Source organism: Rhodnius prolixus, unplaced genomic scaffold, assembly GCF_049639745.1.
Source record: "Rhodnius prolixus isolate KJV_2025 unplaced genomic scaffold, Rpr scaffold_6, whole genome shotgun sequence".
NCBI classification, from domain to species: Eukaryota; Metazoa; Arthropoda; class Insecta; order Hemiptera; family Reduviidae; genus Rhodnius; species Rhodnius prolixus.
Window position 1 is genome coordinate 43,193,577 of NW_027411634.1, and position 51,912 is coordinate 43,245,488.

Sequence of the window (51,912 nt, forward strand, 5' to 3'; positions counted from 1 at the left end):
TTATCAAATGCTTTTATGGTCAGCTAAGTGACTATATAAGGCTCAATTATATCTCTGTAGCAACGCAAAGAGGTAATAGTTTGAAGGAAGATCTGGCTGTCTGCAGCCCTGGTAGACTGCTCGCCTACAGGGTACAACTCTAGAGCCGGCAGTAAGTGAGGTTTACAGAAAATTGAGTTTGCGCCTCCCAGGGTGCCCGGACCGTCCCTACAGGCTCGGTAATTGGCATTTTACACCGGAGCCGTGCAGAAGAGGCGGGCCAGCTTAGGCGACTCTCTACCCCCATCCTCTCCATCTCCCTTTTTTTCCTTATTACCTCCATATCCCTCATTATTACTCTTGGAATTTTTATGTTCACATTAAGTTTCATTTTAATATTCTGACTAACCTAATTCACACTGCATTCTTCCCACTCAATTGATGGCCGCCACAAAAATCCGGATATTCCTCTTTCTCCGACCACCGTCACATTCTCTCCCTTTTGTTACTTCCTCTGACAGGAGTAATGAGAAATATTGCGATCGCGCCAAGTTTTCTAAATTGAGTATTTCTGACTCAAGATAAAAAAAAAGGCTAAAAATGGACTGTACGAAAAATGTTAGAAAAAGGAGAAATTGCAGAATATAAAAACCTGTACAACAACGCAACATACTTTGTTATAAATTCACAAAATAAACAATTGGTCCGGGAATCGAACCTATTACCACAACACATCCCCGATTTGATTCCACCTTGGGTTCAATCCGTAACTTAACTTTAGTTAGAATCCATTGTTTTCTTTAATTTATGATACGATTTTCTTTAAACATGTCCTTCCGTTGCACGCATTTAGATCTTTAACTTTTCTTCGTAAATTTTCCAAGAAGAATATAAATTAGGAATAGTGGGTGTCGGCTTGCTTTTAAAAAATCATTTAAGAGTAATGTACGACCCTATCATTCGATGTTATACATGCTTAATTCCAAATTGGAAAGAAATGAATTTTGTGTTGTGGTAGAACTGGCGAGGTGTGAATGGAGGCGCAATTATCTCTAATTATTAGAGGGACACTAATTGGTGAGGGGGAGACAGGCATTGAAATCTCGTACTGGCCGCTTTACTGCTCAAACTCATAGTCATGGAGCTGGTTGCTGACTCTGCTGACCCTGCTGACCAGAGGCTGCATCATTCTTGCGCCAGGTCCATCTTTCTTCATTTCTCAACATTTCCACTAACTGTGTTACTTCTTTATAACAGTGCGTAAAGCAAAGCTTTTTCAAATTTCAGTTCTGACCTAATCAAGTGCGCGGCGAAGATCTTAGAGTGTCGGTCAATATATCGAAAAGTAGGGTAGGATATCATTCAATAAAAATTGCATGACCAATCAGAGAGATGGATCCAGTACGTTCGTTTAGGGAACCGTTCACGGTGAATGTAATTGCAAATAACCTGCGATATTGGCAGTATGAAGCGAGAAATATTGATGATTCGCCGGCGGAATCGTAAAGAATAAAATTTAGAATCAAGTTCGGATTAAAACATCCACTTAATGGTACCGCTGACGGCAAATAGTCTTACGATTGTGTGAACCATCATTTCCTGGCAATACTCCCTTTCAAGTTGAGAGGAACAATATGTGCCAGCATACTGTTTTTCTTAGGCTCCCCTTTAGGAAAGTATTTTGGTACAACGTGCGACCGCATTAACTGCCCGCAATAACGGAGTTTTGTTATAGGTTTTAAGTTTTACTGCCGACATGGCCTTAGGATTTCGCAAACGTAATTCATAAGTTATTTGGCTTTAAAATTAAGTGTACGGGGAAATAATACCATTTATGGCTAAATTATTGAGGTTTATTGCCCCAGGGATCTCCTAATCTTCTGGTAGTACACGGAGCGGTCTTTCCTCCAAGTGTTTGCAATGGTGCCTTGCGATAAGCTAAAAGGGCACTTCTAATATTTCAAAAACTTTGCTGTAAAAATATCATTACTGCTGATCTCGGTACTTTAGGCATCAGCCAAGAGATATTTTACCAAATCCTAAAATATTACATAACAGGTTATTATAGATTTGCTAACTTGATAAGCGGTGTGTTACAGTGTGAACGTTGCTGACTCAGCCAGCCGAAGGGAATCAAAAGCAGGAACAGCTCTTAGACGAGCATCCGCCGTTCTTGGTAAGTTACTGACCACGCCACGCAGTGCAGAAGATAGTGACTATCTGGGACAGGACAGAGAGACTCAGCAGACAAGGTACGCACTGTAAGATCGTGGCCAGTTTCAAACATGACTTTCTTCTTATAAAATGTTCTAGTTGCAGCAGTTGTTTTATTTTCCTCCTTTTCTCAACAGGATTTAGCAATGTTAGTTTTGGATTTACCAATCCTGATCTTTATTTTTTAGCATAAAAACATCTTGGTCAGCTCTCTCTGGAAATTAGGTTCCTCTAAATAAGAGAATAACATTTTAGAGCTTCCTTTCAGTTGTGGCTTCAGTGGCTCCTCTGATTTAACAGCGATTCCCTCCACAAAGCTCAAAGAAAACTCAGAGAATATTCTAGTAACAGCACCATTCCGGTGGCTTTCATAACTATCCCTGAAGTAGACCGACTAAACCTTTCCCTAACTCCCTCCCTAGGCAAACTTATCCCTAAATGTCAAGTTACACTGAAAATTAAATTTCAAGCTCCGCCAGTTAGGCATTAAATTTACTTTCTATTTTGGAACAGCAGATATGACGGAGGATTGAGTACCATCCTGTCTGGTCTGTACTGTAAGACTCTAGTGCTCCTGGGTCTTGTGCTGCCGATAACAGAAGTTCTCACCGAGGTCATCAGCCCTAGTTACTATCAGGTAAACTAAACTGCAGCTTCTTTCTTAACTCAATGCAGCAAGAATCAGTGTTTAGCCTTTCCTTAAATTAACTCTGAAAATTGCAATGCGACTAAGTTAATATCGAAAGAATGAATATCATTCTTACGACATTCCCTTAACCCTTCGACTTCCAATACTACCTTCTTTCACTACTAAGGGAGGGTATCTTCGATTTCGCTGGATATTGTGCCAATTTATGCATTATATTTTAATTCACCTCTTACTGCCTTGTGAACGGATAAATATTATTCTTAGAAATATCTCGACATGTGCTATTCGAAACAAAACTTGTTAAATATAGTTTACGAACGAATATTGACTTAGAAATAATATTTTAGAGACGCTAATAACCATAGATGTCGATGCGCTGGAAAAAAACACATGTTAGTTAAGTGGAATTCACACGTAATCTAGAAAGAAAAAGTTTCCATCATTTTGCACATCATTGCACCACTCGGCTGAGATTAGCTTCGAACACATTTTAGTTATATCTGAAGGGCTACACTGCTTTTTGTTACCTTCTGCTCTTGTCTATAACTTTTTATGCTTTCCTTCCTAAACACGTGTCTAACACTTTTCTTATGTTTAAATATAGTTTTACGTTAATTGTCAATTGCTCATTATGAGAAACCCAAGCCCAAGCTCTGCCCACAACAATACCGCTCAAATTTTGCACGTAATAACTGCTAATTGCGTTTGAAAATATTCCCAAAAACAAACTTTGTAGTTAATTAGAGAGAGCACAATGGGTCTTTGTGCAGGTGTTCTACATATACCTTTGCAGCGCTGGTCTGCTCTTCATGGTCTGGGTTTACTTCAGCGTGGTACGCTACAGAACAGTGCTCAGGATCCTCAGCTCATACAGTAAGTAATAGCTTAAGCAGATGCAGCCTGCGTGAGTTCGCCTGACAACCAAGCTACTAGCCAGATACTATCACCATAACACCATAGCTAATCGTCAACTAAAAATTACTTTTTTTAAAGAGGGTACTTTCTGTACCAGAGCTCTGTACTGAAGATCAGCCGAGATTTTTCATCTACATATCTCTTTGCCAACTTTGTTTTGAATACGTATATGCCAAAAATAGTTGTTTTACGGTCGGTTAAAATTTTAAATTTGCCTTATTTCGATGATATATTAGTATTAATTTTTGATTCAAGTACTGAAAATTAATGTATATTTATTTGAGAAATTATTTGTTATCAGGAACTTTGGATTTTATTAATAAGGTCATACCTGCGCTGCTCCACCTTTTCTTCGTGTACATAGGGTACCCAGCCTTGTACTGTTTCGTCTTTGAGATGATTGTTGCTGTTGTGGGCGCGTGTACCGATTCATAAAACTATCGCCTGCTTCCAATTAGTGGTCAGGTTGAAGATATGATTGATGATCTCTGTTCCTTGGGCCGCTGAAGTTCTGGATTCTTACAGCTGTAAAAGCTTTCTCAACGCAATGAGAATAACTTCACATTACATCACATTACTATCACTTCTGTTCTCTAAAATGACTAGTATTCTTTTAAAATAGTTTTACAGTCGTTTCTCGTATTTTTGTTCTGTTTGAATCACTTAAATTAGCACCAGATCTTCGAATAAACTGCAAATTATTAACAATAATAGGAGTTTTCCTTAAAAGTAAGTGATATTAATATCTGTAAATGAGTTTGAGAGGTTGTTTCTAGGAAGAGAGATGCAGTTGCGTCATGCGACTTCCAACCATCGCTATGGCAGTTTTTATCTTCGGCTGGGCGCTATAGGTAAGTACTAATCACTCATTATTCTCTCAGTCACTTTTTAAAACTCTGCCTCTAATGACAAAGAAATTATATTTAGGGCGTCTTTGTTGTTTAAACATATGCTGTGAGACCACAAAACTCTTTTGCATTTACTGAAATGAGGCAAATTTTATTTATTCTTTAAACTTTTGATGAAATTATTTTGAAAAGTTATTTTCGAAAAATTTACTTGTGCTTATAGTTTGACTAGCAGTATCTGAGTCTTTCATATCCTTTTTTATTTTCTCTTACTAGGCCAACTAGTAGAATAAGTCTATTTCTGGTGTTTGCTGGCTAAGCTATACTCCAAAGTTATACTAGTTGGTGATCTTATCTCCGAGAATGCACATGCTCTCTTCAGTTTACTCTTTTGACTTTATTATATGGATCTATTTGCTTTAGGATTCGGAGTGGGCTCAATGGTGTACTGCGGATTAGAGTTCGGAGAGCTGCTAGAAGCACGGGAGAAGGCTGAATGCCGCCAGTGGAATGCCCTAATTGTCCCGCTCTCTAGGATGACACTTACCATCGCCCAGATTCAGTTCATCTTCCTCAACAGTCAGGTAGCAATGACCCTCTTCTTTTGATTCTAATTCTAAACTTAAATCTCTGTAAGCACTTTCACTATGCCAAATAATTTGTACATACGTACATATTGCCTCTTTCATCCTGTCCAGTTCTTCCTTGGCCCATATTGGTTTTCCTACTTTAGTTAGTATCCTTTTAGCATATTAACTTCCTTTGTAACCTACCCTCTGAGCATATCAACTGAGTCTTTGACTTCTACTTTTACTTTATCTTAGTTGGTAAAAGAGGAAGTACTGAGATCATGAGATGAAATTGATTAAGTGAGGGGGAAAACCCAACTGAAACCGGATAAATTTTAGAATATAATTGATTAATGGAGTTGTAACAGCAGTTGTTGATTGTAGAATATAGACATGTGCAGACAGAGAGTCGTATGCAAGTTCGGTCTGATGCACTTGGTCGCAACCAACATCTGCGAATGGCTGAGCATTATCGCACAGGAGACCAAACATGAAATTACACATTTCCGCAATTCGCACAATTACACTGATTTTGGTTAGTTTCATAAATGTTCTAATTTATTCTGTCTCTCCTTAATTTTTTAAAAATGATCAGCCTTTTCTATTTTCGACATTTTATCAGAGACTAAGGGGAACAATTCTGGCCGCCGGGAAGACTGCGGAGGCGGCAGCGTGATGGGCAGTCTGGTGGAGGATGCAGCGCCCGTCTTGTACCCCTGCACCATCGAGTACAGTCTAATCTGCGCCGTCATCATGTACCAGATGTGGCGGGATATGGGCGCGCGGCAACACCCAGCCTTCTTAGTCCGTCAGTCGCACGTTGAAACTTGTTCATCTAGTAAGTGTCACTGCTTGAAAATATTCCTCATTATATTGTCGTGAATTGGTTACTAACCCCTGTTGTCAACCCTAAGCAAGATCACTTTGGAGCCCCAACCATTAAACTTTGTAACGGAGGTAAAACCCATCTAAGCCTATCACTTTCATTTGAAAGATTTTGAATGTTTCATTTTAAAGAACTTCTTGAATTTATGATTTTATTTTACTTTCAAAAATAGTTCATCCAAGGCAGAATAATTAAGCTCATAATGGCGTAATAGTAATTTCAATTATCATTTCAAATTTGTTTAATCGATTGTTAATTGTTTGATATAATTATTTTACTTTATTAGATTTAAATTTTCATCATTAATGCAATATTTTTTTTTAACTAAATCGATCCATAAGCAAATACATTTGTACATAAATAAATTGCTACATCGGCGCCAATTTTATAAATGAAATATTTCGTGAGTAGCGTATTGGAGGTATTGTATATCCCGTCGACCGACTAAAGAATAAATTTTGAAACAAAATTATTCTTTAACTCCAAAACTTACAATTCTGATAAAAATTAGACAAAAGAAACCTACAAAATTTTGCAGTAGATCTAAAAATCGATATTTGTTTAGGGCAATGGGAATAAAATAAAGCTTCCGAAATTCACAAGATTAATGAGTATCGATGTTGCGGCACCTAAAAGTTTAGGTTACATTAAATGAGAACTATCAAGTGAAATTCACAATGAGGTGAGAGAACATCCTCTTCTCCTAATGACTGGCTCCAACAAACCAGCAACCAAACTGGCATTGAGCAATAAGAAACAATCAATAATCTAATTCTGTTAGTGAAATAGTTTTATTATGTAAACTAGAAAGGCGCCAAATTATAATGATGACAATCTGATCCAAAGGCTTAGGTTTGTTGCCTGCGCGCGTCTTCGCTGTCCGCTGACAGATCGTCCGTTCTATTGAGCTGCTCAGACATCGTGCCCGCACTGAGCACATTGTAGTCAGAAACTGACTCCTGCCGTCCCAGCAACTGTGGCATGTTGCTGGTTGAAGCGTCAGCAGCTTCCAACAGCGGTATTCTCTTGATCTCGTTGGCCAGTTCTTCCATCTGCAATCACAGTTTCAGTTTTTATCAGTTATTTGTAAAATTACCCTCATTAGCGATATAATCTAGCAATGAAAAACTATTAAGAACGCATTTGAACTTTATAGTTGCTTAAGAGAGCATACTGGTGCAGCAAGCCCAGTTGCAGGACTAAGATACTCGAAGTGATCCGCGCAGTAAGCAATATAAGTTACAGCTAAGTTCGTTGAATGAATATTATTTTTTTTTTTATTTTTTAATGGTTTAAGGCGCGTCTACATCTAAGGTTATTGGCGCCCGGATAGCTAATCCCTTCCCTTCGTTGAAATTAAGAAATAATTATATCGATAACGATCTTAAGAAATAATTTATATCACAAGAGAATACATCAGCTGTTTCTGCATTTAAACTTCCCGGAAGCGGCCACCAAATGCAAACCTTTTGTACCAATTTCTGGCCCGACGTTACGCATGATTCCAGCGCTTCATTTTAATTAATTTTTGTGTTCAAATAAATTTTGAATGCTAGATGTTATATAATGTAATTTAAATAGCGCCAACTGGAGAGCGGCAACACCGAGCAGGACTGACTGACAGAAACTGGTTAAGGAGGCCGAGACTCAGCAATGAGTTGTAGCGCCGTTGGATGATGATGATAATGATGTAATTAAGAAACTTTGCAGTAGCAAGTAAGGAAGCTCCCTATTCGCTGAAGGACATTGAGAGTGAAGGACTTACTTGTTTCTTGATTTCATTCATTTTGGATCTTAACTCTTCTTTTTCATCAATGGTAGCCTTCAGCTTCACTTGGATCGCCCTCAAATCACTCTCCTTGTCGACTACAAGTTGCTGCAGTTCGGAAATGGTCAATAATTGTTTACTTCGCTCCTCACTTGGCAACGCACACATCTTCAACTCTTCGTCCTCTGACCACTCTCTAATAGCTGCTTCTTACCTACATAACAGTTCAAACAGTGTGTTATATTATATATAAGTAGCACATTTTCAATGGCAAGAGTAGAATTTTTATCTGAGAATGCGAGATGAGATCAGTATTTCCGAGAACCGTTGGGTGCAGACTCCTTCTAAACGGATTGTGATCTAAATGTCGGAGGTTTGAAGAAAGTTTGTAAGTTAGAGCTTTAAGAATCTGGAGAGAGAAGTCACGAGAGGGGGCTGCCGAAAGCTTTCCTACTGCTAATAGTTTTAGAAAGTCAGACTGCTGTGAATAATCCACAAGAGTGTTACTCACATTAAAAGCACATTAGTTTGTACAGAAATTCTTGTAATAGCTACAATTCTGAAGAACATGACTATTCTGGCTATTAACATTTTCTTATTTAAATCATTCAATATTATTTCCTAATATGAATACGTATTTTTGTAACAAAACAAAACTTTTTCATCCTTATCAAGATTAGAAAAGAAATGATCACTTTGACCGGATATTAAAGCTACCTTCTCACTAGATCTGATTGATAGAAGTTAGACCTAGTTTACCCTCTAGCAGATTTACTCTTCTTCAGAAGATGAGGAAGAAGAGGCGGAACTCTCGGCGCTCTCTGACTGCTCTTCTTCTGACTCTTCCGACGAAGACTGTGACTTCTTCTTTCTTTTGGGTGCCTTTTTGCTCACTGTCTTCTCCTTTCCGACTTCCTTCTTCTTCTTTGCCACAATCCGGGCTTTCCTCTTAGTTTTCAAAGCCGCAGGCTTGTTTCGAGAAATGGACCGAGAGCGTACTCCAGAACGAATCTTGTTTGTGGTCGAACCTAAAACAAACCCAACTGCTATTTTAACATTTTTCCCTCAGAATTAACTTACCTCTTCACCAGCAAAAAATTCATCTTAATGAGAGTGGATGCTGTGGGAATAGAAAGTAAGATATGGATGATGCTTCCCTTAGCTGCCTTCGTTTTGCTACTGAGAGGGATCTGGCCGACTTTAATACCATATCTTGGGTTTAGTAAATTGTACGAAATGGACCGAGCAATCAGGATTCTCAGTGATTACATTTTTAGCAAACGCCAAATCTACAACTAGAGCATTGCAGTTACATCAACTCGACTGAGTTCACACCAGATGCTAAGAATTCCCGAACAGGCGCTTAGATTAGATTAAACTTTGTGTCACACACACTCGAGTTGATGTAAATAATTAATAATTTTCCTCAATAAATTTTATTTCCATCGTTTTTCCAGGAAGTTTCTTTTAGCAATGTTTGAAGAGAATTATTAAATTATATTTATAACTTTATTTAATTTATGATTTTTAAGTATTAGTAAAGCGTAAATAAATTTTGGGACTTAGGGCCCTGAGAAATGCAGTTACGTTCAAGTGGCTTCAAGTGGAAGCGATTGTTATTATTGAAACTGATAGCCGACAAGTTAATTTAATCTTTTAGTAGCCGATGTCTATAATATTTCTCAAGTTATTGATCTTGATCTTGGCCTAAAAAATCAATTTTGCTAAAAAAAAAAGGGCTAGAGTTTGGAGAGGTAGATCCGAAAGATGGAAAAAAAGATAGGAGTAAATCTAAAAAACTGAAAAGAGCACCAAGTTTTCTGCACCTTTTTGTTTTCCTGGTCTTTAACTCACAATAGGCCAGGCGCTAAAACTGATTCAAAAATCTCTTAACGTTGTATTACCGGTGATAACTCAAAAGTTTGTCGAATCGATATAGCAACAGAAAGTAAAAACGGAGATGATCTATTTTATCCAAGTTCTAAAAGAACGTCAGAATTTTCTAATACGTGCAGTTCTCATTAGAAACACTTACAAGGCATTATTAATAAATGTCTACTCTTTATTAATTAAGTTCAGACATTGAGAAAACTTGACTACTTGACTATTTGCCACCTCTTTAAACTATCACAATTTAAGAAATTCCAATCTTTCTGAATCCTTATTGATTAATTTTGAAACGTGCCAAGTATCAATACGTTACAAAGCAGCGCAGTATCGCAAATTAAATCAAGATTAATCGCGACAACTTTAAGGGGTCAACTAATTTTTGTAAATGTGAAAACTAGAAAAAAAAACTAAAAGTTTTGAATTGATTTATCTATATAATAATAATGTGAGAAGCCAATTTATTATGAATATGTTAGTAACTTACAGATTTCCAGGGTAACCAGGAAAGGAACAAATTTAGCTTTAATGCAGTTTTTTAAAGGAATTAATTCTTACAGCAACATATGGCACTTAAAACCGCTGTTTAATTCGCTTAAACAAAATACAACTATATTTGTAAACTTAAAAAAAATTGCCATCACTTGGCAGCTATATTTTTGTAATTCAACTAGTCCTGAAGTCCTCTGAATTCGTAAAAGGAAGTTAATGAACAAGGGTGTTCGAAATAGAGGAATGATTTTCCTACAAAAAGGGGACCACAGTCTTCTTTAAGCTTCTAATTTCCTCCACGCACATTTAATGAGGGCCTCGACCAACATTTATTTTTGGAAATATTTGAGCAGGAAAATGTATTCTAGGGGGTGCTAATAATAGTGGCAATGCCTGCCCTTGTTATTCACCAGTTCTTTGTGCAAGCTCACCACTTTCTTGACCAACCCTTAAGCCCTACCGGACGGATTAAGTTACTCGAGTATCAAAAAAAGGAATCTTGGGCTTTTCTATCAACTTAGAATACAAATAGTATGCATAGTCAAGTATAATTTTATTTCTACTTTTACATTTCTCAGACCCCGAATATCACAGACATAATTTATGTGACGGTTTGTAAACCTGTTCATTACTCTTGAGTGAAATTTTAAAGGTACAATATGTAACTTAAATTAATTAAATGTTTTTCAATCTATTTATATGTACGAGTATAGATACGCTAAATTGAACTACAGGGCAGCAACAAGAGATTTACATGAATTCAATATCAATACAAGTTTTAATGGAGAAATCTTTTCGAGTCTCCTTTGAGAAAATAAGAACAAAGTACCAATTGTTCCGTAAAACAACATTTTCCGGTCAAATGACTTTTAATCTCAGTCTTACACTTGGGTCCCTTCAAAAATCCGTACCATTTTTTATGTTTGGGTGTTCATATATCCACAAATTAGGGTTACTAATATTAATAATGGGGATTGGTCTTCTTATGCCCTTCCCCATTCACCTCCTCATATTCCTTACTCTTCCGGGTGTCAGTGCCATCACTGGACTTTCATCCCAACGAACATAACCAAACCCCTCTTTCTATCGAACCCGTAAATGTTCGGATCACTATTTCTGTATTATTTCGTCTTTTTCAATTTTCATTTTCATATCACAATGCTAGAAAAGAATAGCCCTCTTATACCTATTGCACTTCGAGAGAACTCTAAACTCTCCTCACAGCTTCTAGAAATTTATTGAAATCGTAAGAGGAGAGACTGCTCTGCCACAAATATTCTGAATCTAAATGACTGACGCTAAAAAAGATTAAGGGAATACCAACCTTCCACCTTGGCAGCGGTGGTCCTGGGTACGCTCAGTTTCCTAGCCTTGAGCGTGGTGCTCTTCTTCTTGTTCTCTTCCATCCTGAGTCTGGCTGCTTTGTTCAAAGAGAACTGGAAATGTTCATCGGACGACATAAGTGATGCTGCACACAGCTAAACTCTCCGTGTTAAGTCTGTTGGTTAGTCTGTAGACTGTTATATGTATTTCTTTGAGAAATACATTTTGTTATTTCAATGAATTTTGTTGGGTGTGTAAATTTAATATTGTTTTATTTAATGAAACGAACTAATAATTTCGAAAGTTACATGTTTCCGCGATACACACATGTTAAATGTTTCTGTTTTGTTTTATTATTTAGTAAATAACATGTTCATGGCCAACTGAATCTTACTTCGCTTTTGCATTTCTATAACTGCTAAACAAAGTCTAAAGTACTTAGTCAGGACGCTTCCAGCGATCATGGGACCCCTCAATAAATTATGTCAAATTTTTATCTTTTTAGTTCATAGACAGATAAAGTTAAAACAAAAGTTTAAAGAATTGGCTAAACGTTTTTTTCTAATAAAAAATAAATAACGGTCCAAGTACTAAGGTTATTAAAGTTGGTAGTTAGGCGTTAAGCCTATCTAAAAAAATAAGCTATTATTTTACGAAGGCTATTTCTTTAGATAGTGAATTAAGATTTGCAATAATTTACTTTACTAAGATTCTCGGGATTCTAACTTGTACTCCGAGTTGGTATTCAGCACTCAGCATTTAATTATTACTAACATTGTTCAGGGTGCGTCCCACCGAAGTGACCCTAGAGAAAGCCTTCGCCATCCTTTCTTTTAATGTCTTAATACAAATTTCCCACAAAAATTTAATAATATTTGAATAGATAAAGCTGTTTGGACTGTACTATATGTATTGTACATATTTGTCAAGTTTGAAAAAATTAAATCCAAGGAAGCAAATATCTCAGAAAGTTGAAGAATCCATTTAGTATTTGGTGGTACTTTTGGTAGCCTTTCCAATTTCCTTCAAGCTAGGCATTTCAGCGAGATGAGGAGTGTCCTTTATAATATACTGAGCGTAGAACATCCATTTTACTGAAATATTTAGTTAAGATTGGAAGCCCACTCATCCTTCCTGTAAAGTTTCAGCTTCCTGTAATAATTCGTTTTGAAAGGTTCGCGCACATATCTACTGAGAGGGAGGGGTTTAGTTATGTGGTTAGCGTATTGGATTTCCACGCGGAGATCCCGGGTTTGAATCCAGCTGCTGGCTCTTAGATTTTCTCTTCCTAGGAGCTTCTCTTCCTTAGAAACTTCTTACAGCTCAGTCCGGTGATGGAAATTATTGTCTGTAACGAGAGCACACTGTCCGGAGTCATATAAACAAATTGTCATCTCTGGAAAATCTTCTCAGCCTGAAAAAAAATCACCAAATTATTTATTGGCTGAATCTCCAAGAAATAAAATTAATTAAATCAACATTGTGTGAATTACAGGAAGTGGACAGAATGTCCCATCCGATGTGCTGATATTAGACTGTGCCAACGCTAACAAGGGTCTTCTGGCCGGAACTGGTGTCATAATTCTGACATCAGCGTCGTTAATCTTGTATCTCTTATCTAGTGGAAGGCAGTACTTGCACGCTCTGGAAGCCGTGGATACTTGGGAACTGATGCTGCATATACTCTCGTTGGTCACTGTAATTCTCGCATCACTCAAACTTAAGGGAGCCACATACCACGACCGAAAAGGTCAATTGCCATGTACCAATATGATGCGTTCTCGTGTGTGTGGTAAACAGTATGTTATTAAATAAGGATGTGAACATTTTTGCAGGAGTTATGTGCTTAGACACGTGGTTACTGATGATTGGTGAATGCGGGGTGACTCTGCACTGCCTTTTCAAGATGACGGCCGTCTGGGTGGCGGGAGAGGGCACCTTAGGGGGCCAACTGGCGGCGCTCGCTCAGGCACTCGTCCAAACCGTCTTCATCGCCCATTTCTGCGGTCGCCGAGCTCGCGGAAGTGCTAAGCCGGCCAGGCAACTGGCAAGTAACACTGGGGTGTCACGATACTCTTTGCCTCTTTTGCATTCTTGCTGAAATAAATATTTAAAAATAACATATGCCAGTTTATTTTCAAAGTATAATAGTAGTTATAGTCATTGATCACTTCAGCCTATCTTTGTGTCACTATTTCAATTCATCTTCGGTAATATGAAATTTATTTGCAGATAAACAATTTAGAATAAATCGGCTTTCACCTCAGATTCCGTAGTAATGAATAAATAAATGAATCATGGGTTACAACTTATTAAATGTTAAGTGCGAAGAAACTAAGCCTGGGCTCCAAGCAGAAAGAGGAAGAAGTACTTCAAACTTCAGCTTATTAATTTTGGAGGCATTCCGTCGTATTTCCACTTTTCTCTAGAAATAACTGTAAGTGAAAATTATGGGATAAATATTTCAAAGAAAAGTTCTGATGCAAAAATGAGGTGAAGGCGCTTTATGAACTAAAAACCGAAACAAATACCGGCCAAGAACTTGTCTTTTCGAGTGTTTACGAGATTTGAAAAATTTTGGGCATATCTCTTTTGATACGAAAATGATACCTGCAATTTCGAACATTTGACACCGAAAGTAAGGTTTCTCTTATTGCAGATCACATTTCTGTTGTTGTGTAACGCCGGACTCTGGAGCATCAATACTCTGGTGCGCAACAAGATCGCCTCGGACGAAGGGTCACTCCGTTTCTACGGTCCGTGGGGCTGGATTGCTATGTCTAGGATAGCCATGCCGCTGAGTATATTCTACAGGTAATGTATACCAGTGGAAAGAAAGTCATATCAGAAATAAAATAAAGTTGGGTAAAGTTGAGGAGTTGAGTATGGATTAGTTAGTGATTGATTGTGCTCGCTGATCAAGTAGCGAATCAACCCAATATCTAGAGCAGTGTAAGCATTAGTCTTATTTCTAGGTTCCACTCCAGCATCTGTATGTTCGAGATCTGGAAGAACATGTACAAACCTGGCCGCAGTGGAAGACTGCAGACTGCACAACCACAACTGGAGGCCGCCATATAGTTCAGCAGTCGTGTGTGTACAATACGTCGTAATTACCACTTTTTACAAATATGTATAGAAGTGAACCTACCTGCTGTAGTAAAATTAAGCGGCGTCATGCAAATATCCACGTGCTATTTAATGTTATACCTTAGGTTTTGTTTTGCTTGTCATTGTTGTTAGTAGCGCCATCTTGGCTTTAACACCTCTAGGATGAGGATTCAGGTCGTTTCTAAAGAGGATCTTCCCTAATGTAATAAAGTAATGCGGTAGCTTGATCCGAGATAAAATTATGTTTCCTAAACTGTATCTGGTGTGTAATGGAAAACTACCATTTGGTAATTATTTAAAGTGGTCTGGGATGTAAAAAATAATACGTTATTTAGACTTAATCCTTGTCCAGTTTCTTGTTAGCTATCCCTTTTTAATTTATGCTTTATCGCCTCAATTTAAAGAACTGTTTAGTAATTTTTTTTTTAATTTTTGAAGTAGACTGTGTTTTTTCTAAACGGTTCAAAAAAATTTGGAGAGGTAATTCAAACCTGGATCTACCCAGTGTTAATCAAAATTTATTTCATCTTAAAATCCAATCCTCCTAAAAATAGTGCGCATATGGTATATATTGTATTAAGTGTAAAATATTATTGTCATTAGAATGGAATATTACACAACTTTGACACCTTTGTGTTAATTGTAAAAAACGATCTATGTATATTAGAATGACAAGAAACTGTTAAGGTTATTACTTTATTCTCCTTGTCATATTTCTTTCAGTTTTTCCTTGTCCTGGCAGCTATGTGGAAACATGACGAGGTGTTACCATCTTCAAAGAGGTAAGAATTTACAGTATTTTGATCATTTATTCTAGATTCCAGATATTTAAGTAGAATTCACGATACATTGTGAGACTTATAATACAGACCATTTATTTCAAGTGAGATTGCTTCATTGTGAATCGCCAGCAGCATACAGATCAGCTGTAACAAAATCTTTGTACTAACCGCCCTCCAATTGTTTTTTCTTAAAATGAAGAGGGTATTCTTTGTAATGTTCCTCTTCCAAGTTTTAAGCATTTTCGTGGCCACCTCCCCTAGATTGAAGCAAACGGAGCAATTGCCCTGGGATCAAGAGACTAAAGAAATTATTTTTCAGTATTAAGTCTTTTTGCTTCCTAATGTGTTAAGTTAAACTAAAATGGAAACTTAAAAAACTAAAGCAGTAAACGTAAATCACAGACTTAGATCTAGCATTGAAATCAAGCGAAAAACGAAATTAAATAGAATTTACTTTTGTGAGAGGGAGACAATTTGAGCTATAAACGTTGCTAAGCATAAATGATTTATTAATATTCTAGTAGCCATGGTATGGGTATCCATGAAAAACTCTCTGTGCTACGAATTGATTTCTTAGACATGATAATCCTAAAACTTGTTTGTGTTTAAACTGAACTTTTGAACTTCAAGAGGCGTTTGCCAAATGTACGCATACACCCACAAGGGCATTCAACAAGGAAAACCTTAGGGAAGGAATTATCTCAGGTGCTAGCGTACTGGATCCCTAAGCGTAGAACTCGGGATCGAATACATCTGCTGGCCCCTAGATTTTCTCTTTCTAGAAGTTTCTCGTTGTCAGGAGGCAGGCAGAGCACTGAAAAAAGCTTGAGCAACAATGACACCAGATGTTCACGTGATTTAAAATAAAGAAAGATGCCTTCAAAAGAGTTCTAACGGGACACGAAAAATGTTCTCTCGCTATAGAAAATACTTAAAATATCGATGGTATGTATTGAGCTGTAAGAAGATATTAGAAAAAAAAAAGTACCGAAGGATGGGCTGGACTCGAACCCGGAATCTTCGCTTACAAGTTCAGTGCACTGCTCAGTTAATTATTCTTTAATTAATGGTGACTTACTTTTGTGGTTCTTTGCTTTTCTTGGTATTTACAACAACGTCTTCGACATCTGGCATTTTACGAACCGGAACATATTAATCCTTCAATGAGTTTATTCATTTTTAATTCTTTTACCATTTTATGAAATGTCAGATGGGTACCTCAGTAGTGAAACTTGTTACAGAGGATCTGTTTCATCATTTGCAAATAATATCGAACTGGCAACAATCAAGGAAAAAGAGAGAGAAAACCAAGAACTGCAACCAAATTTGGAACCCAACATCAAAGAAATCCCTCTTTTGGGCAAAGTAAAAAAAACTAAGATAGGGTTAGTTTCCATAATACATTATTACTTTACTGTATTGCTAAAATTAATTTGTTTATTCATTATCAAAAAGCATAATTTTCTTAAAAATGAATTGGGTTTGCAGAGATTTGGAATTTTTAGAACTTCCATACACTCGACAAACCCAAATTTTATAATAATAATAATTATTATTATTATATCTGTGAGTCTTCCGTCCAACTGGTGGTACTCCCCAATAGGTGTCGTGACGTAGGCCAAAATAGATCTTGGCTTTGCGATCCGCGCCCCTTACTACTCGGCTAACGTGGCATCATAAGAACTTTTTATCTCAAGTAACCAAAATAATTAACCTTTATTTCTCACAATTAGTTTATTTGATAATTTGTGTACATGAAATAATGTCTAAAATTTGTTTCCGATATTTTATAAAATAATAAGAAATAATCTCCTTAACAAAAACTTACAGTTTAAAAAGTTAAGTATAGGGGTTGATTAAACGCCAAAAGGTAAACAAATCAGCAAGCACCCTTTATTAATATTCCTCCCCCATTTGAGATACAGCATCGAGACCCTTACATAAAAGTTATACAGGCACATCTACAGAAAAGTTCGAATCGAAAGACATCTCATTCATGAAAATAGGTTCGCGGGATTAGGCGCTACGTTGTTTACAAAAAGGTAACAAGAAGAAGAAGACCGATTTTTGAAAATGCCTTTTTTGCTTATTTTCAGCAACTTTTTTCTCGTAATCTGTTAAATCTGGGTTTTTACAAAAAAAAATACAGTTATAATGGAGGACTTGCCCTATATTTTAAAGGAAATTTGGGAATTTTATCTTTTATAGATAGTTGGGTGTTTTTCAACGTTACACTATTTTCGTGCAGTTTTTGACGATCAACCCATATACAACTGCCCTACCGGACAGTTTTAATAAAAAGTCTTAATAAGCAATTTTTAATAAAATTACTAAAGTGTTCCACTAAATTCATGCGACAGATGTATTCACACGCTGAAGAGTCATCGAAAGAATATATCATTTTACATAATGATTTCCTTTTAATTTGAAGCATTTCATAGCGTTAATGTTTTGCTTTACTTCTATACAAACTCCTACAACTTCACTAACTACAAAAGTAGTAATAACAATTTTATTGATCATTTTATTTTTTATTTATTTATTTTTGTTACATATTGGTTTATTCGTCGGTATACTCGATTGCTATGGAAGAAGACACTTCCTCCGCACTAGTTAAACGGTTATGTACAGCTATTATTTATAACAGATGCGTGATGTAGCCAAATTTCCATACGTCGGGTTTAAAGGAATGCGTTGCTAATTGACAACGCACAAACAAGATGTAAATCAAAAAACAAAAAAATTCAAATGTGAAGTAGAATGTTTTAAGGCCTGTTTTCTGCACGAGGCGGCTAAAGGCTGCTCAATACATTGATTGAAGATTTCTTTTTAAAAGATGTTTCTTTGTCTTGATTAGATTGGGCTCAAACACCTCTCTGGCATTGACGTACAAGAATATTAGAAAAGGAAGGTCTTACTCTCTGCCGTTCATCCAGAGAAATGCACCCTTTCGACGTAGTGAATCCACCGTGATCCAAATGTTAGTATCCTCCAGAATTGTTATTTGATAGTTAAAGTTAAAAATTTAGAATTGAGAAAATATTTTCGCTCAAGTCACTTTCTTCTTCTACAATTTTCTATTGAAAAAATTGCTTTTGAATGTTTTTATATTTGCCAAACATTACCCACAGAGTTCTTGAAATTCCTTTCGATAACCTTGTCGCTTATCTCGCTAATTCCATAAATTCCTGCAACCTGTAATCCTTCGGTCGGCTACCTTTAATCCGGTACCATCCCAGACAACCCTCCCAGGCGATTAAAATGCTCAAAGCTTCGCGATTTCCATTTTTCAGGCGAAGAGTACAATTAGCTTAGCAGGAAGGAAGTATTACTAGTCGGAGAGTATATGTGCGCGAATGTACTGTTCAGTTACTGTAAAATAAAAATAAAAAACGCTTTAAAACTAAGGAAAATATTTGCAGTCATTCATAGGAGCCATTGTTATCTAAACAACTGCCGTCCGCTCACTTCTGTACAGTTTCTTCCTAGAAACAGGAAATTTTAGAAGGGAACCAATAAATCCGAACCACCTTTTGTAACTGCACTGAAAATTAGAATCAGTTTATAATTTTCTTTTGATTTGAATTTGGGATACTGTTGCGCAGGGATACGATGACCACAGTTCTATCGGCCATGTACTGCAATATACTTGCCATCCTTGGCGTGGTATTCCCTATTGTGGAGTTCTTCTCTTCTGCACCGTCTTCGCCTTATTATCAAGTCAGATTATTTCTCACATAGATATGGAGTTTAAATTAATGAAAATTACTTATATTTTATTTATTATTCAGATATACCATTTGTACTTATATACGGTCAGTCTGCTGTATCTGGGTATAGTGTATTCACGACTGCTGAAACAAAGAACTGTGGACACGGTGATTAAAAAAGAAGTAGGTGAAAGTTGTGAAGCACAAACGCTGTCTGTCGATAAACCAACCAACCGACTTCACTTACGCTACGGCAGCTTCTACCTTAGGATGGGCGCCATAGGTAAGAACTGTTTCCAAAACTTATTCTTAAATTTAAAAAAATGCTAGCCTGATGAATTGTTTCTTTAGCCTTCCTTAACGTAAGGCATTTTGCAACGTAAATAAACATGGGTTAGGCGTGTCTTCACCTCTTCCTGGTGACCATCGGCGCACAACACGGTGGCGCCCAGATAGCTGAAGGAGCCAACCATTTAGGAATCTTATGAGTAGTAGTTGCGTTCAATTACGAAATGAATGCAACCCTTCATGTTTATATTAGCCTTACCATAAAACTAGGGGCGAGAAAGAGAAAAAAGAAGAAATCTAGACGAACTGGAAGGCTATTTGATGTTTTCGCTTTTTTTCATCTTTATTTTCTATTTAAAGGTTACCCATTATGTTTATCTTCGCCCTGGCCATAAAAGTAGAAGATAGAGAAGAGAAAAGTAGAAATCTAAAAGAAATGGAAGCCAAATTGGTTTTTCCCCTGTAATTTACCTTTCATTTACCATTCAAAGGCAACCCTCTGTTTTCTCTGTCATCTACTTATATGGCCAGGGCCAAAACCAAATGGCCAGTGTTTTAAATTATTTTTACCCTTGGGTTAGAGGGCTAGAATTCTTCATATTTTTAGGATGATTTAAATTTGCCATGTAGTTTAATTTCCGAGATTTTAGCTTCTCTCCTTAGAAAAACTTTTCCCACCTCAAGATAAACATAAGAATTTTACTTTGTAGGTTTTGGAATTGCAAGTATAGTATATACAGGACTGGAGTTGGGTCAGTATTTTGAATTGACTGGGGCCTTAAATTGTAGTCATTTATTGATAGCGGTCACTCCGGCAACTCGAATGGCCTTCATTGTCATCCAGCTGCAGTTCATATTTGTCAGCAACAAGGTTTGTTTAATCGCTTTTAGAAAACTAGTAGATTGCCTATAAAGATGTTACTGTGTTTAATACATTGTTTCATTGGGTAGCAGAAAATTTTGACCAATTTTAGACTGATCTCTAAATTTGGCTTGATGCACATGATCGGTGCGAACGTGTGTGTTTGGATGTCTGCACTGGTGCAAGAGACCAGACTTGAGATACTGGGCTACTCTAACTTATCCATCGTGACAGGTACTGTACAATCCTTAATCCAAAAAGGCAAAATAATCTTTGACACATGCTTCTTTTAAATTGAATTAGTTATTTTCAGTTCGGACACCAATATATTCTCGAGCTTTAGCTGAACTGGATTTAGTCTCTAAACTAGCCAATCACTCAGCCATGAACAGGTCTGCCGCTTCAATTGGACGGTCAGCTTGTTGATTTGAAAATGCTTAATTCTTTGTCGCCTTAAAAATCATAGTTTTCTTTTTATTTGTGTGCAGAGCTCTACTGCTCAGGCCCCAAGAACTGCTTGAATGTCGCAAAGCAAATATTATGAGTCGATTAAGCAATACTGCTGCTCCATTCCTTTATCCGTGCATCGTAGAATACACTCTCATTTGTACAGTAATTCTTTATGCTTTATGGAACAACATCTGCGGCAAAAATCAATTGCTAAGGCATAACAGTGCTTATGGCAATAAGGTAATTGATGAATTCAATTATTTGAATGTATTTCTTATTTGCAGTTTTAGAAAAAAAAAAAATCTGTTATTGCTCACGTGTTATATCAAATTGGCCTTACCTTATAAGCGCTCTTAACAGAAAATAGAGAATAAATAATAAAGTAGAGAATAAATCTGGTTATGTTAATGAACATACAGTAAACCCGGAAATATCGCGATCATGTAGTTTTTTTAAGTATTTACACCGGAAATCTTTTCCTTGACAATTTCCATTCAGGATTCTTTTAGGAGGAGGGTTGTGGCAGGTTTCCCTCTAAAGAGTCATTTCATCGGAATACATATGTTAACAATGTCTCTTATCAAATTAAGAACTAAAGAAATTATATATTTTTAAATATCAAATTTCAAGAAATTCGTTTGATGAAGATACGGTAAACCCGGATATCTCGTTAAAGATATGTTGCGGTTGACCGATTTACTTTCACTTAATCAAGTATAACTTTACTAATTTTCATTTTTGTTAATAGTCTTAATGATTTTTTTTTACACCTGCTACAAACTTGTGGATCAATAGGCATAGCTATTTAATGAGAGTTCTTCAGCGTGGAGGGTTGAAGTTCTAATCTCCTCTGAAGGCCAATTCCAAGCCATGTCTTTATGAATGTATAAGATACCAAGTTGGAGAAAATCTACCCATCGAAAGGACATTTTTTAACTTTCTAGTTTGTGGTTTTCTTTGAACTGAAACATAACTATTTTGGTTTGAACACTTTTGCTCAGGCAATATTGATTTTAGTGGTTTTATTAGGAAGCTGTGAGAACATGCTCCCTTAAATAGAATCATGTTAAAATAGTAATGAGTGCTTAATGTTTCTTGTCGACCATCTTTTTACAAAAAAAATATGCATATCAAGAAAATTTGTTGTGAATTATTATAAAAGAAAGTAGAGTGTGTTTACACTGATATGTTTTTGCCTAACCTAATTCCTTTAATTAATGTTATACATATTGCAGAGTCCTAAACCAATAAATGGTTACACTTCGCAACATTTCACTGTGGACTGTGCCAACTCTCACAAGGGACTATTCGCTAGTATTCTGGTACTGGTGGTCACCATCATCAGTTTAATTATGTTCTTGGTGCTGATCAAAGAGAAAGAGTATCGGCGGGCAGCCGAGTTTCAGGTAAACCTCTGGGAACTAATGCTCTACACATTGTGCACCCTCAGCACCGTGTTGGCCATGTTCAACATCAGAAAGCTGAAGTAAGCATCCATTGCCCTAACTACGCTTTTGGGAACATAACCCATTTTCTAGCCTGTTGATGAACCATGTTCAAAAACTGGCTGGCATTAAAAGAGTTTAATGTGGGCCGCAGATACGAACCAAACCGACACCTAGAGCTTGACACAGTGCTGTTGATGTTGGCGCAGACAGGACTCTACATATACTTTGCTTTCTCCCTGCTGGCCGGCTACCTCACCCAGCAGATCTTCAAACAGCCTGTAGTGTTCCTCACATCACTAGTTGGTCTAATACAATCCTCCCTGCAAACTCTCTTCATTGTGGATGCATGGTGGAGAAAGTGTTCGACTCCACAGGTACACATATAAGTAAACTAATCTTGGAAGGAAACAAATTTAAGACAATTGTTGAGAAGAGTTCAGAGCCAGCAGCTGTTATTATTGCGTGAGCCAGCATATGCAGTAAGATGAATGAAATCTGAAAACTTCGCTATTTGTAGAGGAAGTATTGAATTATAAAATTCTTCCAATTAAGAGACATGGAGAAAACTAAATAAACTGTTAAACATTCCTACAACAATTCAGATGAATCCTTGATTCTTCTTAATGACATTTACATTTTTTTAAATTTCAAGTTAATGATTTTTACAGCTAAGTAATGATATCTTAGACTTGACATAAGTTCTATAAAATTCAATCATCTTACCTCTTACAATTAGCATCACTGACAAACAGCCTTTGATACACCTCGATCTATAAGAAACATTTTTCCATTAGAAATAAGCTATTCCTGAATAGATGCGTGACTTAAATTCAATTAGTTTAAATATCTTGGAACTCTAGTAAGAGTAAAACTCCCAATCCTGACTTTTCAGTAGTCTGAGAAGTCTGGCATAAAGCGCCTGGCTAAGTATGAAGTCATGATTTTCTTTTTTAGGCAAGCTATTTCACACCTGATCTCTAAAGATCTTTCTTGCTACAACAGAGGAATTAAAATACTGGCACAAAAATGAACTGAAGTGATTAATAACAATGGTTAATATTTTGAATAATGAAGTAGCTTTTTACTCATTAAATCCTAATTGAAGTAAAACATTCTAAAAGCAAGCACTGGTTACTCCTTAGCAATAACATTTCTGTACCGTTAATTCTAGTACCTATCACTATGTAAAATTCCTCAATCAGAGATAGTATTTGTGAAGAAACGCTGTGAGTGGAGATCAAAACTTACTGAAACTGTCTTGATGGAAAGCGGTCAGAATTTTCAGAACATGAAACTTGTTAGCATTCTTAATTTGACTTCCACTAAATGCAGCAATTGAAGGTGTGTTCTGCAGCTTTTAAACCATTCCCTTGTAGAATTGGACAATGTTTAGGGAGCCGTCGAGCACCTCAATAATGAGAGAATTCCTGTGCCAATAACAGATAGCCATTGCTAAGCCGGGCAGACAGCTCATCACTTTCTTGTTGCTCTCCAACATAGCCATGTGGGCGATCAACCATCTTGAGAACGCACGACCCGATCTACACCCCATGGAACTAGAGTAAATTTAGCTTTAAAGTATTCATTTATATTTATATTTAGATTCTTAGTAACACATAATAATGGTTATTAAATACTTTGTTTTTCTTGTTACTAGTTTCTATGGAGTTTGGACTTGGACAATTATCACTCACATTTCCATGCCTTTGGCAGTGTTCTACCGATTCCATTCCAGCGTCTGTTTCTGTGAGATATGGAAGAGTGCGTACAAGAGTGTCACACGTGACAACTGTGACCAAACTAACCATTAGTTTCTTTACCGATTTTCAGTGTTCTTTCAACATTTAAACTTATTCTTACAATAAATTCTAACATCATCCTATTCTTGACGTTTATTTCGTTTGTTTTTATTAAACATTAATATTAAAAACAAAAAATATAAAGATAGTTATTTATTACAAACATGTTTGAATTATGAAAAGCATTGTAATAAAAAGAATCTTGAACAATATATAGTAGTACATAAATTTTTAAATGTTATTGAATTTATTTATTAAAAAAAAAGAGAAAAACAAATCCAAAATGTTCAAGGAATATAAAGGCTAGGAGATGAAGTGCTGAAGCAGAAAGTGTAGCCTGCAGCTTTGTTGTTCCGAGGACGTCTTCATTTCAATGGCCATACCTGAGGTCAAAACTTGAGGTTAGCAACATTTACATTGGACAATCGGTACAGAGAACAGGAGATGATATAGAAATTAGTCATATATTATTGGAACTGGAAAACCGGCGCGTGATCATCGTTACTCACTAGATTTCGTCCATCTTTAGCATCTTGTTTAAGATTTAGCTCTCTTAATAGTAAGAGGAAGCTTACCCACTGACAGAAATTGCCATTAATCGATTTTTCTTGAAAAAGTTTCCTAATCAATGTTACAACATTCCTTGATTTACAAATCTTGCTAAGTGCTATGCAACGAAGAGTTTACAATTCCTAGTTTGTGGAATATTTCAAGTTTGAAAACAATTACAGGTACATAAATAATAAATCCAAAGTAAGGATTAATATGAAACTTACTTTTGGAATTCCCACTCTCTGTTGTCCAAGGGGCACACTTGGCGAGTCTTCAGCCATCGAGATATACAATGGAAATGGAAAGCGTGCTGGAAAATGTGGATTTGTAATTTAGTTTACTATGATACATAAAAAAATTGACATGCTAAATATTCAAACATAAACAAAGCTTACATTACAAACGCCCCAGGCTACTGTACATTCTTCACTCGTAGCGGAGGCTTGATTCGCTTGACATTCAATGCACAAATCCATTATATGATTTCGACAAATTGCACAGTTATCTACTACAATGTCCCATGCCCACAGGGCTACTGCATTCCACTGAAATGCAAATGATTTTGTTCTTAACTCATTTTCTTTTATTGACAACACAACACTATTTTTAAAGTTTTTTATCTAATTAGAATCTAGTTAATGCGTTGTAGTTTTAAAACTACAGTAATGGTGTATGATTTAAACATGACTTTAAGATATACATATCTGCAAATTTAAATTTCTGTAAAAAAAGAGGTGTTCAAAAGATTAAATGTGCAAAACTGATACTGCTTTTACCAAAACGTTGGAACATTCAAAAAGTAATTATGCAGAGAGGATGCGTCTTACAAATGCGTCATTTTTTTCACTAAAAGAATTAATTAGTTGGAACTCTTCAGAAATTTTCTTTCGAATCAGCGTCATATTCTGATTTCCCTAAAGATTTATAGAAACATTTAATGTATTTAGCTTAAATTGTCTTTAGCCAGTCCTTAAGAATATTAAATAAGACAACTATTTTAAATAATATGATTTTAAATCGCAAAAACTGGCAATGACTATCACATTAATGACTTAGCTAAAATGTGACTTCACCCCCAGCTATGATAACGTACATTTTTCCTAGGTAGAAAGAAATTAAAACTTGGCCAGCGTTAGCATTAACTTATTATGCCTTGAGTATGAATAAATTAATTTAAGAGTAGATAAAGTAATTCATATTTATCCATTGGAGGTTATAACTTGCTAGGTTATATCTATTGCTAAAAACAACTTAGTTTTTACCTTCTTAACTTCAAATCTTTTCTTTTCACCTTTCCCACTACAAGTAGGAACTTCAGCCTCTTCGTCATCTACATCCATCGCAGATGCCATTTTCGGACCTTTAACAAATCACGAAATAACATACACTAGGTGCCCGAAGTACCTCGCTTCAATAGCACCACTACACTAACTGCTAAACAGCTCAACACTGAAGTACTAAACTTATCCTTAAAAATATTAACAATAAAAAATAAATTGAACAAAATTAATTATATTAATTAATTTGTGATAATGATTATAAAAGCTATTCTGTAAAATAAAATAAATGTAATTTACATATATATACCTCTAACTTTCCATAAATAATTTTGCATTGGAATTTTATAAGTTCCCATGATTAAATTTTATAATTTTATTAGTTTTCCTTATTAATTTGATTGGATTATTTTTGTAAAAGATTTTATAAATATTATTGATACATCATGATCTTAAAAATGTAACATTAGGTTAGAAGATTCAAATGTAGTAACTGATTACACACGTTTGTTGGTTAAATTATACCCTGTCTTATACCAAGTTTAAATCAACATTAAATTTCTAATTTAGATCTGTAATCATGTTTTTAACGAACGTGCTACTGAAAAAGAAGGCAAAAAGCAAGTAAGACTTTAGTTTTTTCTTATATTTGTTTTCCTTATCTTGTTTACTTTACAAAGCACTGCCTCTCTTTAATCGAAATGATTATTTACTATTTAAGATGAAATTGTTTTGAGAATTTTTATTTCATTTCCAAACTTTAACAAAATCTGTTTTCGATATTTTACAATGTAATCGTTATAAACTTAAACAGTTTAAAAACCTGTAGGCAAGATTTAGTGGCTTAATTAGCACATCAGAAACAGCAACTAATTGTGCCAGTTAAACCATTGAACCAGTGGATGGACGCTAATTTGAATTGAGAGAGTTAATTATTTTAGTGAAGGTCTGTCTAGTTACTTTGAATCAGTGGTTCCCATCGTTTTAAAAACTCCAGCTGGGTGCGTTTGTAAATCTTGCTTATGAAACATAAGGTTTCGCCGGTGCGAAATTTGTAGTTTGAAGAAATTTTAACATTTTACTTAGAAAAGGTATGAATGTCCAAACCTGATGCTCCGATACATATTTATTTAGTGCGCTAACCACTGAATAAATTTTAATTCTCTATTCTTTCTTGTTTTATCTTTACATTTATTAACTGCTACATCTGCAAAACATTTGCGGATTCACAAGACTACTTTGCTCCTCTAAAATGTACAGCACTGCTCCAGTACAAGAAATAAAATGTAACGAAAACGGGTCGTTAGAGAGACATTCCTAACCACACGGAAATTTCTAGTCTTCTCAATCAATTAAACTTAACTACAGTCACTGCATCAAAATTGAGGTGTTTTAATCTAGTTTAATACTCTCTAATGTTCAAACAATCTCATATAAATTATAAAATCTTTCTTGCTGCAGGTTTATTATGGTGTTAATGGAAAGCCTGGTGAGTGGACACCAGTTCAATTGGATTCGAGAGCGGCTTGCAGACAAAGCGGAAATGGTGCGGTTCGATCCCTATAGTGAGCATTTTCATTATTTTGAGCAATGATTTAGTAAAGTGGGTACTATTAAGTCTAATGGCTTTTATTGAAAGTTCTAGCTAAGTATTTATCAACCAATCAGCCAATGTCTAGTAAATTGTATTATTAATATTTTTATTTAAGAGCCTAAGAATCTAAGGTGACTGTTGCCAGAACCTTTTTTTCGGTGCATTGTCGACCCCCGTACAGTGTTACCTTCGCGTTGGATCCAGTACACTTACCAATATATAATTTTTTTTTTTTTAAGAGGGAAAATAAACATAATTTGAAAAAATAAAGACATAAATTTATAAAAAAGAAAATGAAGATATTATCTTAAGGTTGACTAATGGTTTTTCATTTCTAATGTAGAAGGTATTTTACTTTTTTCTTTGTATTTTGCAGTACAACAAGAATCAGTATATAAAGAGAAGAAGAAAATCAGGAGTATGAAAGTTTAAATTTAGATGGCAGCAGATTGGCAGGAGCAATTTGTGACGTTATTATAGGGACTATTAACTTAAATTCTTTTGTAGGAGATGATTTCCTTTGGCATTTGTGGCCAAACATTTTTCTGTCCTCTCTCAGTATATTACTATCACCTACCAAGGCAAAGTAATAGACATGTATGAAATGTTTCAAGTCATTGATTGACGCATTCAAATATTATATTTTATAAGAAACTTTCTAACCAGCACAATAATACTGTACATATTTGTTAGTTCAATAATTTTGTAAATAAATTTTTGTCTTAATTAAAGCTTACTTAACTCATTTCATTGTATGGGAACATTTAAAATGAAAATAATAGGGATTATTTTTACATTATTGTAGATTTTGTAGACAGGGCAAGCTTGTTTTTTTAAAAAATATTTTTTACTGCTCTCGGATTTTGATGCGTAATTAGAGATTGTTTCGTCAGATCAAAGTAAAAGCTTTGACTTTTATAACAAAGCTTCCGTCAGACACATTAGTTGACATGATAGTCAGCAAGTGTTGTGACAATAGTTTTATTTAGTTTATTTATTTGCCTCTGCTCCTATATTAAATTAAACAGTGTATAAGACTGCTCAATACTAAATAGAATTAACTGCAATAAAATTAGTACGTGAAGTTTTTAACTAAGCGCAATAAGTCTACTAAAACCTTTTCTTATTTGAAATCACCAGTCCTCTTGGAGCGTGCGTCTAATGGAATGCAAGAGGAAAGGCGAACTGGCCGTGTGATCCTCATGGGTTTTTATAAGTCTAGTCCAATTCTCATTGACACAGTCCGCAGAAAGAGCTCTTTTGTGCGCGTATTTAGGTTTGGCAACGCAAAGGCCTACTCAACTACATGTCTTTACACCTTTCTGAAGGTCATGTTTTGACAGGGAACTACCAGAGACACTTTAGTTTGCCAGGATTTCGCTTAAAACTCTCCTACATTATAAAATATAAAATTACTTTCTTCTTATAGATATATTCAAAAAAATGACAATTGAAATCCATGAAACCTTCGTATTAGGCAGTATCTACTTCATAATAACAGTATAAGAAGTTCATTACAGTTTAATACAGAAACCTGAATAACTGTTTACTTATATACTTTCCATTTTTTTGAACACTGTTATATAACATATGTTGCTTCCCCTCTAAAACTTGTCTGTTCAGTGGGAACTTTTTATCCAACTATTTATATTATACACTTAACGGCTCAACGGTCCAATACTGAACCTAAGCCTCCAATAAGTCTGCACCCATCCTCACGATCCCGGGCCTTGAGGCGCCATCTTCTGATACCTAATTCTCGGACATCGTTCAGCCATCTCCGCCGTAGACGTCCTCTCCTCCTTGCGCCTCCTGGGCTACCATATAACTTATTCTTTGACAGCCTTTTCACTGGGTATTCGTGCCACATGCCCTAGCCATCTCATTCTTCCTTTCTTTACATGACCCTAGGTACTTAAAGCTGGCACAAACTGGGAAATTATGATGCCTAATTGGTGTCTGGGCATTACTTTCTCTCTGGTTTCTCGAAGTTTTTCCTCGTTGATTTCCAGTCCACTTTTCGTACTTGCCCACACCAGCTCCTGTAAGGCTCCTCCTGTGGCCGCTTTGGATCTTGCTATGGTCGTCCGCATTTATATTATACAAATAAATTCAAAAAAGACATTAATTTTCATTCTCCATAAAAGTACCCACACCTGGAAGTTTAAAATTAAGGCGAAATTCCTTATTTAGATATTCCTATTTCGTATTCCAGCAACTTTAAAGAAGAAAATAACATAATTCAGAAAAAAAAAAAAAAAAAATACTGAAAGCAATGCAACTTCTAAAAGTGCAATCTCATGCTCGGATTATAAAACTCATTATCTAATATGATTTCATGAAGTATTTTGTTGTATATTAAATAAATAATACTGAAGACTAAAATAACTTATAATTGGTATATAATAAATAATTGGTATTATATGTTCAACTAGGAACCTTTATTTTTTCTTTTATTTATTGGGTCTGAAAGATAATTCTATCTACAATTAAATATTTATATATTTTTCCATTACAAATCTTTTAACATTTAACGAACTCTTGCTAAAAACTAAGTTTTTTAAACAATAAATATACAAACATACATACATATATTATTATTTACAAAATTCTAAGTCACCCAACATCCCTACACAAGTAAATATTGTGATTAAATCTAAAACTAAAGTTGGAATTGAAGTAAACACAATTAAACAGTTTTAATTGTAGGCCGGCGAGGTTCAACTTGGATTTGGAAACCATCGGTTCTCTTCAAAATGATGTCAGCCTGTAATACCCAGTCTTTCTGCGGTTTTCCAGGCAATACTCTGTAGTTCCTCAAGAAAGTGGCCAACAGTACTTTCAATTTCAGCATTGCATATTTGCGACCTATAATAAAAAAAAAATTATTTACTATCCATTAAGAGTTCATGCTTTTCTGTAATCTTGGAAATGTGTGTAAGTTTTCAATGCAGGTCTTTTGTTTTCTAAACATTTTCATATCAAAGTTTTTAAGAAAAAGTGCAAGTTTTCCATCAGGTTCTATGAAGTTAATTCTAGGCTAGTTAATACTAGAAGGACTGTGCAGTCATCCTTAGTGTTAAATAATCGGGTTCCATGGTAAGAACCGAAGCCGTTCAAAAGCTGGAGATATATAGACATTCGCGGCAAACTTCAAGTGGGTGTAAACTTCAGGATAAAGGCAGGAGAAAAATTTCTATCTAACCCATACTAAATTTGGGCTCCAAATAGCTATGGGCTGAATCCACCCGCTTGTCTTCCCAAGTATTTACTTCATATCATCATTAATTGAGTCTACTCAATAGCGTACTCACCAACACAACTCCTGGGCCCTGCGCTGAATGGAATAAATGAATAATAATGCCTATTTGCTGATCTCTCCGGTAGGAAGTTGTCCGGGTCGAAATGTTCCGCATTCGGATATATGTCTTCTCTTCGGTGCAGCTTGTAGGTAGCAATGATTACAGTGCACTTTGCGGGAATGATTACATCACAAGAAGCTGTCAAATTTATTTTAAAAAAGTTAATAATTCAATATTAAAATGAGTATAGTTAATAAAAATTGTGTTGAGCTTCTGGATTAAGAGCGAGTAAAAATAGTCCAAGAAAAAATAGAGTTTCCGTGAGAGATAGTTCATTTATTTTATCCATCATAGCCTTCCAATATTTGCTAATAACAGCATGTTCCATTTCGCCTCTTTCACAGCATACAGTGCACAATCTGTTCCATTTTGAGGAGGAATTGTTTGCAAACAAAATGATTTGCCCACAAGCTGTTCATAATTACGATAATTTTTTTTTCTGCATTGTCTAGATACCTGTTCCAAGGATTGATACTGGTTAAAAATTGATCCTAATCAGAAATTTCAGGCTGACTGTCTGCAATTTACTAGTTATTTTCGTTCGGATGTGGTTTTTCAAATCTAAATTCGGCAGTTTTATTAAGTGACACTTGTATAGTAGTAATGTACCTAGTTTGAGTTCCTTCTGCAGCTCCCTGGCTATGATGGGCACAGGTGGGTATAGCCTCAATGTTTCCATGATACACCTCTCTAGGTACTTCATCTCCAGGGTGTCTTGGAATGTAACCGGACGGTCTGAGTCTCCAAATATGCTGTCAATTTCCTGCATACATTTCTCCTGTAACCGCAATACTAGCCTCTTAAATCATCCCATCAAATTTAACATCTGCGAAATTCTGATATGAATTACTAACATGAAATTCTTTTGTTTCAATTACTCAAATTATCATTTCAGAATTCATACTTTACATCACAGATTTAGCTTAAAAGCAAAAAAAGGAAGTTCTTCTGGCGGTCGAGACTTTAAACTTGTGGTAGTAACAATTTCAAGCGCTCTACGCGCTTAGCATTCCTCGTTTATTGTTAGTAAAATGTTTCTAAAAATGTGATAAATTTTTCTAATGAAAAGGTAAACAAAATTGATCATAAAATCGAACTTCCGGTTTATGAGATTTGATCAAAACCTCAGAATCAGATGCTATGGTGGTAGTACCCAGACGGAATGTCAGACAAGCGATTTTTTTAAATTTTGGCTTTTGGTTTATTTTTTATTTATTTATTTTAATTTTTTGTTTTATGATTTAAGGCGCGTCAACATCTGAGGTTATTGGCGCCCGGAGCTTTTTTCAGTGCACTGCCGGCCTCCGGACAGTGTTCTTTCGTAACAGACAACACTGTCCATTACCAGACAGTGAGCTGTAAGAAGCTACTGGGAAGAGAAAATCTAAGGGTCAGCAGCTGGATTTCTTTTTAAAATTATATGGAGAGATATCAAAACATGATTTCCCTTGCGACGTGAAGGACAAGAAGATTAAAGTGGTTGGATTACTTACTTGAATGTCCGGCCTTGCCGCCATCATGCACAAAAAGAAACTGCTCCCGGCAGCCGTCGTATCGTGACCCTGAAATCGAACAACACTTTTAGAAGTAGCACTTATAATTTGAACATAATGTATATTTAAAACTTGGCAAGGTATATCAGGCCTCTCTGATTGGGTATTTAGTTACCAAAACCTATCGGGCACAAAAACGAATATATTTAAACATTTAAAATACAATTCTTCACCATTTCATCCACCTAAAGCGTTTCTATTCAAGCAATCGCAAGAATTTAAAAAGGTAAGTGACTTTAAAAAACAACTTATTGGAAATCTCATAATGCACAGTTACCTCGAACATGATTGTGTCTACTTGGTTCTGTATTTCCTCATCAGTAAGTACGACTCCATTTTGAGCGCTGTCAATCATCAAGTCCAAGAAAGCTAAACGTTTCTTTTCACCTATGGAAACAACAATCGCTTCTTAAATAATCAATAATTTAAATAAACGCAAATAATAGTCAGTACCATGAACGAATTTTGAGTGTTCACAAACCGCATTAGCAACATACCGACATCGTTGTCATCCACGTCCAGATCATCCTTAAGTCCTTTAGAATGCCCAAATGAAAAGTTCTGATCGCTGGCCAGTTTTTCATTTTCATTGGAATCTACTTTGATATTATCTGGTTCTTGGGTTACTCTCAGAGAATTACCATTCTTGACATACTCCTCTTTTCGTATCTTTAACACCTAACAAAGAAAATTAAATCGACATGAAAACCTAAACAACTTTCCAATACTGCATGTCTATTAGACAAGTTCTTTCAAATTTGGAATGTGCAATACATTTATTAATTTCAGTCAAGTATACACTTTTTAGTGAGAAAATGAACATTAATCTTAACATTCAAAATAATAATAAAATAAAAAAAGAAAGAAATTGAAGAGACAGTGTAATTTATTTACTAAGGACGGTTAATCGATAAGGAGGATAGACCTAAAAGGAGAAATTACAAGAATGAGACTCTGCTGGGGGATTTATTGCAAGAACAGAACACTGTTAACAATTGACCTAAATAAAGAAATTAAAAAGAATGTATAGAAGAGAATGACGAGGCCTTTTTGTATATGTTAGAGAGAACTGGAACCTGACCAGAAAAGATATGAACAAATAAGGGGGTTGGCTGCCCAAAATAGGGAAAACTGGCGGAAGCATTAGACGGAGGCCAAAGTTCGCAAGACGGACTGTCGCGCCAAAAAAGAAGAAGAAGAAGTGTGAATTGTCAGGAGCATGGAGACAAGCTACTATCAAATAAGTTTAAAGCAACAACAGATGGTTTTGAAGGCAGGTCAGTATGGTTGACATTTTCAGGTTGGTAAGAGGGAGCAAGTAACAATAAGCTAATATTATACGATCAGTGGGACTAAGAAAAGGTTGAAATTGATAAAAAACGGAAACGAGGAAAACCGAAGATCAATTAGACCAGGAAATTATGAAATTCTGAGATGGAGTTTAGAATCGCCTTGGAGAATCTGAGAGGAAAAGAATGAATCACTTTTACGCAGACGCAAGTTTACCATAGGAATAGCATATTGGCTATTACAATTACTAACATATTGGTGAACACTGTTCAGCTGAGTTAAAATAATCAATATGAATATGAAGCGTTCGCATTTATCTTTTCTTTTCTTTTGTGTTGTTTCATTTCTTACCTTCTTGGTTAGTCCGTGAATAGTATCAAGTAATTTCTTCTGCAACTTGCCATACTTGGTAAAATGGAATACTACATCAGATCTCAGCCAAAGTTTCGTCTGTCTAAGATGTAATATGTCGCACATTCTACAACAATATCAAAGTATATTGGAATTATAGATACTAAGAGAAATAAAAGAACATCACTTTATTAAGCGCGGCTACTTACTTCATGACGGCCATGGCGTATTCAAAACCGCTCTCTTGTGTTTTCTTATTAACGCCCATTGCAGTTTCTGTAAATTATAATCTTATGTTAAACCATCACTTTATTTCGCCTTTTTTACTTTTATTTGTTATTTTTTAGTAAATTTATATTTAAGGCTGGCCGATTGGTAAGCTCAATTGGAGAACCAACTGGGCCAAATCACACATTCTCGGCGAAGTTTCGATAATCGGGATCACGTTTCTTTCTTAGCTATTCTCAGGCTTTACAGATTGGCGTACATTCCTCTGTTGATACATGGAAATGATGTTCAACATTCCAAGTACACACCAATAATAATTTCAGAATCTTTTGAAAATCGAAAATATATTTGAAATCAAAGGAGGATTTCTCAACCGTCAATGAGAGCCAAAGAATACAAAAGTAAGGGTAAAAGTCATTTCATCATAGCTTTATTAATAGTGAATAGAGCAAGTTAAGGAGATTCATCCAGCTGTGAATGGACCCAGCAGGAACTTCAGGTTCAGCTTCAAAACTCAAGTGGAGGAAAGAAGAGGCAAGAGTAGACGCTGACTGAAATGGGGTGGAAGAAGTAAGGGATACCTTTCGAAACAAGCTAGTTCGGCCATAGTCAGCTGTGGGTGGGTCGAGTTATACCGACGGAAACTCTGCTTAGGCGCAAGAGAGGCAACGATAAGGAAGATGATAAAGAATTTCTAGTTTATAACCACACAAGCACCGTCATGTTTATAATATTATCAATATTTGTCAAAGTTAAATTGTTACTTGAAATGTTGGCCAATTTCAAGCATCGCATCATCAATGTAATTAATTCGTCTGTTAAAAGTACCACAGTTGTTCCACAGTTCAAGTATCATCGTTGATTTTCTTATCCAGCTGCTTTCCACTTTCAAAGCAACTATCGTACGCTTTAACCTAATTTTATTGGCAGCTTCAAACAGAGAATTTTCAAGAAAGTTTTTTCTGTTTAGTTTTATTTGAACACTAAAGTATGGTGTCATGAGAATTGTAATTATGGCTAAATAAAATGTTCTACCAAGAAAGAGCGTCGCCCATGTTAATAATAAAGTGAAAGGTACTAATTATTAAGATTGAACTTCCCTCAACACTAGTGCCAGAACAGGCGATGAATTAAAACAAAAAGGGGGAAAAAATGTTTTGCTTAAGATTATGCAGCAGTACATCCAGAAATTGGGATGGGACTATGAAAAACTTGAAAAAATTCAATAACCTGCTGGGATTCATTTAATTTAGTTTTCAATTTTACGTCATTGGCACCCGGAACCTTTTTCAGTTTACTGATGGTGTTCTCTCGATGCAGTCACAACTCTCTCCGAGAGCCGAAAGAAGTTCCTATGAAGAGAAAATCCAAGGTCTGGCAGCTGTTTACGAACTCAGGATTTCCACATGGATTTCTAAGCTAATCCCTTTCCTAATATGTTATGGTTGTTTTTCCAATATTTTACTTAATTTTATATACGTTAGTTAATATTCTACCAAGTTTACAGTTAATGGAATAGGTATTCAAAGCGATGACAATCACTCACCTAACAGGATCTCTACAGTCGTCTCGCTCATATAATCGTGACAATCGAATTGCTTGCCCACTTCATTCTTCAACTTCTGCACAACCGCTTGGCTGTTTCTGTTGAACAGCCCAATAAATGACTTCAACACGTTCAGATGAAAGGTAGGTGCGATCAATTTTCTATGAGCTCGCCAATGGGCACCTGTCAACGTTACAACATAGTTATGTAGTTCAACATAGTGGACGTTTTCAAACTCCGCATACATTTTTCAGTGTCCTCCTATTGTGATTTTCAAGAAAATATAAGGAAACTGAAAAATCCATTCGTCAAAGTGGTAATTCCGTTTAGGCACTTGAACAGATAATCTACTGGAAATCGGTTAATCGTGGACCCAAAATTGGTTTTCAAGATAACAATAATGTCGGAAGTCCCTACGTTTTTCGTTTGGAGACCAAGAACGCACTCGACCATTTTTTAGTGAAAACTCCTCTTTGATTTCTAATTGTGCCATTCTGCATCACAACCGGTATAAGTTAAACTGGGTAAACAGCTTGGGTAGAACGCTACAGACCGCCACAACTAGAAAGTAACCACTCAGGAAGTAGTCGCGCGGATGAAATCGAATACTTTCACCGCGAGATGTAAACAAACAGTTCTTGTAACTTAATTGCAGCAATTTATAGTAAAAGAAATTCTAAGAACTTTGCTCTCACCATATTTGGAGAGCGGTAACATTAGCAGAAGTTCTAATCTTAAATTACGTAACACTATAAACTTACTTGTTCAGTTGAAATAGTAAACAGTCGGAGAGAGGGGTGTGTAGACTTCCTTTGAAGTGCCATTTTATCACAAATTATATTTTTCTATTTTAATATTCAGGAGGATTAAATTAGTTGCCGGAATTATTACTATTATCAGGGACGTAAAGCACAAGGAATCTGAGCCTCCATCCCCGGAAACAATTAAGTCGCGACAAGGTTCCCTCAACAGTCAAATTCCTGTTTGAAGAAAAAGTATTACTAGACGCGCAAATTTCCTGATTTCTTATTCCTTTCAATTTTACACAAAAATGAGAATTGATTGGAGTAAACTCTTGAAATTAAGAAATTTAAATACTCAAGGGCATCTTTTACTAGAAACGTATTTCATGGAAATTGATTTCAGAACGATTTTTCCCTCCAAAGTGCACTTTCTGGTTTTCTGCCTTCATCTTCACCTCCTATCTTCATATTAAAACCGCAAATAAAATAGCTAATACAAAATCTGAGTTTACTGAAAATCAGCAGCAGAAGGTCACGTAAGCAATTACGAGCGTGAGGAGGGTGATGCAAGCGTTTAATGGCAGGTGCTGGTTTTATGAAGTCGCTTTTCTATTTGAACTGTTTTTTTTTGTTTTTTTTTTACTTCAGCGACGAAACAACGTTTTTTCTTCACAAGATTTTGTCTGGCTATTTCTCTCTTTACCTAACTGTATTCGCTATTTTTACAGCTAGCGAAATATGGCATTTGCGCAGATCATAATTTCAATTCTATCGACGAAATATAAATTTTGTAAGCACGGTAAAGTATCGCAAATTAACATTTAGTAAATTCCTAAGTCTGTAAAATTGCCAATTGAAGCTGCAATGTGAAGTAATTATGTTGGTTAAGAGATAAAAACTGGAAGTTTTAGAAAATAACAAAAAAAAATAAATCTAAAATTTTGAATCAACAATTATTAAAAAATTATACCAATTTTTTATATCAAAATTTATCTAGAACCTTTCTGTCACGCGCTTTCCTATAATAATTTGCATAATAAGTGCTGTGCACGCTGAACTAGCAGTATTTCTGCTTGTTTTATTTAATTGCAATGTCAGACTAATGAACTCGTAAATTTTTATTTGTAATTAGCGAATAAAATGCTAGTGACAAATGGTTATGTACTTTAAGATTTATTTAATATGTGGGACTTGAATAATTTCCAGCGATAACAAATTAGAGTACGCGGGTCATCAGATTGACATGGGAAAATAAGTTTGGATTAAACTTGAAAGAGGAATGCGTTAAAACTTACCAGTGCTGATGAGTAGACCGTTGCCAAGCCACGGTTCGAAGTACCTGTACTCGGGTGCCTTGTCGATATGCACATTACTGCCTAGTATCAACTGCAACCCAAATGCATAAATACATTCATTTCCAAATCCTTAATTTATAACGGCTTACGGGTAGTAGGCACGATTTTTGAAACATCAAATTTTCCTCTGACCCAATTTAATTTATAAACGATCACATTCTTACTGTTTTCCATTTTAAATAAAAGGAACACTTTCTTATAAAAAAAAAATATTTATATCTTTGAAACTATTTACTTCTAAAATAAAAAAAACCATTATTCTGAAAGTTTTGAATATTGAATTTTTATTTAATTCAAAATTTCAAAAAATATTTTTACGCACATTAGTAAATAGCTTTTGGGGGAAGGTTACACTAAATGTAAAAGTTTAGTGAGGCCTGAAGTTCTCTTCCAACAACTCCTACTAGAAAAACGTTTCCTATCGAAGCTGATTAAACTGAAAGTAACAGATTTACTTGTAACATATGTGACCCTAATTTGGTAGTTGGACGTAAAGCCCGGTTGAAAAAATAGGCATTACTATTTTACTTGTAATGATGTATGTAAATACGATCCAAGTTATTTACGAGAAAATTAAAAAAAAAGAAAAGTTAGAAATTTATTATTAAGAGGGTGGTGATTCCGGTAGAGTATCACATATCGCCTATTGTTTTAGTGATAGGAGCAAATATAATACTTGATAAGCAGTTTATATGGAAGCGCACACCCCCCTCTCCAAGAAGAAAAATGTTTGTTTCATGAGAGTGTAGATCGCGATGGGTGGGACGCCCAGCGTTTTTATGAGAATCGTTAGAGCTTTTTTTTGTATTTTTAAATCTCTCTGAAAATTATACAAGATCTACACTGTAAAGGGAAATTACATGTAGTATGATATTGACCGCTAAGTTACGGTCGCTTCCAATTACGGTTACCAAATGAACTAAAAAACGTTTCAGCATCCGGTATTTTAATAGTTTTTGAGCTGGACGTTCACATTCACGTGGAACATTTTCAAACAATCACTTTTTACCCGGAGAGAGAAGTTGTTTTATGTAGATAAGCAGACATAACTAAGAGTTTAGTTCAAGCTATAATAACAGTTTCTCGATTAAATGACATGCTAAGTAGCGACTTGGTAGCATACCTCAATGTCGAGTGGGTTGGTGAGGAAGATGAGCAGTCTGGGCCCGACCCACACCTTGATCACGTTCTCGTACACATAACTGTGGCTCATAACGTTGTTGAACACTTCTGTAACACATATTGCAGATTAGTCAAGTAATATGGAGCAGCAGAACATTATTGGCTGATCATGGTCGGAAGGAACTGCTGCCCTCAGCTCCCTTCTTTTCCTGACTTTGTTAGTTCCTCCGAAGAGGTAGCAGAAAGTAGTGTTTAAAATGAGGTTTCTAGTTGGGATTGCTTGCAATCAAAATATGTTGTGATGCCGGGGAACTTTCGGGTAGTGTTGGGGCATCCTGCATTTGGTGAGTAAATGCGCTAGGATTCAGCAGCGAAGACCTGAAGACTGTTCGAAAAGCCTGATGCGTACTTATAGGATACAATAAGCTAAGAAAAAATCTTTTTAGCGCAATCCACTGTGGTGAGAGTAGCCCAGTATCTTGGATTTTGGTACAGGAAGAAAAGTGAACGTGAATTGGATCGAATAAGGTTTGAAGGCGTATTTGGTTTAAAGGATTGAAATGTAGGGACACCAAGCTTATGAAGTCGAGTGCTAACTAACTCTAAGAAAGCAAACCTAAAGATAAGGTTTGGACAAAGAAATGGAGTTATGCATTTTCAATAACGCTTCGATCATTTTTTAACTGTGTAATTTTATTAGATCATTAACAAAGACGAAGATACTTATGATTTCAGAAAAAGGCTAACTTTCTAGTCTTCGTTAAAACTAAACTATTTAGAAAACCAATACCTATGAAAACTCCAGATCCTGCTTAAACATAAGTCATTTTTGACCTATTCTGTACAACATACTGCTAAAAAAAAACATTACTAGTAATCTGGACAAATTTGTACAGCACAGAACAAAATTAAGTTGTCGGAGCAGGTATTTTGTGTTCTAAACCAGAAAGGCGTATTTAAAAGGGGATAGTTTTTCAAATTTGAGTAATCTTTTCAAAGTATACTTCCAAATTGTAAATTTTATTTTAAATGAGACACAGTTTGAGAATAATCGGCATATTCGTAACATATATATAATATATATTTTATATATATATAAAACGGCAAAGATTAGGCAAAATGAGGGATGATTGGTAAACCTTCAGGACATTGGAAAATGCATTCTTACTATCAGCTCCGCCAATAAATTCCAGAGCATTGCCAATAAATGGATACCCAGGAGGTCCTTGTATTCTGTCTGCCAGTTCGTAAAGACGGCTCCTCTGTTTCCTGTAGTAGAGGTAGTAGAGCAGCATGACTGGCACAAGCAGCGTCATCAACATGCCAGTAGCACTGAAAGCACTCTGTATAGACTCTTGCTCCATCATCCTGGCACAGACAAACAGCACCTCTATTAACTTCAACATAAAACAAATAGGGGGAAGTACTGTTGCAATAATAAGTACAGCCTGTAAAGTAGAACACATCCATTGCTGCCCATGGTGGACATGTTGATATGAGCTAACATAAACCACTAAGAGATGTGCTCTAAATCAAGATGTGCACTGACTGGCAATAATTAGGACACTGGTCGATGTACTCGGCTCTCTAAAACAAAATTAACTTGCTGTTGTATTTAATAAGGAGAAAATTCGCTTACCAATGTAACAAATGTGAACGGGTTTGCGCAATCATTGTGAATAAGTGTTCATGAAATTAACTTTTTGTCCCTCTAATTTTATTTTTTATTGTTCACTTCAGCTATATTATCGTGTTTATTGTCATAACAATTGGGCAAATAGTCTTAAGTTGAAGAATTAATTGCAAGTGATTTAGAATTAAGATACAGCCTGGACTGGCAGAGTGGCCGAACTGGATTCTGGGGATAACTTTACAGCTGGGAAGTTCTCCAGTTCCTGTAACGACCCCACTCTCCATTCAGGACATCAACCCTTCTCGATCCTCTCTCCTGACGATCCCTCTCACCGCTCTTCCAATCACACACGTGAATGCGAAAATTTTCAAATATTGAGTAGCATTCATCACTGAACGCCCAAAAATAATCTTGATTGATTATTTTCAAATGCATTATTTTCATTTTCCAATTTATTCGCATGGATTTTTCTAAAATTCATTAAATTGTTGACCTGCAAGCTCGAGCACCCAGACAAATACTCTGGACATTACCACGCATTCTCACGCAACCTTGGATTACTTCATAGCCAGAAGAGCCGCCTGGATGTCTGACCGAGATTTCATGCCCCGCAATAACGCCGTATACTCAGGCTCCCACCCCTAGTTCTGCCTCGCAGAAACTTAAATTTAAAGTAATGATTGATTCGTTCGTTTACTCTACGAACTGAATTGGACTTGAAAACACATCTCTTTCTGCGTTTGTCTTGGACGGAAGTGGAGCTAGCTCAATCGTACTGATGCTTCTTTGCACACGAATCATTTGTTTTTATGTGTAACCTTCAATTGTGATTTCAAATGCGCCAGCTGATTTTTTTCACTATCACCCATTGTTTTTGCACAACATCATTTTTAGTTATTCATTTTATAACTTCAGCGTCTGTTTTACTTTATAAATTAATGGGATCATCACTTACATTATTTAGTACATAAACATATTCTCTGAAGAACCCTTTTAAAACTGTTGTATTGGATCTTAAATATTAAAATGCTTAAATGGAAAAATAAAGCATCTACTTCTCAAACCAAACACCTTAGCCATCTGTGACTGCGCCAAAACTGTCCAAAACCCTTTTGGAGTTACTATGGGGTATGGCAATGTACGTTTTTGAACATGAAAGACACTGTAAGTCATGTAAGAAAAACGAATATTCTGGAATATCTGTTCTTTGCCTATTTTGAGTGAGGCTAGTGGATTTGTATGAAATCCTTCACTTCCATGGTTGGTATTGATTTTTTTTCACACGCGAAATTCTTACCTATCTCTTGAATTAATTTTAAGCCATTTTGTTTCTTGTGGTGATTTGAAGATGGTTCAAAAACCTCTAAGCGCTGTCCCCTCTAAAACTTCCAACCCAAAATCTAGTAAAATTCGTCCTTGAATGCCACAAGTTAACATAGCCTTCCGACCAGACTCACCGCCGAAAATGACAACTAGTTAACGGAATATTTTTTCCCCCATCAGTTTTGGCCTTGGCTACAATTTAGTTGACTAAAAATCATTGCTTTGTTACGCAATATCCCCCGCGCATTACTACAGTAAAGCGAAAAAAAACTTTGCGAGACAAATTTTATGATACAGCCCAACTTTATTACAATATAAGATACATCGAAGTATTTAACATGAGAAATTATGATTTGGAAGGCTAAGATTGAATATACCTGTTATCCAACATTCACGTATTTAATTTGTGTGTTTGGAAGAGACTCTAGTAAAGGTCACATCTCTTCTTCCAAACGTTCTACAGATTCAAGTAGTTTCAAAGCTTCTGCGATAAGTACAAGAGAACAGCAAAGTATTTAAGATATACCACCTAGTGAACCGAACCATTTTACATTGTGGAACTCAGTTATGGGGCTACCAAAATTTTATTGAGCTAAAGAATGCATATTCTATTCATAAAAATCTCTTCCAAATTCTAATAATTAATAATTATAAACAACCAAATAATTAATTTTCATATTTATCTGGAGACATATAGGAATTCTGATTGAATCTAGAAGTACCAGGTGACTTATTGAATGCCCTCTGTTAGCCAATATTCTTGAATATCTCAGAGATTGTAACATCAGTTGGAAATTACAACAAACAAAGTTGTAAATATCTTCAGAGAGGAGTTGGTGATTAACGCCATGGGGGAGATTCCTTGAGAAGATTCGTATTTCATACTGTTTACTTCTTGATTACATAATACACGTGCTTGATTAAATGCAGTTGTACTGGCAATCATAAATAGGTTTGACTTAAATTTCAATAATTTAAAAATGAAAAAGTCAATAGGTAACAGCAACCTATATTATAAAAGTAGATATTGCCACGCTCACGGCCGACGACTTCCACCATTTCAGATATAAGGTGAATAAAGATGTATGTAATAACTAATAAGTTATCTAGACAAATCACAATTCGCTATCTAGCCATTTATTTAATATTTTTTTCTAGCAGTTTTTTAATAAGTTTTTGAGGTACATTTTAAACAATGAGAACATGAAAACTGATAAATATCTGTTACCGGAGGTGTTGAAGAATTCTGACCAATTTCCTATTATTTTGTTTTGATGTTCTTAAAGTCCGAAAAGAATTTTAGAAGTTGCTCTTGGCTCCTGCATTTGCAGCGCAGATCTAGGAGGAGCGATGCCTCCTCAAACTGGATTGAACAAGTTTTTTTAAAAAGAACTTTTTGATGAAAGCGAAGCAAAATTAACATAATCTTACAAATAATAGGTAATTATAAAAGAAAAACTGATAATAGAACCAAGAGTATTAATAAAATTAATCTGGTAAATAAACTAACAAGACTCCTTATGTGAGTCCTATTTACCCACAAATACTTTAAAAGCACTTCATTCCGTTACAAATAATTTCCTTGGGTGGCATCACTGCGTCCCACTACAAAACAGGCTTGGTACTAATAAACTTGAAAACTAACGTAAGGATTAAGCTTAAGACTTCTTTTCGATTTCGGGTAAAAAAAGGAGACTCAGTTCAGGGAATAAGGGGGCCAAGGAACGTGAGGAATCTTTTTTCTAGTTTAAAATTCAAAACGTTCGAAATCGCAAAGATCTACATTGTCATGGAGTTCACTCCAGCAATTCGATCGAGGTTTTTGAAGAACTTTTCAGCAATATTGCTGAGACGCTGCCAGCACCTTGAACTTCTGGATGCTGGCTTATGGCAATGAACTTGTCTCTTCTCAAATCTTCTTCGGCGTCTTTAACACTAAGTAAGACAGACTGTATCTGTAGCTGTTATTTGGCCTACAGAATACGTAAAGATCAGCCTAATCAGACAAATTGAAATCAAGGTATTACAGAAATAGTCTTTTTTTTAATTCAAGATTTCAAATTATCATATTAACAGAGGTGCTATCGGCATAAAGTCAATAATTGCTGAAAATTTGTCTATTAATATAAAGATACATTGAGAACTAAGCTTTTTCTGGACCGGTTTAATCAGACGTTTTCTAAATGAATTAATTAACCTAATTAACCCGTTGTGAATTATTTAATGAAATTAAAATTAACCTTTTACAAAATTATTTAATTTAAATTCTAAATTTATCCTGTAATGTTTCCATATTTCATTGTTTTGATCAAACCGCTACTAGCATCATCAACACTTCAATATTCACTCCCTTCCAATGTACATTCTGCATCCGCTCATTCGTGAGAGTGTAATTATAACCAAGAAAAACTAAGTAGTTTCAAACTTAATATTACGATTCGGTACGCCCAAGGGATCTGACAGAAAGCCCAAAATCAAAATCCCAATTAAAACTATCACTTTACTGGATTTTTATACACTATTTAGACATTTCCATATGGTTCCAATAATCTTTTTTTAACTTAATTCTCTATCATTGTCCATATCTACTCTTCTTTATTGAACACGGATCCAGAAAAATTATTTGGGAGCACTTCAGGGAGGAGTTTAGGATTGATTCCCTCTTTAATGCCACTTAAGGTTGAATTCCAGTTTTATCTCGTAAATAAATAATATTGGTAAACGTTGCATTAGTTTCAGAATTTGAAAAAAATGCCGAGACTGGAAGAATCAAATCCTTGGTTTATTTTTTTTAGCTTTTCTCGATTTCCTCGTAAACCACTGCAGCTAATTTCTTTAAAACTGGTGAAACAACTACTCATAGTGGAATAACTATTCATACAAGGCCAACACGTTTTTCTAAAACTTTTATCTAGGAACAGAGGAAGTGATCCTTGTAAACCGCCGTTTCTCTGTTCCGGTTACCAATCGCAAATATTAGATAATTAAGGTGTATAACTACATCTGGCCAGTTAATTATCTTGCTAAAATCCAGAGTTTGCAGTGAATCGCTTGCCTGAAATTGAATTGAAATTTCGTGTACGTTACTTTCTTACGACACCAACTGAGATTAAGTTCATATGATTGGCAAAGTTGGGGGATGTCACATTGTGCCTAATAGTTCCTTTAATTACAGCACATTAGAAGCCTAACATTAGTAAACAATCCAAATTATAGTAAACTTTGAGAACTGCTATAAGAGAAAGATTGCGAATTTTAAATTCAAGGGTTTCACTAAATACAGATGAATGCACTGTACCGATTTAGGAACTCGACCATTATTATACCCGGTTGAACTACAAAGTTGTCGCAGACAAATATTGTGCGCGCATCATTTTTGAACTACATTCCAAACCAGTTCCAGTGATATGTCCTTGGGGCGGATGTCAATATCAAAATATTTGTGGGATTTTTCCAATGATTTTTCAAACAATACTCGCAGGAACGCTGTTCTCGTAACGCGGTCACTGTGAGGATCTAAGATTAACAATATAAAAACGTAAGTTAAATAGTTGGATTATAGAAGATGGAATTGTACATATAATGTCTTAAATGTACCAAAAATGCACAATTAAAGTCATTTTTATTCAAATACTTTCTTAGCAATTATCACACACACGTATTATGAGAATTTCCCGAAATTGATTGGAGTGCGAAAAGTCTGATGCTTGATCTTAATTCCCACAATAACTATTTACCACATTCAACACAAGTTTCTTGTTAGCTTTCCATTTTTCTTTCCGTTTCAACTTGATCAATTCCAGTGAATATCTGACTTAAAACACGGCCGAGTTTCTAGAATTTCGTAAGATTTCGCGATAGATACTATTCAAAAAACTTTAGAAATGCCACTTCCGAAATTAATTAAAAACGCGTAGAAATTAAACATCTTGACGGGCGTGCTCATTCTCTTCTAACGGAAAAACAGATCCTTTAACTAGCAACCTTACAATGTCGAGTATCCAGTACTTGTGACGGATACGTAATAGCGTAACCCACTCACTTGCAAACTGTCTCCTGAGTCACCCACAGGAGGCAAGACAGCATTCAACATTGTCTTTCACCCAACAACTTGTACAGCTCGAAGTCAGTACGTGCCTCTGACTTAAAAATGAAATTGAATGTTTTCATCAGTAACAATTTTGGCCAAGCACGTGGCTCTCTTGTCTGAGCCCTCCAACGCAGCCTTCATGCCACGTATCTTTATGTCTCCGCAAGTTACGTAATTAAATATTTTTGAAATTAGAAATAGTAACCAATAGTAATTGAACTCAATTCGTTAAATTCGTTTACCTTAATAATATGTACTTTAGAAGGGAATGTTATGTCACAGCTTCCTAGGTTCAAGCTTTACCGAAAACACTTTTTTTAAATTTCTTGAATTCAGCACGCTGCCATAATTCGAAACTAGGTCATTCTTGCAGAAGCATTCAAATGTTTTCCAAAGTTGAGATCGGATGATTGTGTATACTCTTTCTGATTCTCTCCATTTCCTGACGGATAAACCGCCGACTCTCTTAGAAGGGTTGAAGCGCTTATATAGACCAAGTTCAGTGAGCAGTTAAGTAAATCGTTAGCAAGTTTCTCATGATTTCCAGCTGCAGAACAACAACTTGCCTTTTTTGTTTTCCAGCTGGAATCTAAATACACCCACAAGACCTTACGTTGCGGTTCACGGAATTAATTTTCTTAAAACAATACTATTTTTTCCGGAAAGGAAGTTGACTTCAATATTGATCATGTTCACTTTAGAGCTGACATTCAGAAAATCGAAGAATATCTCAGTAAAGTGGCACTCAGCTGTCAGTTCATTTTTTATTTCCAGTTGGAACTTTGATTACATATTTATTCACTAATATTTTATAGGTAACAATTTCGTAATTGTTAAACCGGGAAAATGTTTTGAATAAAAGTAACAGGTTAAAGACAACCTTAAGGGTAGTTATCGATATTACCACAAACTTCTGAAATCGATCAAACAATAATGTGATATTTCTGGGTTATCAATTTTAAATGCACTGTTGCGCCATCCGTTAGCGCCTAATCAAAATCTCAAATTAGAGCCAGGGCGAGTTTAGTCTTCGGTAGGGGCGTGGTGCAATCCGTGCTCAGATACTGTGAAAAAAATGGCACAGCAATATGAAGACTTACCTTATTTGATGTCAACTGCAGTACAATTAGTAGTCGGATGACTGATTAGACTGTGTGTTGGTTTTTAGTTGAACAGCTGAGGATGAGCAGATCGTCAACCCACATAAGCAACAGCATAATCACATTTGAAAGTGGAGAGGGTGTCCAGTTGCTTTATATATTTCACGGACAGCGCTAGGAACAATACAGTACGTGGGAACTGAAGATCAATAGGTCGACCTCAAGGTTGGTCACTATGAATTCATTAGCCGGCTCTAGAAAACACACTTCCCCTTGTAAGGTCCCAGTTTTGCTAGAGTGAGAGAGAGGAGGGCTCTAACGAGTGGCCATCTAAATAGCCACCATGTCAGCGAGACTCTCATCCTGTCTAACGGATTACCGAACTGTTTCCTTCCTTCAAGACTTCGGTATATTTTGTATTTAGATACAAACTTGGTCATCAGTGTTTACGTTTTTACTTTTCACATCATTTATTTTAATTATTGGTCTTAATATTTCTTTGGCCTTGAAAGAAAAGTGAGTTCTATGCACACTTCTTCCAACACAAGGAATTAAAATTTTATTCATTTTATTTTATTTTTGTTAGTGAATTAAAATCACCTGCAGTAGAGGAATCATTTTTGACAATAATTCTAATCACTAAAAATCAAACAGAAGAACCTTTACACAAACCTTCCTACGACCCGCATCTTGAGAATATTTGCTGCTTGGGCTTACCTAAACAATACCTGACTCTTGCACTACCATCTTGCAGGACAACCTAGATTCTGTGCTGTCTGTGGCTATTCTAAAAGAGCAAAGTTTCTGTTGTCATTACATTTAGACTGTTTCAACAACATGTTTGTTGTCTCAGTAAAAGATACAATTTTCTCTAATCCCTTTCAATTACCCTGAAACTATTAAGATCTACGTCGCTGTTATAGGGCATCAAAGGGGGTTGTCCCAAGTTCAAAACTATGACAAGTGTCGTACTTACTGTAATAGAAAACATTAAAGGCAATATTTCAGTATGTATGATTCGAGAAGATAACCGCGGTTGTCTTCTTTAGCCTCGCCTAAATTAACATCTGGAAAAATAAAAATGTGGGTTTCAGAATCCAGCAAAATGGTGACTATTCACTCACAGAGGTGAACGACTCTCCATTTGGTGGAGATGGACACTATTGTAATTGCAGTGTAAACAGGTAGCAATTCCACTAGCGCCAAGCTAGAAACTCAATTTTATTTTATATAATTATATGTATACATATTTATTTATTTCTATGGCAACAAACGTGTGTAAGTTAATAATTTTTTTTTATTATTTATTATTCTGCTGAAAGGCAGTTAAAAAATAACATGGTTGCATTTTATTAAAACAATATTCAAATTTTGCGGAACATTCGGTTGATTGAATTTAAGTTTTATGAGAAGAAGTAAAAGAATAATTAGTAGTAATGGTATACAATGATATACAAATGTAATGCATCGAATAAATAATGTTCCTAACTGCACAATTGGCCTTGCAATGTTGGCGATCGGAATGAACTGCCACAAAACGGCGTAGTTTAACCAAATAATTTTACCAATTAAGGAACCTGTATTGTTCATCAGTAACCAATACAGGGCATCCTAATTAAAATGTGGGAATTGCAGAAACGTATTTTTTTTTTTTTTTTTTTTTTAGAGTTATTAACTAGTTATTGTTATTGTGAACTATATCAATACTTCTACTCACTCTGATAGTAATCTAAAAGAACAAAACGTTTGTGGGAATGGAAGCCATGTTTAAACAATCTGCCTGATAGAAAAGAAAACAAACTTTAGTTTCTGTTTAATTAATTAACGCAATAAGAAATTACATTTCTATGAGAACTGAGGAGGAGGAGAACCAAAATCAAAGTAAAATAAAAACTCAACGCAGTTTTGTACCTATTAAATAACTCATAAGTGCTTTAACCTACGTATACGAGTATATATAATTTACCTCAGTTACATAAATAATAATTATACTTTTTTGTTTTCTTTTTTTGGCATTGGCTTTCGCCTTACAGCCAGCATCGTCTAGGTGTTTATCACTAGAATATCACTCACTCTCCATTCTTACTTATAAATACATTCCCTTCACACATTCATCCCTCTACTGTATACCGCTATTTACATACAAACGTACAACTAATGGATGGATCAGTACTCTATATTCCTGCCAACCTTATGGCTTAACCGAAATTAAAATCACCATAATCCTTCTCTAATCATTTTCTTCCATACCTTCTATAACTTTATACTTATCTTTCTCTCTCTCTCTCAGTGGCACTACAACCCAATTAGTTGGGTCCTGGCCTCCTTGATCTTGCAATAATTATGCATACACTCGTATGTAATACACTTACTAACAAAATAAGATGTAGTTACAAAATCACAAACAGAAAACTTACTTTTAAATTCATTCAAAAACGATAAGAGAAATTCATGTGTTGTGAATTTAATTAATTCCAATCTTTATCGGGATTATCACGATTTTGACTCCAAATTTGACTGATATGTACGTTAGAATCAGATAGTTCCTTTACAACTTTTTTCTCCATAAAAAAATAGAATATTCCAGGGAAAGCGGGACTATGTTTTCTCACAAAGTCGCTTCAGTGCAGTGAACCTACTTCATGCATTTTCTACGTTTAACCGAATTGCCTAACAGGTTATTAGTTTACATTGATTTAAACAGGTTTCACTGCTTTTATTCTAAACCTTGCTCATGTACTGAAAAGTGGTTGCGTTTTATTAGCTGGAGTGACCACAACGATTAGTTATGATCAACTAATTGAATTTAAATTCGCCGGAAAAGATGTTCTTAAACTGCCACATTCTTCTCTCCATAAACACAATCTCCACACCTGTGGAGATGTCAACTGCAGTTATGCAATACAATTACATTTTCAGTGATCCTATTCTTCTAAAGAATTCTTCTATTTTCACCCTGAAGAGAAGATAAAAACCCTGCTCATCATTGAGGTACGAACAGGACGTTCGAAACCTATGTGGCTTTCCACCTTCAGCAATTGACTGGAGTTTGTGAGTAAATACGGATCCAGGAAGACCCAGGATACCAGAGCAGTTAATCTACAGGATTAGCTAACGATTCTAGTTTGCTACTATGAATAACAGAACTTAAGGCAGAGACAGGAGAATTGTGCACCAACCAAAGCATTAAAAGTCCTCTGGGGTTTCCACTGGCAGAGATGTAAGGGAGCTTAAACTTCTTCTCAGAGAAATATAAGCTCCTTTGGAGGCTTTAGGAACCCATATATCCTCCTGAAGAACAGTTTTGAACCCCTATTTCGCAATTCTGAACCATATCAGGGATTTCGTCCGTCATAGCATGCCTGTTTGTGATTCTCACCACAAAAAATTTCGGGTTTCATCCATCTTAAGAGATTGAATCATCAGGTTTTTGTTACAGTATTTACAACATTTAAAATTTTACTGATTTTTTTTATTTGTCCATGTTTGTTCAGATTTTAGCATTAAAATTTATTATTTACCTGCCAGCCTGCTCCAATAATATTATTAATGCAATAATATTATTAACTGTGCAAGAACTTTCACGTACTTTCTCTCTCTGTACTGTGAACTGTAGGCCAACTTGTTTAATCAGAATAGAAATTCTGTTTTAAAAAACTGAGATAGGATTGCGGAAAGGTCGGCCCCTGATCAGTAAACATATAACCAACCACAATAAGAACAAAAATTAAAGTAAAAATAAAAAAAAGCATATAACCTTCTGAGGAAACCGGTAGAGATTTTATAAAGTTTATCTCACAATTTACGAATTAGTCTTTACGATTTTGTTTTGACGTAACACATCGCAGGTGGTGTGTAGGGCAGCCAAGGGCAACATTTACTTACAATTCACTTCTGTTGACATTAATATTGTAGGAAATTCTGATTTATTGATGATTCGAAGACAGTTTAATCAATCCTATCGAATGAAAGTAAATTATTTTTTATTTATTTATTTAATTAAAGGCGAGCAAACATTTGAGGTCACTGGCCTCTAGACAGTGGTCAGTGATCAGTAAGAAGATCCTAGAAAGTGAAAATGTTAGGGTCTGTTACTGATCTATAGGAGTCGATGCCTGGATCTCCGCGTAGGGATCCAGATCGCCAATCACTCAGCTATTCTCTAATCTTGAAAACCAAATAGTTATCAATATTGTTGATGTTATAATTCTGACAATTATAAGAGGGCCTATATTGCAAGACATAAAATCATCTTTTATCTTGACACTCCATCTGTTTACAAAGTTGCTTTGAAAATAAAACGATTTGAAATAGTTGGAACATCCACCCCATTTGGCACCCTATAATAACTTCCCAAATCTAAAAAACCTTGTGGCTGATTGTTTTAAGTCAAATGAAGAGGTGAGTACAGCCCAAAATCGGTATTGACACACTTCCAGGACAGCACATCTGAGATGGACTCTAAAGATTGAAAAACGCGTTGGACGAAGTATACTGAACTAAAAGGGTACCAAGTATAGAACCGAACTTTTAGAAAGCTATCTTCACTGGTAGCCGAAAACGTTTCACGTCTCAAGATAGTAGTTAGCAGAGCTGGACAGTATCATCATATACTAGACTTTCCTCTCTTCCGAGCTATTTCCATCCATTATTATTGATTGGGTCACTACAGCCAAATACTACATTTCCGGCTTCGGCATAAAGGAAAACAATTATTCCAGTGAAAACATAATTTCGAAAATAATGCTACCTCTTACAGCCTGCCTTTGATTCAAAAACAACGAAAAAGAAGGCTCAAATGTGCGAAATTAAA

General features: G+C 35.6%; 5 protein-coding genes across 12 annotated transcripts; 2 read left to right on the top strand and 3 right to left on the bottom strand.

Moving 5' to 3' along the window:
* Nucleotides 1-1,026: 1,026 nt before the first annotated feature.
* On the top strand, nucleotides 1,027-24,212 carry LOC141460463 (uncharacterized). The gene is made up of 25 exons (XM_074140460.1): nucleotides 1,027-1,179; nucleotides 2,079-2,231; nucleotides 2,707-2,830; nucleotides 3,613-3,715; nucleotides 4,534-4,608; nucleotides 5,029-5,189; nucleotides 5,559-5,709; nucleotides 5,797-6,012; nucleotides 13,026-13,280; nucleotides 13,366-13,577; nucleotides 14,190-14,344; nucleotides 15,196-15,205; nucleotides 15,365-15,423; nucleotides 16,665-16,808; nucleotides 18,281-18,403; nucleotides 19,029-19,143; nucleotides 19,215-19,416; nucleotides 20,132-20,292; nucleotides 20,373-20,517; nucleotides 20,597-20,696; nucleotides 20,772-20,973; nucleotides 21,969-22,219; nucleotides 22,333-22,555; nucleotides 23,624-23,742; nucleotides 23,839-24,212. Exons 1-25 carry the CDS (start codon nucleotides 1,118-1,120, stop codon nucleotides 23,990-23,992), a joined length of 3,675 nt encoding a protein of 1,224 aa, XP_073996561.1. The 5' UTR covers nucleotides 1,027-1,117; the 3' UTR covers nucleotides 23,993-24,212.
* On the bottom strand, nucleotides 6,833-11,868 carry LOC141461179 (uncharacterized). 5 transcript variants are annotated; one of them, XM_074141971.1, is made up of 4 exons: nucleotides 11,532-11,868; nucleotides 8,588-8,856; nucleotides 7,826-8,042; nucleotides 6,833-7,112 (listed from the first exon to the last, which is right to left on the bottom strand). In XM_074141971.1, exons 3-4 carry the CDS (start codon nucleotides 7,994-7,996, stop codon nucleotides 6,909-6,911), a joined length of 375 nt encoding a protein of 124 aa, XP_073998072.1. In that variant the 5' UTR covers nucleotides 7,997-8,042; nucleotides 8,588-8,856; nucleotides 11,532-11,868; the 3' UTR covers nucleotides 6,833-6,908. The 5 variants fall into 5 exon arrangements, with proteins under 5 accessions (XP_073998072.1, XP_073998074.1, XP_073998073.1 ...); XM_074141973.1 differs by having other exon boundaries at nucleotides 8,579-8,856; XM_074141972.1 differs by having other exon boundaries at nucleotides 8,546-8,856.
* Nucleotides 24,059-25,978, bottom strand: LOC141461180 (RING-box protein 1A). The gene is made up of 4 exons (XM_074141975.1): nucleotides 25,795-25,978; nucleotides 24,928-25,077; nucleotides 24,757-24,842; nucleotides 24,059-24,363 (listed from the first exon to the last, which is right to left on the bottom strand). Exons 1-4 carry the CDS (start codon nucleotides 25,882-25,884, stop codon nucleotides 24,351-24,353), a joined length of 339 nt encoding a protein of 112 aa, XP_073998076.1. The 5' UTR covers nucleotides 25,885-25,978; the 3' UTR covers nucleotides 24,059-24,350.
* Nucleotides 25,979-26,268: 290 nt separating this feature from the next.
* mRpL33 (mitochondrial ribosomal protein L33) lies at nucleotides 26,269-28,139 on the top strand. Its single transcript, XM_074141976.1, has 3 exons — nucleotides 26,269-26,433; nucleotides 27,271-27,374; nucleotides 27,780-28,139. The coding sequence occupies exons 1-3, from the start codon at nucleotides 26,390-26,392 to the stop codon at nucleotides 27,833-27,835; spliced, it is 204 nt and encodes a 67-aa protein (XP_073998077.1). The 5' UTR covers nucleotides 26,269-26,389; the 3' UTR covers nucleotides 27,836-28,139.
* A 1,748-nt stretch (nucleotides 28,140-29,887) lies between these two features.
* Cyp4g15 (Cytochrome P450 4g15) lies at nucleotides 29,888-47,258 on the bottom strand. Of its 4 annotated transcripts, none has more exons than XM_074141968.1 (13): nucleotides 47,100-47,258; nucleotides 40,122-40,321; nucleotides 38,955-39,061; nucleotides 37,772-37,862; nucleotides 35,734-35,916; nucleotides 34,169-34,235; nucleotides 33,960-34,086; nucleotides 32,816-32,996; nucleotides 32,596-32,705; nucleotides 32,259-32,327; nucleotides 31,375-31,543; nucleotides 30,718-30,903; nucleotides 29,888-30,271 (listed from the first exon to the last, which is right to left on the bottom strand). In XM_074141968.1, exons 2-13 carry the CDS (start codon nucleotides 40,318-40,320, stop codon nucleotides 30,093-30,095), a joined length of 1,668 nt encoding a protein of 555 aa, XP_073998069.1. In that variant the 5' UTR covers nucleotide 40,321; nucleotides 47,100-47,258; the 3' UTR covers nucleotides 29,888-30,092. The 4 variants fall into 4 exon arrangements, with proteins under 4 accessions (XP_073998069.1, XP_073998068.1, XP_073998067.1 ...); XM_074141967.1 differs by lacking the exon at nucleotides 47,100-47,258 and adding an exon at nucleotides 40,593-40,796; XM_074141966.1 differs by lacking the exon at nucleotides 47,100-47,258 and adding an exon at nucleotides 40,399-40,556.
* Between the last annotated feature and the right edge of the window lie 4,654 nt (nucleotides 47,259-51,912).

Bases quoted from the DNA above. Each gene is read 5' to 3' on its own strand.
- LOC141460463 (XM_074140460.1), top strand. From the start codon at position 1,118: ATGGAGCTGGTTGCTGACTCTGCTGACCCTGCTGACCAGAGGCTGCAT. The intron at 1,180-2,078 runs GTCCATCTTTCT...GGTGTGTTACAG, and splicing joins CTGCATCATTCTTGCGCCAG to TGTGAACGTTGCTGACTCAG. The intron at 2,831-3,612 runs GTAAACTAAACT...GTCTTTGTGCAG, and splicing joins TCAGCCCTAGTTACTATCAG to GTGTTCTACATATACCTTTG.
- LOC141461179 (XM_074141970.1), bottom strand. From the start codon at position 11,667: ATGTCGTCCGATGAACATTTCCAGTTCTCTTTGAACAAAGCAGCCAGA. The intron at 8,857-11,531 runs GTTGGTATTCCC...GGTTTGTTTTAG, and splicing joins CACCGCTGCCAAGGTGGAAG to GTTCGACCACAAACAAGATT.
- LOC141461180 (XM_074141975.1), bottom strand. From the start codon at position 25,884: ATGGCATCTGCGATGGATGTAGATGACGAAGAGGCTGAAGTTCCTACT. The intron at 25,078-25,794 runs GTAAAAACTAAG...TTTGCATTTCAG, and splicing joins AAAGATTTGAAGTTAAGAAG to TGGAATGCAGTAGCCCTGTG. The intron at 24,843-24,927 runs GTAAGCTTTGTT...CACATTTTCCAG, and splicing joins TAGCCTGGGGCGTTTGTAAT to CACGCTTTCCATTTCCATTG.
- mRpL33 (XM_074141976.1), top strand. From the start codon at position 26,390: ATGTTTTTAACGAACGTGCTACTGAAAAAGAAGGCAAAAAGCAA. The intron at 26,434-27,270 runs GTAAGACTTTAG...TTCTTGCTGCAG, and splicing joins AAAAAGAAGGCAAAAAGCAA to GTTTATTATGGTGTTAATGG. The intron at 27,375-27,779 runs GTGAGCATTTTC...TGTATTTTGCAG, and splicing joins GGTGCGGTTCGATCCCTATA to TACAACAAGAATCAGTATAT.
- Cyp4g15 (XM_074141966.1), bottom strand. From the start codon at position 40,460: ATGTTAGCTCATATCAACATGTCCACCATGGGCAGCAATGGATGTGTT. The intron at 35,917-37,771 runs GTAAGTTTTAAC...TAACGTTGACAG, and splicing joins CGGTCTACTCATCAGCACTG to GTGCCCATTGGCGAGCTCAT. The intron at 34,236-35,733 runs GTGAGTGATTGT...TATAATTTACAG, and splicing joins GACTGTAGAGATCCTGTTAG to AAACTGCAATGGGCGTTAAT.